The following is a 72089-nucleotide window of genomic DNA, read 5'->3' as shown; positions in this document are numbered from 1 at the left end:
CTGTACTGAGAGCTGGATAGCTTCCGAGCTAAGGCATTGTGTAATCCAGACTATATTTCCACTTGTACGATAATACAGAGATGGGGTTTTAGGCAGGTGCTTTCCTCGGGTAAATTCTTCTATGTTATGTGTGATTGATTCCTTCTTATTAGTTATATGTGTTCTTATTGATGTTGCTGATGGTTGATTAAGCTTCCGCTGAATTGTTTGTAGAAGTAGATCAAGTGTTTTGCTTTAGTACATTGCATTACCAGGTTGATCTATAGGTCGGAAATTTCTACATGGTATCAGAGTTGACTGATTTGTAGAAAAATTCTACAAAATTCTACATTTATGACTTATACATCCAAACATAGGTTATGAGCCCCTCTAAGATTCAGATCAATCCATCTCATAAAATAGACTGTGGTAGTGAGGATGTACTTGTGAAGTTGGGAAGAAATTGGAGTGATCTCTCTAATAATGTCAAGTCCTCATAGTTCAAACAAATTTTCAATAACCACTGATTGCAAAAGAAATGTAGGATCCTTTTCTCTTCATGCAGATGTTTGACAAATGCTACACTCTTTGGAAAATGAATAGGTGTCTTTAAACAAAGTAGGCTAGTAAGAACCAATATGTAAGACTTTGTGAGAAGTAGTGTCATTGTCGAAATGTCCTCTTATTCGACCATTATGTATTTATGCAAAAACTTTCTCATAATCATCTTTTTCTTGGCACATGAGAAAAACATTATCATAGTTTTTATTGAAAAACACCCCATCGATTACTAGGTATGGAGCAACTCTTAATCTCAAATCTCTTTTCTTTTTAGAGGGCATATACTATGGAGTAGTACCATGACCCAAATAATATTTTAAATCATTCTACCAAGAATTAGTTGAAACAGGAAAAATATATATTCTTTAATGCTTACTTCAACTTCATTATCCCATCCCCACTCTAATTCTAATTTTGATCATTTAAATTCTATTTCTATTTTATAAGGGCCTTGTCCTTGGAAGATATTTATGTAGGTTTTAACCCTGTACAGAAATTACCTGCATACGAATTCTTAAACAAAGAAAATAAACAATGCGAGAGCATAACCCATAAAACACATATGCACAGAGATTTTTCCCTGGATCCCAAAACCGGGACTACCAGCTTGATTTTTCATTATGTTCCTTTCAATGTTACAATACATATTTATACATGCCGAAGCATCCAATACCATGGACCAAAAACCATCGCGTCCAATACCATGGACCGAAAACCATCGCATCCAAAAAACATGTGCGAAAATCATGCACAAAACCATAGGTGGGTCCGCCCAACCTAACATATGATCCAAAACCAAAATTTTCCAGGGCGATGCCCCGGACCCCATAAAGTGGGGTTACGTGTGCCCTTCAAACCCCCTATTAACTACGTGGAAAGAATATAACACAACCCAACAATTTATAGACTTCATTTCTAAATCACATTCATGGATTGTAGTCATCTAATCTACTCTTATGTCTCCCATTTATTTTTTAATTAACAATTTATGGGTGGAGGGATGTGGAACAATTACCTTCATAAATGACTTTAAAAAATATGGCCTAAAATGTTTCACTTCCTTGAAAACAACAATTGTTTGGTTGTCCACTTCAGGATATCTCAATTTTTCTCCCCGTATACTTACACTCATTACTGATATAATGTTTTCATTTCCCTCTAAATTTTTCTGAGATAGTACTATAACAAAAGACAAATTAGTAGAAAATGTATACAATATAAATTTCTTACTAAAATGTAGATTCATCAATGTAGGAGATGTTGCAATAGCTTGTTTAATTGAATGGAAATATTATTTTTGTTTATCATTCCACCTTAAAAATGTTTAATTATTTCTACAAAATTTGGAATGAATCCTTTCACAAAATTTATCTTTCCTAAGAATGATTGCATAGACATTTTATTGTGTGGGAAATAAATTTATGAATTATTTACTTCTTTTAATCTCAATCATTATTCCAAATTTGGAAAGAATAAATCATAAGAATTTCCCTTCCATTAATGCAAAAGTAATATTTTTAGGATTGAGTGATATTTCGTACCTTCAACGGCAATTAAAAATCTATTTGAGACAACAACAAAAAATGATATTTTTTTCTTTTATAAAAATAGTTACATAATATAAATATACAACCATTGAATTGTTTACCAAACTTCTAGAAGCAATGCTCATTTCCCTCTAAAATGTTGCACTTGCATTGATTAAGCCAAAATACATTTTCTTGTATGTGTACTTACCCTATTTTGTCTTGAAAGTTTTCTTCAATTGATTAGCATGGGATGTTAAGTACTTATTGTAACTTGAAAAACCATCTGATGAGGATAATGTTTTTGAGCGCAAGACACATTGAAGAATTTATTCCATGGGTGGGAAAATCCAGTTACCTTTAGTTAAGAATTTATTGAAATTTCAAAATTCAATGCAAATATTGATTTCTCAATTCTTTTTCTTTGACAGGTACCATGTTAGACACCAATTGGGAATACTGCATTGGAAAAAAAAAAATTGCTTCCAACAATTTGTTCATTTTTTTCCTTATTGATTACTCCACTATTAGGTGCATTTTCCTTAACTTTTTTAATATAATTTTCATCTTTATTTTAAGGTATAATATTCTAGATTATTATTGTATCATATATTTTAAGGTCAATATATGTCCATAATAATATATATTTATTTTCTTTGAATATAAAAATAAATGCATCCTTTTGTCTATATGTACATCTAGTACCTAAATCAGTGTTCTAAGGATGTTGCTTAGTACCCATATTAATTACCTTATAGTACATAGGTGAATTGTTCATCTTGCAATTCATAATTTCGTTGATTTTTTTTGGAGATCATAAAACTTCTCTAGACAAATCACTAACCTTGGATTATAATTTTTAGTTTTGGGTTCTAATTATGGTGTAAAAAAATTACATCTTTGTCATGTTGATCCACATTAATTATTGATTCTTTAGAAGTATCTTCTTGAGTCAAAATTCAAGAATTTGATCACCGTTATTAAGCATTCTCCAATTGGTAATACTATTTGGTATTTATGGCCTATAGATTACTTCAATAGAAAAATTATTAGCAGAATTTTTTTCTTGATGGAGTTATTTTAGAAGCTATATTAGAAATTAAATCAACATCTAGATTTTGTGCTCAAGATATAGAAACTATGTTAAATGCATTGAAATAAGGAATGGGATTCTATCACAATTCTATACATCGTCTCAGTAATTCCTTAAATTATTTCAAATTCATTGTATCATTTTTTCACTTGTTTAATTACAATTTTAGAATTGCCAAAAACTTTTATTTGTTTTTCTTTCAAATGAATTGCTTTCTTGAGACCTTGGATAACTTCCTTATACTCAATGACATTGTTCATGCATTCAAACTCAAATTTACAAGTTATCATGTGTTTGTTTCCATTGGGATCCTTGAGAATGCATCCCATGCTTGAACCCTCACTTGTTTTTTATCCGTTAAAGAATAATAACCATGAATCTTTATTTACATTCAATTTTTTTTTATATTCAAAACTATATTTATACAATATCTATCTAAATTTTTACAATTACATGCAATGATTTGGGCAATATGAAAACATCAAATTGATTACACATGTTTACAAAGGTGAAGAATCAACCACAAAGTTCCCAAAAAATGAATCACAACAGAGATTATCTAGGGTAGTGTTTGAGAACATGGTAGGTTCATTAGCATCATTTATACCTTTTATTGTATGCCTCATATGCCTCTCACACAATACTTCGATTTTGTTGGGATGACTATTGTATGGTAGCCACAAATGAGACTAGTCTATTGAAAAATGAATCACAACAGAGATTGTCTAGAGCAGTGTTTGAGAACATGATAGGTTCATTAGCATCATTTATATCTTTTGATGTATGCCTCATATGTCTCTCACATGACACTGTGATTCTGTTGGGATGACAACTGTATGGTAGTCACAAATGGGACTAGTGTATTGAAAAATTTCCATTTAGTTTCTCAGAACAATTTCTACTAAGTTATATCTATGATTTGTTGGACTCTAGGATTAGAAGCAAGTCTACTAAGTACTTCCTCTAATTCTCCTAATACTTCAACATTCTAATTGGACAATTTGTGTATTTTTTTTTTATGATTCAATATTCAATTTCTTACAAACTCAATAAGGCTTGACATTCGATAATTCCCTAGAATCAACAATAAAATTATGTATATTTTGATTAATATTTTTAAATGTTAGTAAAAATCATGGATTATTTCAACTTGAATTTTCCTTATGAATGTTGCATTTACAATTAATGTAGTTTGTGGTGAACAAACCTATGTCGATTTTCCTATATCCTTTTCTCTAGTAGTTGAAGCATTATTTTCTGAATTATTACTTTTTATTGCTTTTTTTTTAGTTAACTAGGTCAAATCATACAGTGAAATATTGGTGCTAGTTGTATTCATGTCCTCTACTGTATCATATTCTAAATGATATGGAATTGCAATAGATCTACTTATGTTTTAATTTCTTTTGGTATTTGAAGAAGTTTTATTTGGAGGAAAAAAGTAAAAGGAGATCTCAAGTTGGATGTAGGACCTTTACATATGGTTTGAACAATGCAAATATCCTCAATTACACACTTGTATTCATCAATTACTGCTCTAAAAATGTCCTATGTTACATTAATTTATGTTTTAGGGTTCTCTTCCTGGTTCTGTTTCTCATTATTTAATTGATTTACTTTATCTTTCTCAATCTCAAGAAAAAGTTTACACATGTTCACAAAGTCTTCTAAATACCTTTTTGAATGAGAAACATTAAGAGCTCTAGGAAATTTTTCTTGATCGAAATTCTCAAGACTATGTTCATCAACAAAAGGATTTTAGTTGTTGGAGGTGGATTATTTTTTCTAATAAAATTTCTCCATGGTATTCTATAAGAATTTCCTTCTCCTCAACTATTTTTAAGATCAAGTATATCATTATAACCATTTTTTATAATCCTTTGTAATATCAAAATAATATTGATCTTTTTTCTTATCAACAATTTTATTTGTAGGTTTCTTGACACGAGGAAAGTTTTTTTTCCCTTCTACTAAAGTTTTTCTTGGTATGTTGAGAATTTGATTTTCAAATGTTAACGTTTCATAAAAGTTTCAACTAAAGTGTTTTTACATATTATTTTTACAATAATTGAAATACTAGAAGGAAAAACACCAATATAAAACTCTATTAACATAGCTTCCAAAAGTCTTGAATCCTTAAGAATTTTATTCATTAGTGTCAAGAACCTTTGATTACAATTCTTTATGTTTTCTTTTGGATTAATTTTAATCCTGGATAACTCTAAAATTAGTGCTACAAGTATTTTATGTTCACTATAATTCTTAATAAAAGTAACTTCAAAATCATTCTAGTTCAAAATTTTACCTTGGGGAAGAACACTTTATTATGTGTAGAAATTCTCATTGTAGATTAAACTGATTATGCAATAGAATAAAGCAAAATACTTAATCTACTTCTACAATCAAACTCGCGGAAGCTTAATCGATTTGGGCAAGATCAAACAAAATACATATAACAAAGAAGAAGAATCAATCAAACATGAAACACAGAAGAATACTCTGGGGAAAGCCTTAGCTAAAAACCACGTTATCTGTATTATCATACAAGTGGAAATATCTCAGGATTACACAAAGCTTTAGCTCTCACAGTTATCCATCTCTTAGTACAATCCCTCTCACTGCTCATAGACAAAATAGACAACTCATATGTATTTTCCTCTATCCTCCAAGCCTCTTATTTCCTTGCATTGTTTTCCCTGGGTTCCCCTGTTGTAACCTTGTGTGACATTGGTCTCACACACTGCTCCAACACACTGTAAAATTGCACAAATCTCAAGGAATGAATTCCTTCTACATGCAAGAGATTTTCTTATAGGAAAATTCTTGCAATTGATAGTACACTGTCCCTGCCTTTAATCTTAATTGGGTCTTTGTCTGAACTGACATGCATGAGTTATTTATGAGAGAATATTCAGTTATCTGGAGTACACTAGTTTCATGCATGCATGCATTAACTGACTGAACTCACAATTAGTTCCACAAACTGTTTGGAACTAATCTAACTGGACTTAACTCAGTTAACTGAGCTAACTAATTACAACTCAAATACAACTCATCCTTATCTCCTTAATTAAGGGATAACTTCCTCAATCAAAGGGATAATTGTTGCATGACTTCACAAAGACTTCATGTTTGAATTTCTCCAACTAATTAACTCAGGATGAATTAATTAATTATTTTTCAAACAGTTGGTGAGACTAAATTCGAATTTTAATTCTCAATTTTAATTCAAGGACAAATTAAAATTGGAATATCCTAAAATGCTATCTTTAACAATGCTATTTTTAGCATTTATATTGTTAGCAATTCTTGTTGCTATTTTCAACATTCCCTCTCAACAAGAAAGGGATTATCTGCCACCCTGATCCTATCTCTATGGAACTCGAATTTACACTTTGACAATGCCTTAGTCAAAATGTCAGCATCTTTCTCCTCAGTCGAAATATACTGCAACAACATGATCCTCCTCGCCACATAGCCTCTGAGATGATGATACTGAATGTCGATATGCTTGGACCTGTCATGAAATACTGGATTCTCAGAGAGTTTGATACAACTCTGATTATCACAATAGATTATAGTTGGATCCGTCCTCTGATCAAACAAACCAACTAGAATTTTCCGCATCCAAATTGCCTCACATGTTGCCTGACTTGCAGCCATGTATTCAGCCTCTGCTGAGCTGAGTGCAACTGACCTCTATTTCCTACTGTACCAAGAAACTGCAGCTGAACCAAGGTTGAAAATTCCTCCTGATGTGCTCTTCCGATTTGATGGACTCCCTGCCCAATCTGCATCTGTGAAGCCCTGTAGCTTCACTCCCTCTGACCGTCTGTACCATAATCCATATTGAGATGTTCCTCTGAGGTATCTCAAAACATGCTTAGCCGCCTTCCAAAATAGCTTGGTAGGCTAAACCATAGCTTGAATCAGCCGATTCACAGCATAGCACAAATCTGGTCGTGTGTTCACTAAGTACATTAGTGAACCCACAAGCTGTCGATACATAGTAGCCTCTACTACTTCTCTTGAAGTAGCATCCTCCTTCCTCCAATTACCTGCTAGAGGAGTTTGCATGGGCTTGAATTTCTCCATGTGGAATCTCCTGAGTATCTCATTGGCATACTTGCCTTGAGACACAAACAACTCCCCATCCTTCTGCCACACTTCCATGCCTAGAAAGTAGTGCATGAGACCCATGTCTTTCATTTCAAACTCTCTTGCAATGTCCTCCTTGCAAGACATGATCAACTAATCATCACCTGTTAATATGAGATCATCAACATAAAGAACAATGATCAACTGCTTACCTTCCACCATGATGTGGTACAAGTTCGCATCTGCTTCACTCTTTGTGAAGCCCAACCTGGTGAAGTAGTTGTCGATCCTGGTGTACCAAGCACGAGGTGCTTGCTTTAGCCCGTACAAAGCTCTCTTAAGTTGGCACACATGTGACTCACGATTGAAGGTCTCAAAACCTTCCGTCTGCTCTATGTACACCTCTTCCTCAATCTTTCGATTGAGGAATGCAGTCTTCACATCCATTTGATGGATCTTCCAACCTATCTGTGCTGATAGTACCAACGTCGATCTGATAGATAAGTACCTGGCTACAAGAGAAAAAGTCTCATCATAATCAATCCCCTTGACCTGTGAGAAACCATGGGCAACAAATCTTGCCTTATGTTTCTCAACACTACCATCATCATCTTGCTTTACCTTGTAAAGCCAACGGGAACTCACAATTGACTTGTTCTCTAGTCTTGGAACCACATCCCAAACACTGTTCCGAACTATGGATTCATACTTCTCGACCATAGCATCAACCCAAATTGGCTGTTGCATTGCTTTCTCACAGGAAGATGGCTCAGACTCAACACATTCCCCAACAAGGGCCATGTATCCAGTATACCTATCAGGTGACCTCCTCTATCTGCACTGAGAAGATGGTTCTCCCACATTCTCTCTTGCATCCAACAACAATCCGTCAGCTTCTCTCGTGTGCTTCCGCCCATCTCTGGAAGACTCTGCTTGAGTGGATGTCTCCACTCATGGAACCTCTGCATGCAACTCCTCTGCATCAGTTTGAGGCTCCTCCTCCTTAGGAACCAAGAGTTCCTCCACAACTTGTAGTTGGAGCTCCCTCTCAAGGGAAACTCGCATGGCCTTCTTCTCATCAAACTTGAGATCTCTACAAACCATTGTTCTTCAACTGGTAGGCAAATACAACCGATAGTTTTGGGGTGTATCAGTGTACCCCACAAGTATCCCCAACTCTGTTATCGGCTCAAGTTTCTTCCGGGCATCCTTGGTCACATGGCAATATACCGATCAGCCAAAGATCCTAAAGTGACCCACATCTGGTCTCTTCTCGGAGAAAGCTTCCTCTGGTGTCCTCATCCAAAGTATGTGATGCAGAATTCTATTCTGCAAATAGACTGATGTGTTGCATGACTCAGCCCACAAATGAAGTGGTAGGCCTTGGTCATGCAACATTGCCCGAGCTGCTCCCATAATCGTTCTATTCTTCCTCTCGGCCACCCCATTCTGTTGTGTGTTATGAGGTGTCTTCAACTCCCAATTAATTCCTTCCGCTACACAGAAGTCCTTAAACTCTTGAGAGACATACTCTCCACCATTGTCGCTTCTTAAGGCCCTGATCTTCTTTCCTGATTCTTTCTCAACCAAAACTTTGAGAAGGTTTGATCCTTCTTCTGCATGAAATAGATCTAACATTTACGAAAAAAATCATCAATGAAAATCACATAATACCTTTGTTTAGTGAAGGAGGATGTTGAGAATGGTCCACACACATCTGTATGAACTCACTCCAAGATTGCTTCAGCTCGACTGTCTCGATCATGAAAGGAAGACTTTGCATACTTTCTCAAGGTACAACCTTTTCATGTGTCCACTTGCTCAAGTTTACCTTTAGGAAGTCCGGTAAAAATATGTTGCATTACCTTCAAGGCCCCATGATGCAAGTGGCCCAACCTTCTATGCAATAACTCACCAATATCTTGGCTTTTCATCAATTCTGCTTTGGAACTCAATGCAGCACAGTCATCTACCTCCAGCTTATAGAGATTCTTCACTCGAATCCCAGTCCTCTTGGTCTAAACCGTGGCTATGTATCTCAGGAACACCTTTCCTTTACTGAAGACTACATCATAGCCTTTGTCTTCCAACATCGTGACCAATACCAAGTTCTTCTTCAGTCCAGGCACATTCTTTACATCAGTCAGGGTGAGAGGAGCTCCATGCTCCCTCTGAAACACAATCGTACCTTCACCTGTAACATGGTACTTTCCATCATCGCTCATCTCTATGCGCATCTTGAGGTCTTTCTCCTCCAAGGTAATGAATAAACTCTTATCATTGGTCACGTGGAATGAGGCTCCACTGTCCAAGTACCAAACACAACCCACCATCGATGACACCATACATGCAATGAGGGTAAAATCCAATTCAAACTGAGAGGCCAGTGCCTCACCTTCTGATCCTTTGGAGGATCCCTTCCTGGATTTCTTCAATGGACAATTAGTTGCATAATAGCCCACCTCATGAAAATTAAAGAATCTCACTTTAGATTTGTCAATATTCTTCCCACCATGAGAAGAACTTGATTTGGAATGGGAAGCCTTTCCTTTCTCCTTCCTTGCCTTACTTGCTAAGGCTAGATTTTCTTCATCATCATGCTTAGTTGAAGAACCACCTCTGGTGCTCCTCCTGATCTCCTTTTGCATCAGATTTGACCATAGTCATTCCCAATTTGGTAGTTTCTCTCTTCCATTCACTGAGTCTTGGTAGCTATGCCAGCTCTTAGGAAGACTGAGGAGAGAAAGACTCACCATATCATCATTATTTGTCGTTATTCCTACACTTCCAAGCTCATCTCTATAGGTGGTGAGCTTGTTCAGATATGTAGAAATAGTGTCGCCCTTTTCACACTTGATTTTCCAAAGCTTGTCCTTGAGCGCCAATTTCCTCTGGTCACTGTTGTTCTGATATAGGTCCTTCAATGTCTTCCACATCGAGAACGGAGTCTCCTTCCCATGGAGACTCGAGACAATATGGTCTCGAACTCCCTCTAGAAGAATCCTCCTCGCCTTCGCCACACACTTCTTCTATTCTGCCAATTCTTGGGCATTAGCTGTTGTTGGCTTGGGGATTTCTTGATCAATGAAATCCTTCAAACCATTGCCTTCTAATACTGCTTCCATGCGATCCTTCCATGCTATGTAATTCGAGCTGCCATCCAGTGCATACTCGAGTCTGATGCCATTGAACGCCATTGGTGAACTTGAGGTGTGATAAGAATTAGATTTTGTACCTACAATCAAGAACTTCAAACTTCAAACTTTCCCTTCTCAGTATGTTGTTCACAACTCTGATCACCTTTGCTCTGATACCATGTAGAAATTCTCATTGTAGATTAAACTAATTATGTAATAGACTAAAGCAAAATAATTAATCTACTTCTACAATCAAACTTGCGGAAGCTTAATAGATTTGAGCAATATCAAACAGAACACATATAATACAGAAGAAGAATCAATCACACATGAAATATAGAAGAATACTCTGGGGAAAACCTCAGCTAAAAGCCCCACTATCTATATTATCATACAAATGGAAATATCTCAAGATTACACAAAGCTTTAGCTCTCACAACTATCCAGCTCTCAGTACAATCCCTCTCACTGCTCATAGACAGACTAGACAACTCATATGCCCTTTCCTCTATCCTCCAAGCCTCATATTTCCTTTCGTTGTTTTCCCTGGGTGCTCCTGTTGTAACCTTGTGTAACGCTGGTCTCACACATTGCTCCAACACACTATAAAACTACGCAAATATCAAGGAATGAATTCCTTCTACATGCAAGAGATTTTCTTATAGGAAAATTCTTGCAATTGATAGTACACTGTCCCTGCCTTTAATCTCAACTCGGTCTTTGTCTGAACTGACATACATGAGTTCTTTATGAGAGAATATTCAGTTATCTAGAGTACACTAGTTTCATGCATGCATGCATTAACTGATTGAATTCACAATTAGTTCCACAAACTGTTTGGAACTAATCTAACTGGACTTAACTCAGTTAATTGAGCTAACTAATTACAACTCAAATACAATTCATCCTTATCTCCTTAACTAATGGATAACTTCCTCAATCAAGGGGATAACTGTTGCATGACTTCACAAAGACTTCATGTTTGAATTTCTCCAACTAATTAACTTAGGATGAATTAATTAATTATTTTTCAAACAGCTCATGAGACTAAATTTGAATTTTAATTCTCAATTTTAATTCAAGGAAAAATTAAAATTGGAATATCTTGAAATGCTATCTTTAGCAATGATATTTTTAACATTTCTATTTTTAGCATTTCTTGTTGCTATTTTCAACATTATGTTGGTGCTTTACCTTTAAATGTAAGAGGAAATAATCTATAGACTACATCTTCATGTTCAACATGCATCAAACTAAATACTAGAATAAATTTACTTACATGGTATTTTGATGATTCTTTGTTTCCTGCATCGAATTTTGGCAGGAACTTCTATGGATGTTTTGGTAAGTCACGTTTTTGTCCTGGAATAACCACTACTCTTGGTGCTAACCAAGGTATTCATTGTTGACCAACCATTTATCTAGGTGGTGATGGAGGTCTTCTAGGGCTAGGTGGTTGTGAAGCTCAAAGAGTGTATTGTAGGATGTGTGTAGGTTATTGCTAAGAACCTTGTGTATAATATGAAGGATTTTTAAGTGGAGGTGGTGGTTTTCCTACACTATGAAAAAATACAACAGTTACTTCACTCAGATCAATTTTACTTTAAGCAATTTGAGAAAAAATTAAACCTAATATTTCTTCATGCCTACCTGCCTATTCATTTCTTGGATGTTTACCTTTCTATGGAATGGTGAACTCAATATGGGATCGATTAAGCTCCTTTCTCTATGAACTTGTAAGAATTCATGATAGTTGTTCTTGAGCTAGTTAGGACAAAACATCCAGTCTTCTGATGTTGTTCTTATTTAGTCATTTTAGTGTCGTAAATTGCTTGCATAAATTATCAACCAAGGTTTGTAAACTGATGAAGTGTGGTGCACTATATGTGCTTAGTTAACCTTTCTCTTACTTCGTTGTTTTGTACTTTATGTTTGTTTTTTTGGGGGGTTTCTGTTCTTCTATGTCTAAGAATGTACAACCTGAAACTATGGGAAAAGTTAAGTGGATCTAATGAATTTTAAAGGAAAGGAAATGTTCCTAAGTTAATCTAATTTCCTTAAAATGGACCAAGAACTATTGGCTAGTTAGAACCTAATAAGAAAACAGAGCATCTATCTTATCTTATCATTAGTCCTAATCCATGGATATAATTCTTAAAACCAAGAGTGAAATTGATGCAGAAGGTAACTCAGTATATGAATTAGACATTTAACCATTTAGTTTAAGATCATCACCATCTTGAAATGGCTTTTGAAAACATCCATTAACACAATTAATTGACAATTATTTTCTAAGAGAATGAATGACAAAACAGTAAGAAAACTAAGCAACTATGTATTCTTATTACTTTAATCTTAATTCAGTATGGAAACAAAGTCATTTTTCTCCACGAAATATCTTAGAATAACAAGGCTGCATAGTTGTGATTTTATCCTTACACTGTTGGTTAAAAACTGAAATGAAATATCATTCTAAATTAGAAAACAGAGTAATAGAAATTAAACTGAAAACAACAAATGAAAAACATCCTTCAGTGCAAGGGCCCTCTGCAACTGATGTGGCTAGAATGCTAGCTAGTTAAGAATGCACTTTAAACTATCATTGACAACACAAAGTTTGTATTATGAACAAAACGAAGTCTGAATATAGAGTATCAGCAAAAATCCTGAACTTAACGTAATTCCTTCTAAATTCTAACTTATTCTCGGTTCCATGCAACCGATATTTATAGGAAAATAACATAACTATTTATGAGATAAACTTGCTACGGGAGGCTAATTCGAATTAAATCTAACATGACTGTTTATGAGAAAAACTTGCTACAGGTGGTTAATTCGAATTACAATAGGATTGTTTAAACTTTTGACCAGCGACAGGTGGCTAATTCGAATTAAATTTTCAACAGAACTTTTAGACTCTTGATTAGCTATGAAAGAGCAAATCAAGAGTCCTACTACTTCCGAATAACGTATTTTGACTCCATATCTGACCATGACCTTAGGCTTGCTTTTCTGTTGATCTAGACCGAGTGAATATGATAGAATCCATGTGGAGATGATTCTAGAAATGCCCATGTGGTCTAATTCTTCATTTGACACATGGAACCTGCCAAACCATTAGAGTAGCTCTGGAATCCACAATTAGCTACAGAATAGGCTGCGTTCTGTAGCCAATTTTGAAAACTCTATTAAAATAGCAAGAACATGAAAATATAATATGGTGATCATTTTAAATCTTTCCCTAAGACAAAACCTAGCATTTATCATTGATTGGTCTGTAATCTTATGAGAAAGTGAGAGAAAAAGTTGAGAAAAAAATGTCAAGGAGAGGGTAATTCTGAGGTTCAACATACCCCCACTGCAAAATCATTGCATGTCCTCATGCAATTTGGCAAAAATGTGAGTTCTTCCTCCCTAATGCATTTGCTCAGACACCTCTGCTAGTACATCCAATTTCCTTCTTTTGTTGTTCTTTGAAGTGACTGTCATTCTGGGATTTCTCATAAGAAGCTTGTACTTAAGGTTAATGATTGCTCAGTTCAAAATCTTATTCTTTCTTTTCAATTTCCTGTTTTTATTATACCACAGTGTTAGATGCAGAATGGTATTATCGTGAATTTCCTTGTCCAATTTATTTTGTTCCTCCAAGATTTCATTCTCATGTTTGATATGTCTGTTCAATATCTCTAATTTCTAAATTTCCTATTTGAGAGTATCAATTAGACGTTCTTGTGGATAGACAAAAGGTTATGGGTTCATTGAGGCACTTCTCTTCTCCAGCTATTATATATAATCATATATTTGTTGCTATACTGGGTCTATGCCTGCAGATCTTCTGCTTGGGCTACCTTCAAAATGATGAACAGGACAATTTTGAGTACTGTGTGCAGAAGAGATGTTAACAAGAGATGTTTCTGGGGTTTCCTCATCTAAATTTATAAACTCTGTCCCTTTTGATGATGTTTTCTTTACCAAACCTCAGAGTCTAGAGCTTCTTCTAAGTTGTGGAGGACTTACATTCTCCTCATTTGTGACTTTTTTCTCCTTTCTTATCTTCCCTCTTGCCTTGATTTTCTTCCTGATTTCTGTCAGTTCTTCAAAGATTAACTTTTCATCATCTTTTTGTAATGAAGACTTAGGTCTGTTTTCAATAGTTATACCAGTCTTCTTTCTTCTACTTCTTCTAACATTATCTTCTTTAGGTGACTCTGGTGCTTCTTGGAAATGGTTTCTAATAAGGAAATTCTCCCAAGTATCTGCTATGCCTTTTAAATGAAACTCAATCAATATCTTTATCAGCCCATGATGATACATGGTTGTATCTATGAACTCTATTTTTTTTTGTACATTTGAGGCCATTCTTCTTAAACTTTTTAGCAGGAAGAAAGAAAGATTGATTTCTCCATTTTCTAAGAAATTCATCAGTAAACAGATATGGTAGACATACATGCAACCAAATCTCCCCTCACAAGTGATAAATTTCTGTAATATCAAGAGCATGTTCCTCCACTTACTTTTAAGACCTGAAATGGGAATTCCTTTTCTAATAACGGAGACATCCATACCTGGGTTTTTTAATATTACTTTCCATGATTCATAGTGGAACTCCTTGTTCTTGAACCATCTTTCACCATGCCTTGGAAGTTCTGTAGCCTCAGTTATGAATGACTCAATCACTACAAACTTGATATCTCCAATTTCTACCTCTGTGCCATCAAAAGATCGAGCAAAGGATTTTGTAATATCCTTGTGAAAACCATCAAAATTCTCGATGAATTTAAGCCATCCAGCATTCAGCAACATTTATTTGAGATGTGCGTATCCTTTCATGTACTTTGATCCTACCGGTTTTGATATGACAATTAGCCCCATGCCTTTTACTATGCAGAGTTCTCAACCTTCAGAATTACCCTTCCTGGTTTTATGAAATGAATTAACTATGAATATGGTGAAAGGAACTGCGGGTTTGTATGAAATAAGTAGATGGTAGGGGTTTTGGAGAAACGCAAACAAGTATGCCACATCATAGTCATGACCGCTAATAAAAACGAGGGAGTTAATTATGGACCGTTATGTGACAAAATATGGAGGATTTGGCAATATGTAGTATGATGGATATTGCAATCAAATCAAATGATGATTCGTCAAGGAAACATATGAATATCCATATTATATATGCTTTATGTTTTAACCTTGCTATTTAAAATAAATTTTTGCATTTTACCTTTTAGAACTTAACCTTTTCGTTTGTTGTTTTCTTTGGTGTTGATCCGTAGGTACCCTTTTAGCATATTGGTCTTCAAAACAAGATTCTTCAATTCCCTGCAATCATCATTTGTTTGTAAGATACATAATTATGTCAGAGTTGCTGAAAGAGATATGGTTTCAAAATCAAATTAGCTGCAGAATGGAATCACCTGTGGAACATGAAAAAAATGAAGCGTGTCTATGGAACATGAATGTGAAATGAAATGGGAATGGAATATGACAATGAAAGGGAATGAAAGTGAAGTGAGATGGAATGAAACTGTAAAATAAAATGAAAATGGGGTGAAATGAAATGAATTTGCAGATTAGGAACTGCAAATGAATGTAGCTTTATGTCACTACTTATTACAGAAAGAAAATGGAAAATATAGGGTGTCAGAAATCTTTGATTTTCACCCTGGATTTCCTGTATAAATATGCCAATTAATAATTGGTTATCATATTTACACATTTTATTATATTATTTTTTATATATATATATATATATATATATATATATATATATATATATATATACAGGAAAAATAAAAGCTAATTTAGTGGAGAAGAACAATTCTTCTTCACCAACTTTATTTCAGTGTTATCTTGGAAAATCTTGACAAAATCCTCTCTTGAAATTGGCTTATGATATATCTTCAACCGATGACCATTCACAAGAAGAGGTACCTTTCCTTCATCTATTGTCCTTACTCTCACTGCTCCATTATTAAAGACTTCTTCAATCTCATATGGCCCAAGTCAATGAGTCTGAAACTTTTCTTAAAAATCTTTGAATTTTGAATCGAACAAAAGTGCCGAATCCCCTGCTTGAAACTTTCTCTCCTTGATATACTTATTATGCCATTTAGCCCTTTGCTGCTATACTAAATTGGTTCTTTGAATTGCATCTTGCCTGATTTCATCAAACTCATTAAGTTGCTCCAATCTATGTTTATGTGCTTCTGATAAATCCAGTCCCAATTGGACTGCCATCTTGAAGGTTCTCATTTGAAACTCTATAGGAAACAGGACTTGTCTCCCATAAACACGCTCATAGGGAGTATGTCATGTTGTGTTCCTCCATGTAGTTTTGTAGGCCCATAAGACTTCAAGAAGCCTTTCTGCCCAATCTCTTCTGTGTAGATGTACAACCTTAGTGAGAATTCCTTCAATCACTTTATTGGAAGATTCAAGTTGACCGTTTTCTTGTGGATGATAAGGAGTAGACTTCCTATGTTTGACCTTGTAATATTCCACAAGCTTTTTCACCGTTTTAGATGTAAATTGAGATCCTTGGTCTGTCCAAATCTCTCTTGGAACACCAAAATGAGTGAAGATGTCCTCAAAAAGAAAATTAACTACATATTTTTCAATAACAAAAGGTAATGCTTTAGCCTCTACCCATTTAGTGACATAATCAGTGCATACCAAAATATACTTCTTTTGTTTAGATGGAGGATTAATTGGTCCAACAAAATCCAAGTCCCATTTTTCAAAAGTTTCAATGAGTGCCTCAGTTTGTAGTGGCATTTCATCTGAAGGAGCAGGTTTTCCTACCCTTTGGCAGCTATCACACCTTTTGACATATTCTTTGGCATCTCTAAAAATGGAGGGCCAATAATATCCTAAATGAAGGAATTTATAGGTTATCCTCTTGTCAGCAAAGTGCCCACCACAAGGTTCATCATGACATGCCTTAATAATTTCAGGCATTTCAACTTCTCGAACACATCTTCTAATCATGAGATCTGGACCTGTTTTATACAATTCATTAGTAATCCATGAGTAATTTGCACTTGTTTGAATGATCTTTCTTCTCCTTAGGAAACAAATGTGAAGGTAATTTCCTTGTGACTAAGTAATTGGCAATATCTACAAACCAAGGGGTCTGAGTAGTTACTGCAAAAAGATATTCATCGAGAAATTTATCTTCAACTGGATTGTCATCTTTGATATTTTGAATTCTAGACAAGAAATCAGCAATTTTGTTTTGTTTTCTAGGTCTATCTAGGACAGTGATGTTGAATTCTTGCAGGAGTAATAACCATCTTGTAACTCTGCCATTAGTAATAGGTTTATTCATTAAGTATCTAATTGCAGAGTGATCTGTATGAACAAAGGTTTCATAGCTTGTTATGTAATGTCTGAACCTATTGATAACATGAACAATAGCTAAGAATTCCTTTTTAGTTACAGTGTAATTTAACTCAGTGGGAGTCAAATTCTTTCTTGTGTAATAGATGGCATAGGGGATCAAATCGTTTTTTCCTAATACAGCTCCTAGAGCTATATCTGAAGCATTTGTTGAAATGTGAAAATGTAGTTTTCAATTTGGACCTCTTAAGATGCATGCTTCAGAAAATTTTTCTTTTAAAGTCTCAAATGCCAACTGGAAATCAGGATTCCAATTGAATTCACAATCTTTGGTGAGTAATTTGAAGAGTAGGGATGCTAGTTTAGTGAAATTTTCTATAAACCTTCTATAGTATCCTGTGAATCCTAGAAAACTTCTAACATCCTTTTGACAACTTGGAATTGATAATTTAGAGATGACTTCAACTTTAGATTTATCAACCTTAATTCCATCTCCTGAAATGTGATGTCCTAAAACAATCCCTTCTGTAAACATCATAAAACATTTTTCATGGCTTAGTGAAAGGTTTGCTTCCTTACATCTTTTAAATTTTTCCAAATTTTCTAAAGCTTCTTCAAACGTATTCCCATAAACTGTAAAGTAATCCATATACACCTCTACACAATCATGTATTAGATCAGAAAAAATTCCTAGTACTACTCTTTGGAATGTTGCAAGTGCATTGCACAATCCAAAAGGGAGTACTTGGTAGGCATAAGTTCTCCATGGATAGGTGAATATGGTTTTATCTTGATCTTCAGGTGCTACTTGAATTTGATTGTAACCACTAAAACCATCCAAAAATGAGAAACACTTCTTACCTGCTAATGTATCGAACACTTGGTCTATAAAGGGTAAAGGAAAATGATCTTTTAGGGTAGCTTTATTCAATTCTCGATAATCAATACATACCCTCCATTTACAATTATTTTTGTTGTGGCTACATGCCTCTGAACTATGTTACAATGAGGCTCGAAGGTATATTTATTGTTGAGAAACAATGGAAAACCCTAAACATCCAAAAACCTAACCCTAAGAGATGAAACGCCAAACTGTGGGCCCCATTTCGGGTAAATTGGTACATCAACTTCCCGGGGTCGTAACTTTGGCACCCGATCTTTGTTTGACGCATACAATAGCTCGTTAGAAATATCTATCCGAGAACTATAACTTTTGGAAGAGAAACATCAGTCCATTGACCCACGTTACTACCAGATTTCCCAAAAAACGTCGTTTAGGGCCTCAAAACAGCTCCAGAAGTTCAAGACCCGAAAAACTGCTAAAAATAGTAAATTGTGCTACAATTACGGAAACTAAAAAATTAAAAGAGAGTTGTGGGGCTCCAAGTGGGATAGGGGGTGGCCACCAACATCCACTTGGATCATTCCTCCCCCCTTAGGAAGCAATGGTCCCCATTCGTTGAGTTCCTCCATCTGTTGAACTTGGTCCCTGGTGAGTTGTTTTGCAATCTCTGATGTGTCCAGTAATGGTGGGAAGCATGGTTGAGGGCATTCCACATTGAACACTCGGTGCAAGTGAAGGAATAGAGGAATGTTGTGCTCCAAAGCATTGTTTCCCACAGCCTTTGTAATGCTATAAGGACCATGTCGGAGTGATCTGAGCTTCTGATGGGCCCTTGTAAAGAGTTCTTTCTACAGATGTAACCAAACTCTGTCACCCATCTGAAACTTGTGTGGTACCCCTGTGGGTGAGGAGAAGTTGTTCCTGTGTTCTTTCATGACCGTATCCCTTTGTTGTTGCTACTGCATGGAGGAACCCTTCGCGGGGGTCATGGATGTGGCAACGATCTTCCCTTTACTTTGGGAGCGAACCAAATAGAAAATGAATTTCCTAGTCTGGGAGACGATCTTGCTGCATTTATTAGCAGAGATAAAAGAGGTGGCGGTAGGTGGGGCTACCTCTGGTATCCTATATAATTAATTACCCAAAGTAATAATGACAACACAAGGCCTTGACTCATACACAAAATGTCACCTCCACAAGTATGGCTGGCCTAATAATACATCATAAACATCCAGAGGTGCAACATCACACAATACCTTGTCTGTGAAGGGCTTGATGCAATAGGGAAGGTGACACTACTGTTGAACTCGGAGATCTCGTCCTTCGTGAAGCCACTCGATACTATACGTCTGAGGGTGTGGTGTAGTCGATAGGACCAACTGCTTCATGACCTCTACTGAAATGAGGTACTTCTGGATCCCACTGTCAACAATGAATTGCAGCGGTGAACCCTTCACCCACATTTGTGAGTGGAAAAGACGCTCCCCCTCCTCTAGATCTTCGAGCTCATTCTTCTGGATCTTGGCATTGGCAACGATGGCACTGGGCTCTGCATCAATTATCTGCTTCCCTTTGCCATTCCCCTTGTTGGGTTCTGACTCAAGGTTGGAACATGCATCTGATTCTGAAGCCTTCAACTCAGCCACCAGCGACTGCTTGGTCCGACACTCACTTGTGTTGTGAGTGGGGCTCTTATGGAACTCACACCACTTTCTTGTGTCCTTATTTGACTTCATGGTGTTGTTCTTTTCTTGTGGCTTTGATGGGTTGTCTTGGGTCACCCTGCCTTGGCTTTGTCCTTTGGTCTTCAAATTTGCAGATCCAAAGTCTCGCTTATTTTGTTTGAACTTTTGCTCGATTTTGATAACGTATCGGTACGTCCTACTAAGCGAGGAGATGTTCAGGAACTCGATCTCTTCTTGGATTTATATATGTAGGCAGCCGCGGTATTTGAGTACCAAATGCAACTCAGAGTCCTTGATACCCAACTGTGTGCGTAGGGTATGAAAAACGTTTGTGAACTCTGGCACATCTTGGTCCCTTCCCTGCTGCAGCATGGTCCACTTTATGTATTTGTCCTCATAGCTTTTGACAAGGTAGTACTGCTCCTTAATGGCATCTCGGAAGGAATTCCAAGTGGGTGTGGCTGAAAATAGTGAGCCCATACTTTCATCCTTCTGCTCACAGTAGGTTTCCCACCAGTTCTTGATGTGGGGGGTTGCTTTGACAAGAGCGAAAATAATCTTTTCCTGACTGGAAAAATCATGAACAAAAAAACACCCTTCTAGCAGATTTAACAATTTATCTATGGCATCTGCGTCTATTTGACCCTTGAAGATGGGGATTTCAAAATTAACTTGTACCTTAAAGGGTGTGGCATTTCCAGAGTAGTTGTTGGAAGTCGATGCGTTGCCTCTGAGTAACCACTTAAGTATCTGCGCAAAGTTGTCCATCATCATGTTCCTTTGTCACTCAAGGGCTTCTTTGAGCAAGATTTTGATAGGATCTCCTGCCCCCTCATCTTTCTTTTCATCCACAATGGGAGGTCGTCGGGATTTGTGAGGCTGATCTTGCAAAGGTTCGACCAGTTCAAGCCCTAACTCCTTATATCCCGACCTCGTTGGGGACATGCAAAGAAAAACAGATAAAACACAAACCGCTTTGATACCACTGATCCAGATTTAATCAGGAACGCAAAAAATTACAGAGATAACCATAAACACAAATATGCAGCGGAAATAATACTTCATTTCATTAATGTAAAATACTGAAATATGCTTACAAACATAAATGGAAATAAACCAGCTAGGGCGATGGTAGCTTATCTCTAAGAAGAGATGTGGTGGCTAGATGCCTCTGAACTGTGTTACAATGAGGCTCGAAGACCTATGTATTGTTGAGAAACTTTGGAAGACCCAAAACATCGAAAAACTTAACCCTATGAGATGAAACGCCAAACTGTGGGCCCTGTTTCGGGTAAATTGGCACATCAACTTTTCGGGGTCGTAACTTTGGCACCCGATCTTCATTTGACGCATACAATAGCTCGTTAGAAAGATCTATCTGAGAACTACAACTTTGGGAAGAGCAAAATCAGCCCATGTCCCCATGTTGCTCCCAGATTTCCCAAAAAATGTCGTTTAGGGCCTCAAAACGGCTTCGGAAGTTCAGGACCCAAAAAACCGCTAAAAATAGTAAATTGTGCTACAATTACGGAAATTTAAAAACTAAAAGAGACAATTGTGGGGGTCCAAGTGGGATAGGTGGGTGGCCACCAACATCCACCTGGATCATTCCTCCCCCCTTAGGAAGCAATGGTCCCCATTGCATTGAGTTCCTCCATCTGCTGAACTTGGTCCCTAGTGAGTTGTTCTGCAATCTCTGATGTGTCCAGTAATGGTGGGAAGCATGGTCGAGGGCATTCCACATTGAACACTCAGTGCAAGTGAAGGAATGGAGAAATGATGTGTTCCAAAGCATTATTTCCCACAACCTTCGTAATGTTGTAAGGACCATGTCGGAGTGGTATGAGCTTCTAATGGGCTCTTGTAAGGCATTCTTTCTACAGATGTAACCAAAATTTGTCGCCCATCTGAAACTTGTGTGGTACCCTTGTGGGTGAGGAGAAGTTGTTCCTATGTACTTTCATGACCGTATCCCTCTGCTGCTGCAGCTGCGTGGAGGAACCTTTCGCGGGGGTCATGGATGTGGTGATGATCTTCTCCTTACTTTGGGAGCAAACTAAACAGAAAATGAATTTCCTAGTCTAGGCGATGGTCTTGCTGCATTTCTTAGCAGAGATCAAAGAGGTGGCGGCAGGTGGGGCTACCTCTGGTATCTTGTATAATGAATTACCCAAAGTAATAATGATAGTGCAAGGCCTTGACTCATACATAGCATGTCGCCTCCACAAGTATGGTTGGCCTAATAATACATCACAAACATTCAGAGGTGCAACATCAGACAATACCTCATCTGTGAAGGGCTTGATGTTGTAGGGAATGCAACACGGCTGGCGAACTCAGAGATCTCGTCCTTCATGAAGCCACCTGATACTGTACGGTTGCGGGTGTGGTGTAGTCAGTAGGCCCAACCGCTTCACGACCTCTACTGAAATGAGGTTCTTTGGGATCCCACTGTCAACAATGAATTGAAACGGTGAACCCTTCACCCACATTTGTGAGTGGAAAAGACACTCCCCCTCCTATGGATCTTCGAGCTCATTCTTCTGGATCTTAGTGGTGGCAACGGTGGCGTTGGGCTCTGCATCAATGATCTGCTTCCCTTCGCCATTCCCCTTGTCGGGTTTTGACTCAGGGTCTGATTCTGAAGCCTTCAACTCGACCACCAGTGACTGCTTGGTCTGACACTCACTTGTGTTGTGACTGGGGCTCTTAGGGAACTCACACCACTTTCCTGTGTCCTTCTTCAACTTTGTGTTGTTGTTATTTTCTTGCAGCTTCGACAGGCTTTCTTGGGTTACCCCACCTTGGCTTTGTCCTTTGGTCTTTGGATTCGCAAATCCAAAGTCTCGCTTCTTATGTTTGAACTTTTGCTTGATTTTGACAGCATATCGGTACGCCGTGTCGAGCGAGGAGATGTTCAGGAACTCCATCTCTTCCTGGATGTATCTATGTAGGCAGCTGCGGTATTTGAGTACCAAATGCAGCTCAGAGTCCTTGATACCCAGCTTTGTTAGAAGGGTATGAAAAATGTTTGTGAACTCTGGCACATCTTGTTCCCTTCCCTCCCGCAGCGTCGTCCACTTTATGTATTTGTCCTCATAGCTTTTGACAAGGTAGTATTGTTCCTTGATGGCATCTTAGAAGGAATTCCAAGTGGGTGTGGTTGAAAATAGTGATACCATACTTTCATCCTTCTACTCGCAGTAGGTTTCCCACTAGTCCTTGACGTGGGTGGCTACTTTGAGAAGAGCGAAAATAATCTTTTCCTAACCGGAAAAATCTTGAACAGAAAAATACCCTTCTAGCAGATTTAACCATTTATCTATAGCATATTTGACCCTCGAAGATGGGGATTTCAAAATTAACTTGTACCTTAAAGGGTGTGGCATTTCCAGAGTAGCTGTTGGAAGCCAATGTGTCGCCTCTGGGTAACCGCTGAAGGATCTGTGCAAAGTTGTCCATCATCATGTTTCTTTGTCGCTCGAGGTCTTCTTCGAGCAAGATTTTGATAGGATCTCCTGCCCCCTTGTCTTTCTTTTCATCCGCCATGGGAAGCCGTTGGGATTTGCGAGGCTGGTCTTGCAAAGGTTCGACTAGTTCAAGCCCTAACTCCTTATATCCTGACCTCGTTGGGGACATGCCAAGTAAAACAGAGAAAAAGAAAACTACTCTAATACCACTAATCCGAATTTAAACAGGAACACAACAAATTATAGAGATAACCATAATCACAGAGATGCAGTGGAAATAATACTTCATTTCATTAATGTAAAACACTGAAATATGCTTACAAACAGAAATGGAAATAAACTAGCTAGGGTGATGGTAGCTTATCTCTGAGAAGATATGTCGTGGCTACATGCCTCTAAACTGTGTTACAATGAGGCTCGAAGGCCTATTTATTGTTGAGAAACAATGGAAAACCCTAAACATCCAAAAACCTAACCCTAGGAGATGAAACACCAAACTGTGGGCCCCGTTTCGGGTAAATTGGTACATCAACTTCCCAGGGTCATAAATCTGGCACCCGATCTTCGTTTGACGCGTATAATAGTTCATTAGAAAGATCTATTTGAGAACTATAACTTTTGGAGGAGAAACATCAATTAATTCACCTATGTTGCTTCCAGATTTCCCAAAAAATGTCATTTAGGGCCTCAAAACGGCTCCGGAAGTTTAGGACCCGAAAAATTGCTAAAAATAGTAAATTGTGCTACAATTACAGAAACTACAAAACTGAAAGAGACAGTCGTGGGAGTCCAAGTGGGATAGGTGGGTGGCCACCAACATCCACCTTGATCATTCCTCCCCCCTTAGGAAGCAATGGTCCCCATTGCGTTGAATTCCTCAATCTACTAAACTTGGTCCCTGGTGAGTTGTTATGCAATCTCTGATGTGTCCAGTAATGGTGGGAATAATGGTCAAGGGTGTTCCACATTGAACACTCGGTGCAAGCGAAGGAATGGAGGAATGTTGTGCTCAGAGTCGTCTAAGCTTCTGATGGGCTCTTGTAAGGCGTTGTTTCTGCAGATGTAACCAAACTCTATTGCCCATCTGAAACTTGTGTGGTACCCCTATGGGTGAGGATAATTTATTCCTGTGTTCTTTCATGACCATATCCCTCTGTTGTTGCTGCTGCATGGAGGAACCCTTCGCAGGGGTCATGGATGTGGTGACGATCTTCCCCTTACTTTGGGAGAAAACTAGACAGAAAATGAATTTCCTAGTCTGGGAGGCGATCTTGCTGCATTTCTTAGCAGAGATCAAAGAGTTGGTGGTAGGTGGGGCTACCTTCAATATCCTGTATAATGAATTACCCAAAGTAATAATGACAACGCAACGCCTTGACTCATACATAGCATGTCGCCTCCACAAGTATGGTTGGCCTAATAATACATCACAAACATCCAAAGGTGCAGCATCACACAATACCTCGTCTATGAAGGGCTTGATGCTGTAGGGAATGCGACACTGTTGGTGAACTCAAAGATATCGTCCTTCGTGAAGCCACCCGATACTCTACGGCTGCAGGTGCGGTGGAGTCAGTAGGCCCAACTGCTTCACGACCTCTGCTAAAATGAGGTTCTTCTAGCTCCCACTGTCAACAATGAATTGCAGCGGTGAACCCTTCCCCCACATTTGTGAGTGGAAAAGACGCTCCCCCTCCTCTGGATCTTCGAGCTCATTCTTTTAGATCTTGGTGGTGGCAATGGTGGCACTGGGCTCTACATCAATGATATGCTTCCCTTTTCCATTCCCCTTGTCGAGTTCTGACTCAGGGTTGGAACATGCATCTAATCTTGAAGCCTTCAACTTGGCCACCAACGACTGCTTGGTCTGACACTCACTTGTGTTGTGAGTAGGGATCTTATGGAACTCACACCACTTTCCTGTGTCCTTATTTGACTTCGTGGTGTTGTTATTTTTTTGTGGCTTCGACAGGTTGTCTTGGGTCACCCCGCCTTGGCTTTGTCCTTTGGTCTTCAGATTCGCAGATCCAAAGTCTCGCTTCTTCTGTTTGAACTTTTGCTCGATTTTTACAGCGTATCGGTAAGCCATGCCAAGCGCGGAGATGTTCAGGAACTCCATCTCTTCCTAGATGTATCTATGTAGGCAGCCACGGTATTTGAGTACCAAATGCAGCGCCGAGTCCTTGATACCCAACTATGTGCGAAGGGTATGAAAAATGTTTGTGAACTCTGGCACATCTTGGTCCCTTCCCTGCCGCAGTGTGGTCCACTTTATGTATTTTTCCTCATAGCTTTTGACAGGGTAGTACTGCTCCTTGATGGCATCCCAGAAGGAATTCCAAGTGGGTGCAGCTAAAAATAGTGAGCCCATACTTTCATCCTTCTACTCACAGTAGGTTTCCCACCAGTCCTTAACATGGGGGGCTGCTTTGAGAAGAGCAAAAATAATCTTTTTCCAACTAGAAAAATCATGAATATAAAAATACCCTTCTAGTAGATTTAACCATTTATCTACGACATCTGTGTCTATTTGACCCTCGAAGATGGGGATTTCAAAATTAACTTGTACCTTAAAGGGTGTGCCATTTCCAGAGTAGCTGTTGGAAGCTGATGCGTCGCCTCTAGGTAACCGCTGAAGGATCGTGCAAAGCTATCCATCATCGCATTCCTTTGTCGCTCGAGGGCTTCTTCGAGCAATATTTTGATAGGATCTCCTACCCCCTCATCTTTCTTTTCATTCGCCATGGGAGGTCGTCGAGATTTGCGAGGTTGGTCTTGAAAAGGTTTGACCAGTTCAAGCCCTAACTCCTTATATCCCGACCTCGTTGGGGACATGCAAAGAAAAACTGAGAAAACACAGACCACTTTGATACCACTGATCCAGATTTAAATAGGAACACAAAAAATTACAAAGATAACCATAAACACAGAGATGTAGCGGAAATAATACTTCATTTCATCAATGTAAAATATTGAAATATGCTTACAAACAGAAATGGAAATAAACCAGAAAGGGCGATGGTAACTTATCACTGAGAAGAGATGTGGTGGCTACATGCCTCTGAATTGTGTTACAATGAGGCTCAAAGGCCTATTTTTTGTTGAGAAATAATGGAAAACCCTAAACATCCAAAAACCTTACCCTAGGAGATGAAACACCAAAGTGTGGGCCTAGTTTCAAGTAAATTGGTACATCAAATTCCCATGGTCATAACTTTGGCACCCGATCTTCGTTTGACGTGGACAATAGCTCGTTAGAACGATCTATCTGAGAACTATAACTTTGGGTAGAGCAATAGTAGTCCAAGGACCCATGTTGCTCCCAGATTTCCCAAAAAACATCATTTAGGGCCTCAAAACGGCTCTGGAAGTTCAGGACCCGAAAAACTTCTAAAAATAGTAAATTGTGCTACAATTACAGAAACTGAAAAAATGAAAGATACAGTTGTGGGTGTCCAAGTGGGATAGGTGGGTGGCCACCAACATCCACCTGGATCATTCCTCCCCCCTTAGGAAGCAATGGTCCCCATTGCATTGAGTTCCTCCATCTACTGAACTTGGTCCTTGGTGAGCAGTTCTGCAATCTCTGATGTGTCAAATAATGGTGGGAAGCATGGTCGAGGGCGATCCAAATTGAACACTCAGTGCAAGCGAAGGAATGGAGGAAATATGTGCTCCAAAGCATTGTTTCCCACAGCCTTCGTAATGTTGTAAGGACCATGTCGGAGTGGTCTGAGCTTTTGATGGGCTCTTGTAAGGCATTCTTTCTACAGATGTAACCAAACTCTGTCACCCATCTAAAACTTGTGTGGTACCCCTGTGGGTGAGGAGAAGTTGTTCCTGTGTTCTTTCATGACCGTATCCCTTTGCTGCAACTGTTGTGTGGAGGAACCCTTTGCGAGGGTCATGGATGTGGTGACGATCTTCCCCTTACTTTGGGAGCGAACCAAACAGAAATGAATTTCCTAGTCTGGGAGACGATCTTGTTGCATTTCTTATCAGAGATCAATGAGGTGGCAATAGGTGGAGCTACCTTTGGTATCCTGTATAATGAATTAGCCAAAGTAATAATGACAACGTGAGGCCTTGAATCATACACAGTATGTCACCTCCACAAGTATGGCTAGCCTAATAATACATCACAAACATCCAGAGGTGCAACATCACACAATACCTCGTCTGTGAAGGACTTGATGTTGTAGGGAAGGCGACACTGCTGGCGAACTCGAAGATATTGTCCTTCGTGAAGCCACCCAATACTGTACAGCTATGGTTGTGGTGTAGTCGGTAGGCCCAACTGCTTCACGACCTATGCTGAAATGAGGCTCTTCTGGCTCCCACTGTGAACAATGAATTGTAGCGGTGAACCCTTCACCCACATTTGTGAGTGGAAAAGATGCTCCCCCTCCTTTGGATCTTCGAGCTCATTCTTCTGGATCTTGGCAGTGGCAATGGTGGCGCTGGGCTCTACATCAATGATCTACTTCCCTTTGCCATTCCCCTTGTCGGGTTCTGACTCAGGGTCGGAACATGCATATGATTTTGAAGCCTTCAACTCAGCCACCAGTGGCTGCTTGGTCCGACACTCACTTGTGTTGTGACTGGGTCTCTTATGGAACTCACACCACTTTCATGTGTCCTTCTTCGATTTCGTGGTGTTGTTCTTTTCTTGTGGCTTCGATGGGTTCTCTTGTGTCACCCCGCCTTGGCTTTGTCCTTTGGTCTTCGGATTCACAGATCCAAAGTCTCGCTTCTTCTGTTTGAACTTTTGCTCGATTTTGACAGCATATCAGTACGCCGATCCGAGCGAGGAGATGTTTAGGAACTCCATCTCTTCCTGGATGTATCTGTGTAGGCAGCCGCAACATTTGAGTACCAAATGCAGCTCAGAGTCCTTAATACCCAGCTTTGTTAGAAGGGTATGAAAAATGTTTGTGAACTCTGGCACAACTTGGTCCCTTCCCTGCCGCAGCGTGGTCCACTTTATGTATTTGTCCTCATAGCTTTTGACAGGGTAGTACTGCTCCTTAATGACATCCTAGAAGGAATTCCAAGTGGGTGCGGCTGAAAATAGTGAGCCCGTACTTTCATCCTTCTACTCGTAATAGGTTTCCCACTAGTCCTTGACATGGGGGCTTACTTTGAGAAGAGCGAAAATAATCTTTTCCCGACTGGAAAAATCATGAACAGAAAAATACCCTTCTAGCAAATTTAACCATTTATCTACGACATATGCATCTATTTGACCCTTGAAGATGGGGATTTCAAAATTAACTTGTATGTTAAAGGGCGTGGCTTTTCCAGAGTAGTTGTTGGAAGCTAATGCGTCGCCTCTGGGTAACCGCTAAAGGATCTGCGCAAAGTTGTCCATCATCGCGTTACTTTGTTGCTTGAGGGCTTCTTCAAGCAAAATTTTGATAGGATATCCTACCCCCTCGTCTTTCTTTTCATCTGCCATGGGAGACCGTCAGGATTTTCGAGGCTGGTCTTGCAAAGGTTTGACCAGTTCAAGCCCTAACTGCTTATATCCCGACCTCATTGGGGACATGCAAAGAAAAACAAAGAAAAAGCAGACCGCTTTGATACCACTAATCCAAATTTAAACAGGAACGCAACAAATTATAGAGATAACCATAAACACAAAGATGTAGCAGAAATAATACTTCATTTCATTAATGTAAAACACTAAAATATGCTTACAAACAGAAATGGAAATAAACCTGCTAGGGCGATGGTAGCTTATCTCTGAGAAGAGATGTGGCGGCTACATGCCTCTGAACTGCATTTCAATGAGGCTCGAAGGCCTATTTATTGTTGAGAAACAATGGAAACCCTAAACATCCAAAAACCTAACCCTAGGAGATGAAACACCAAATTATGGGCCCCGTTTCGGGTAACTTGGTATATCAACTTCCCGGTGTCGTAACTTTGGCACCCGACATTTGTTTGACGCGTACAATAGCTCGTTAGAAATATGTATCCGAGAACTATAACTTTTGGAAGAGAAACATCGGTCCATGGACCATGTTGCTTCCAGATTTCCCAAAAAACATCATTTAGGGCCTTAAAACGACTTTGAAAGTTCAGGACCTGAAAAACTGCTAAAAATAGTAAATTGTGCCACAATTATGGAAACTGAAAAACTGAAAGAGACAATTGTGGGGGTCCAAATGGGATAGGTGGGTGGACAACAACATCCACCTGGATCATAGTTATTTTGAGGATTTTTATTGTTCGGGTTTGGTAATGGTTGGGCAGGTAACTAATTTGGTCTTTGTGGGAATGGCAGTGAAAGTTGAGGATTTTGGTTTTGAAGTTGGGGCTATTGATTTTGTTGAGAATTTGTTTGGGAGGATAGTTTGGATATGATGGAGGATATTGATAGTATTGAGAGAATCTTCCGTAGGGATTTTTCATTCCTTGAGCCCAAGGTTGAGATTGAGATTGAGACCAAGGTTGCTGCCAAGAATTCCAATTTGGTGGGGGCTGAATATACATTTGGTTGTTAAAACCCTAGTTTTTTGGCCCCTGCCAAGGTCCTCTAGAGAGACAAAGCAAAGAGATTCTGTTGGATTTGAAATTGTTTCTTCTTGAAAAACAACCTTAAGACCAAGAATCGAAGGACAACTCTTGGTCTCATGGTTTTATGAATAAATCACACAAGTTTCTATGATTTTTGCATCCAAAGGGCATTCTCTTAAGGCATTCTTCTTTCTATATTTGGGACAAAAAATAACTAAACCATCAGTTTCGACTTTCTGCTTGTTTTGTAACTTAAGGGTGTTTATCTGTTCACTAAGGCTCCCTAGAATATTTGTTTTAAATTTGTCAAGCATGTTTCCAATTTCTGCCCTACTCACTGATCGAGTTGCATATTTATTCACTCTAACAAGAGAAGGATCTCTTGGACCTTTCCCAATTTTGGATTTTCCTCTTGAGAGATGAACACATAATTCTCCAATGTCACTTAATGGGAGTTGAGAGATATCTCCCTTCCCCATCATTTTAAGGATGTCTATCTGCACATCTCTAATGGATTTTAATAAAAGAGCTTTTAAAGTTTCTTGATCTAAGTTCTCCATTTTTTCTCTTTTTAAGTTATAGTTGAATATTTCAATTAAATCCTCCAAATTTTCATCCTCTCTTTGCATCATTTTAAACACTTCATCTTTGTGATTGATAGGCATGCAATAGTCCAAATACCTATCCAAAAATACTTTCTTCATGTCATTCCATGTTCTAATAAACTGAGTGACCAACCCCATGAACCATTTTAAAGTGACTCCTTTCAATGTTGAAAGAAACAATTTGAGTTTTTGAGAGTCTTGTAAATAATCATAAGTTCTGCACAAGACTTCAAATTCAAATAAAAAGGTTTTAGGATCTTCACTTTTTAATCCATGAAAATTTGGGAGGACAGAAGGTGAGATATTTTTCATTATGCCATTTGTTTCTTCATCAAATATAGGGAATCCAAAAGAATTATCAACTTCCATATTTCCTCTACCTTCTCCATTATTTCCTCTACCTCTTCCTCCTCCAAATAGTGACAATTCCCCATCCTCTTCATCTTCTTCTCTTCCTACCATTATAGTTTCTTCAGAGTTAATATAAGATTCAACCTACAAGATTAATTTCTCTTCCTCTGGTTCCTCTATCAATGGTATGTGGAAGAAATGTTCTACTTCTTCCTCTCCACTAGGAATTCTTAATTCTTCAACTAAGATATGTTCCCCTGTAGAGGTGAAAAAGGCTACTCCTTCTATGGAGATCCAAGATTTTCTTCCTCTAGGACTGCCTCAGTAGATGAAGTAGGAGATCCTCTTAATTGGATTTCTGACCTTAGAACTTCAGGAAGTCTATGGCTAGGAATATGATTTTGAGATGGAGTTGTATCTCTTCTTAGTCTTGGTGGAGTAAGTGGTGTTGTAGGATTTAAACTCCTACCTCTAGCTATGAATCTACCCCTAGAGTCTCTTTCTCTAAGAAAATCATTTTTTTGGATGTAAGAGATGAGGTTACCTAATTACACTTCCCCGAAAATGGCGCCAAAATGTTTAGTCAATTTAGTGTCCTAAATTGCTTGCATAAATTATCAATCAAGGTTTATAAAATGATGAAGTGTGGTGCACTATATGTGCTTAGTTAACCTTTCTCTTACTTCGTTGTTTTGTACTTTATGTTTGTTTTTTTTGGGGTTTCTATTCTTTGATGTCTAAGAATGTACAACCTGAAACTATGAGAAAACTTAAGTGGATCTAACGAATTTTAAAGGAAAGGAAATGTTCCTAAGTTAATCTAATTTCCTAAAAATGGACCAAGAATTGTTGGATAGTTAGAACCTAATAAGAAAACAGAGCATCTATCTTATCTTATCATTAGTCCTAATCCATGGATCTAATTCTTAAAACCAAGAGTAAATTGATGTAAAAGGTAACTCAGTAATTGCATTCATTAAGCATTCAACCATTCAATTTTGGAATATGATTAAATCAATCTCCTTGAAATGATTTTTTGGAATCTCAATGATGCAACTAAGTAAGGATCTGAAAGCAAAAATGTAAAGGCATGTAAAACTAACAATGTACTAAGTAAATTCAATCATGGTATGAATTAGACATTTAACCATTTAGTTTAGGATTATCATCATCTTGAAATGGCTTTTGAAAACATCCATTAACATAGTTAATTGACAATTTTGTTCTAAGAGAATGAATGACAAAACAGTAAGAAAACTAACCAACTGTGTATTCTTATTGCTTCAATCTTAATTAAATTTGGAAACAAAGTCATTTTTCTCCACGAAATATCTTAGAAAAACAAGGCTTCACGGTTGTGATTTTATCCTTACACTATTGGTTAAAAACTGAAATGAAATATCATTCTAAATTAGAAAACAGATTTGCTGAAAACAAAGTAATAGAAATTAAACTGAAAACAACAAATGAAAAACCTCCTTCAGTGCAAGGGCCCTCTACAACTAATGTGGCTGGAATGCTAGCTAGTTAAGGATGCACTTTAAACGATCATTGACAACACGAAGTTTGTATTATGAACAAAACGAAGTCTGAATACAGAGTATTAGCAAAAAGCTTGAACTTAACGTAATTCCTTCTAACTTCTAACTACTTCTCGATTCCATGCAACCGATATTTATAGGAAAATAACATAATTGTTTATGAGATAAACTTGCTACAGGTGGCTAATTCGAATTAAAACTAACATGACTGTTTATGAGAAAAACTTGCTACAGGTGGCTAATTCGAATTACAATAGGACTGTTTAAACTTTTTATTAGCTACGGGTGGCTAATTCGAATTAAATTTTCAACAAAACTGTTAGACTCTTGATTAGCTACGAAAGAGCAAATCAAGGGTCCTACTACTTCTAGATAACGTATTTTGACTCCATCTTTGACCATGACCTTACACTTGCTTTTACGTCGATTTGGACCGAGTGAATAGGATAGAATCCATGTGGAGATGATTCTATAAATGCCCATGTGGTCCAATTTTTCATTTGACACCTGGAACCTGCCAAACCATGAGAGTAGCTATGGAATCCACAGTTAGTTGCATAATAGGCTGTGTTCTGTAGCTAATTTGCAAAAATCTATTCAAATAGCAAGAACATGAAAATATAATATGGTGATTATTTTAAAGCTTTCCCTAAGACAAAACCTAGCTTATCATTGATTGGGTATGTAATCTTATGAGAAAGTGACAGAAAAAGGTGAGAAAAAAATGTCAAGGAGAGGGTAATTCTGAGGTTCAACAGTTCTTATATTGTTAGATTCATATTGAGATGTTATAATATGTATGACTTGTGATCCAAATTCTTATGTATGAGATAAATGAATAAATGGCTCTAACATTACTACTTTGGAATGTTGTGAAGATTGTGAAACTTCTTTAAATTGTCTTGTAGCTTGTCTCTTATGAGTAGATGTTGTGGTTGTTGTATTGTATTAACTAATTGTGCATGATACCTTTCCTACCATTCAAAAACATGACTCTTGTTCTAGCACCAATTTGTTTATAGCCCAAAATTCAGTTACAAACAAGGGGTGTATCATACATCCAAGGCTCCAATTAGGCCTATATTTGTTTGGTATGGTGATATCCACTAGCATGTGGGTCTAGTTGTCACTAAAGTATATTAAGAACATTTTTTTTAATAATGAAAATTGTTTTAATCTAATCTATAAAACTATCTACTTAATTCTACTAAATTAATTATATCTGCCTATCTACTTGTATATCCCAAGTGGGAGAACTAGATAAATTAGAATTGAGAATGAATGATAAATTATCAAGCTATGGGAATAATTCACAAACTTAATAAGTGTTAAACCCAAATACATTTGTATTGTTCAAAAATAAACAATTATTCATACCCCAAGACTCATATCTAATATAAAACCAATTGATTAATTCAAGAAAATATTGGAAAATAATTTCACATTAAAATAAACAAGAACTGAACCTAACATAAGCTTACAAAAATGAAAATCATGTGTACAATCATTCTTGTCCAAGCCAAATTAATCAACACATACATGTCTTGAATTTTATATTCAAATATTATGGAAATATGTGGTACTGATTACAAATTTTTCCAACCCCTTTCTTATTGAAAGAGATAATATTTATACTTATCTAATAGTCTACCCTCTATTTCAAGTTTCTTAGATATTTTGTTACAACAATCTCAATAATTAAGAAAAAAAACTATTGAGAAAATATTCTAATTAATTTCTCATTCAATATATTGATACGAATTATTTGCATTTCTATTAAAAAATCTTCTATTGTATTTTCTTTAGAATGTTGAATGTGTCTTATCTTTTATTGGTCAATGAGCAAGATTTTTCTACCTCTATCTTTTACCTTTTCTCATACTCCTAGTCTTCAAGATTATTCCTTTTTCTTTCTAAAATTTATAATTAAAAATATATTTAATATACTAAATCAATTCAAAATTAAACATTAATAACAAACAAGATTATGGGTCAACAATTTTCCTTTGAAATTATTAATTTAACTCAATTTAATCTCTTAAAAATAGGATTCAAACTCATTAAGTTGCAATAATAACACTATGTTTGTTTAATAATTTGCATGCTGTTTTTTTTCATTGCAGCCAAAATGTTTTATAGCACATTGATTAGGTGAAAATATAACATGTGATTTAAAATAGGCTTTTGATCAAATGTATTTCATGTGTGAAATCAACATATAGTGTAAAGGCTAGAATATGTGGTATTATTTTGGTGTAAATTATGAATTGAAATGAGATGTAACGCTATCACTCTTACCTTCCTGTCAACATGTATATGTCATTAGTGACATGTCATCATATCTAAAATACACGGTAGTTAACATGTCATATTGGAATTTGTTGGGAAAATTAATTGTCTTTATATTAGGATTAATTAATCACAATCATAGATACACTGTCAACCAGGGCAAGTCTTTTATTTCAAGCTTACCATGCAAAGTATATGGAGGTAACAATGCCAAATAAGACTATTTAATGTCAAACTCTCAAAGTTTTTACAATTATTCACTCTCATCACACCAAATCTATTGATGTTACACTTTGATATCCAACATACTCTACGCACAATTTTGAAAAGGAAACACTCTTGTAAAATAAAACACTATTGCAAATCAAACCACTCGATCTCTCAGCTATTCTTGCAAAAATACAACAATACACCTAGAAAACACTCACTCAACGTTGAACAAACTTAATAAATCTAAGTAATCATGTTATAACAAACACAACCATTCATCAATTGAAATCTGAGAGCCACAATGGTAAATTAACAAACAATGAACACATTAACAAGTGGATTGATCCAAGACTATGCTGCTACATGAATGACACAAATTACTATTATGTAATTCAATTGAATCAATAATTGCAATGCATCAAGAAAATCTATAAGAGTAATACTAAGACAATCATAAAACAAACTGAGAGAAAATTAAATACCTTGCTATGTTATTTTATTGTCTCAACAATCCTTCTAAAGAGGAGGTCCCTTCATCCTTAGTAGGGAGTCAAAATAAATAACTCAAAATCTAATCAATGAATGAATATAGAGCCAAAAATATGAGAGTTCCAATTATATTAGAAAAGGACTGCAAATACACAATTTCTCCAAGATTACAATGACGATGTTGCCTCTTGTGAGGCCCGAGGGCCCTTAGCATTATAGATTACATCCTATCTATTTTTAAAACATAATTGGCTAAGAGAATCTCTTGATCCTAACATTGCCGAAATTAGGAACCTTACATAACAAATTATAACAATTTAATGTGATTAAATAACACTGTAATAATATTTCCAAATAACGAAAGGCCAACAACTAGAAATCATAACTATATTTTTCAACTTTGGTTGCATTTTTAGTAAGTAATTTTCTCTGCTAACACAACGGTCAATGTTGACCATGACCTAGTGAAATCCCACATTAACCAATGTTATTATCATTGGAAAATAAAAACATCTGAAAGATAGAGTATCAACAGAACACCAACTCAATGACGTCCTTGTTCTGGAATTGGAAGGACACGATTAGGATAAACATCATGTTATCCCTACAACAACATCTCAACGAGCCAAACTTTCTTGAAAAATCCCTTGTCAATTTTGTTAATAAAATCATCTAAAACAATCAACTTCTTATCAAAATATAACAAAAGATGAATAAATTAAGGTGACATAAAGAAGAGGCATACATTGTTCAAAAGATGATTAATAGAGTAATAAGATGTGGCTATGAAGGTCAAAATGGTGAGAAAGTAATGGATGAGAAAAAAGTGCCAATTCCATGTCCCAACATCTCACCCCAACTGAAGCAACTACATGTCCTCATGTTGACCTCTTCAGTTAAAATTTGATGTGTGTTGTGAATGCAGTTTAGAAAATTATAAGTTGCTTCTATATCATCTGTGGGGACTCTATATCCACAGGAGATCATCAAGTCCAACCACCACATTTTTGTGTCTGATGACCTTAACTGATATGAACACTAATACTTATATATAGGGAGACAAATCAATGGGAATTTGAATCTAAGCTTGAGCTAGTTGGGCGCACATCTCTTGATACAATATAAATACTTAGGGACCCTAGAAAACACATGCACAAAGTTTTGGAAGAAATATTGGTCCTCATTTCTCATATTTTTATCACATGCTTCCCGCCTTAGCCTTCTCTCGTCCATTGTATCCCATTTCATCAATTCAACATGTCTATAACAATGATCTAGGACCTTATTTCTAATTTCCATCACATGATCCCTTGCCTCTGAAGATTGCAAAAATGTGTTTTATTATCTTAATACTTCATCAACAAATCTTGGATTGTTTCAAACATATAATGGCATGAATTTCAAGTTTTTTTTTACGGTATCATGAGCTGCTTTCCATCTAACTTGATTCTGCACAAAAGAGGTGAATGCCCTCAACTAGATTTCTCCTACATAAGGTGAAAAGTTCAAAATTTTCTCTCCATAACACACTCGTGTAGGTACAACTCACATAGCAATTATTTTTCCTCGAAATTATCTTGTTGAAATGTCTCCAGGAAGGTTTTGAAATTAGTCATCTTATACGGTATCTGCTCTTTTACTGTTTTTAGTATAAAGGGGAGTATTTTCCCTTGTAAGAACAAAGGATATGGAGGAGAAGGTCTCCTATAGCGCAATACACTATGTTCTAGGTTAGACATTTGTTCTTTTCCCTCTTGTAATAGACGAACTTCCTCCTGTAACTCCACTTGAATTCCTTCCTTCTTGATATTATCCCACTTTATTTGAAGCATTAGTTCTTCAACCCAAGGCCTCTTAATAATTTGGAAAATCTTCTCATGCTCAATCAAAGGCATGACTTCTTCTTGCAAGGATACTACCAATTGTTTCCATTTACTTATTTCAATAAATAAAAATATTGAACTCACATGCTCTTCAGACTTAGCTTTTTATTCATCCACTATTGTTACACTTTCTACTATTGTTACAACAATAATTTCAACATATTCCTACAAATTCTCCTGTTCTTTCAATTCTTCTCCATTTTCCTCTCATTGAACTATCTCAACTACTAGCTCTTATGTAGCACCGATATCCTCAGTAGGTTCTTATGTTTCAACTTTTTTATTCCCCTTAGTCTGCTCTCCTTTTCCTACTAGTTCTTGTGTGACAGCAGTGCCATCAAAAAGTTCTTGTGGTGCAACCTAAAACTCCTCAAGCTGCTCTATTTCGCTATTGGTTCTTGTGTGGAAGTAGTACCATCAACAATCTCTTACAGTGCAACCCTTCACACTCTGCACTTCAACTCCTACTTGTACTTCCATTGAAATATTCATCGGATTTTGAATTTCTTCCTTTGCATAACTAGCTTCTTCAAGAAGCTTCGCACATACTTTTCATTATGGCTTCTCAGATTTACTTGTCTCAGAGGGTGTATCTACCATTTCCACTACCTCAACTAGGGTTTCTAAACCTAATTGCTTCTTAAATTGAATTTTATCCTTAAGCATATCAAGTTGATTTATTAACTTTTCATTTTCTTTTCTTAAATCATTAATTTTCTAAGATAAAAGATTAGGCTTAGACTTACCAGGTGGGGGGTCATCACCTTGTTTTTGCTTAATTCCTCTTATTTATCTTCACTATCCTACTCCTTGGACTTTTTCCATTCTTCTATAACAATGGGGGTCCTAAATGACGGAGAAAATGACAATGTAATAGTAATTTTAACACTTTTCCTTGGGAATCTATCTCCCACAAGTTTCTTCAATGGCCTTTTCTTAACCTTCTTTTGTGGGGGTTGTTCTTCCTCAATAGGGAATGCTCCATATTCAAAACCTTTAAAATATCCATTAGAAATATCTACTGGTGTTTAAGCATGCATTTCTTTTTAGTGCAAGAGTATTTGGTTGGTGTATCAATAAGATAAGATTTTGTAGGGTCTTCCTCCTTAGGGATTTGAATGGGTGTCTCAGTAAAGGAAATATCGAAATTCTCAATGTAGATTAACCTGATTATGCAATATACTAAAGCAAAATACTTAATCTACTTCTACCATCAAAATTGCGGAAGCTTAATCGATTAGATTAAACAGAACACATATAACTGAGAAGAAGAATCAATACACATGAAACACAGTAGGGGAAAGCCTCAGCTAAAAACCCCGCTATCTGTATTATCATACAAGTGGAAATATCTCAGGATTACACAAATCTTTAGCTCTCAGTACAATCCCTCACTGCTACTCATAGACAGAATTGACAACACATATGCCTTCCTTTAGTCCTCCAAGCCTCCTATTTCCTTGCGCAGTTTCTCCTGGGTCCTCCAGTTGCAACCTGTGTGATTCTCACCTCACACACAACATTGACCTCTGAAATAACTGCACAATCTTGAAGGAGTTAATTCCTTCTGCAAGGATGAGTTTCCTTTATAGGAAAATTCCTCCAACATATAGTACAATGTCCCTGTCTTTAATCTTAACTAGGTCTCTATCTGAACTACCATGCATGAGTTATTTATGAGAGGATATTCAGTTATCTGGAGAACACTAGTTGCATGCATGCATGCATTAACTGAATGAACTCACAATTAGTTCCTCCAACTGTTTGGAACTAATTTAATTGGACTTAACTTAGTTAACTGAGCTAACTAATTACAACTCAAATACAACCCATCCTTATCTCCTTAATTAAGGGATAACTTCCTCAATCAAAGGGATAATTGTTGCATGTCTTCACATAGACTTCATGTTTGATTTTCTTCAACTAATTAACTCAAGATGAATTAATTAATTATTTTTCAAACAACTAGTGAGACTAAATTCGAATTTTAATTCTCAATTTTAATTCAAGGACAAATTAAAATTGGAATATATCCCAAAATGCTATTTATAGCAATGTTATTTTTAGCATTTCTACTTTTTGCTATTTCCAACAAGAAACACTTCTTCCTAGGTTTTTCCTCTTTTGTTTTAGTGCCTTCATATCGCTCTTGTGGCTCACTCTCTTATTCTTCTTCTTCTTTTTCTTCCTAAGCTAGTACTCTTGCATCAACCAAATTCCTTGCCCATGTACTCCCCTACTATTCCAGTGAATCAACAATAATTTACTTAACCAACCCATGATTGGTCAAACATGTTTCCAGGTATTTAGTGTGTTAAAAAGCATCAACCATGTGTTGTAATGATTTCAAAATATAGTAGAGCATATTGATTAATTTCCTACTACACATGTGTGCCAACAATTGGAAATGCTAATTAATTTTTTTATTATTATTGGGTAGTTGTGAGAGGTATTCCCCAACTACACAAGTTAAAAGAAAAAAAAATTAAAAGAAAGAATTAAATTTAATTTTCAAAGAGATGTGCCTCTTGGGCACCCTAAAATCACTATAAAAGGACACTTGAAATTCTCATTTTCTCACTCACTCTTCCCTCACATTTCTCTCTCTCTCTCTTGTGAGAAGAAATTTGAGGTAGATGAAAAGTTTCTAAGGATTCGAATTTATGAGATAGTGAATGTTTGACCAATTGAATTTTCTGAATGTAATTACTTAATGATGTTCTGGAGTGTCTTTTTTTTCCGAAGAAAAATCGTAATTTTATTCAAACTGCAATTCAAGGAACAAAATTACATTTTGTAGATCCTTGTAGGCATTATAGCAGATCATCCATTCGATTGATGCCCCCAAAAAATAAAACAAAAAAATAAAAAAGGAAAAATTACATGGCAAGTCAATAGCAAGCACAAAGCCAAAACCAACCAGAAAGAAAAACTGGTGCTAGGAGGAAATGCTTAGTCACCCTTTTCTATCCTTTTTCGTATCTACTTTTTTCCATCCTCCTTGATCAAGGGTGGACATTACAATGATCAGTTGATTGTTTGTTTTTTTCTCAAATGTTCTTTATCTGAGTTTGAGCTCTCAAAGGAATAAGGACATTTGGATCCTTTGACTTCCTTCTCCTTCTAGATTTCTTGATCAAGATTTCCTTCTACATTTGGATTGTGCGGCCTTTTTGCCTCCACTCCTTCCTGGTTGATTCCTTCTCTTGGTAGGGGAGCCTGAGGATTTGAATTATCCTCAGTTATGGGATCCTCTTCCTCTTGTTTATCAGGTTGTTGAGCTGGGAAATTCCATCCCTTAAGCTTCTTGTTTGGTTGCTTTTTCTTTTGAGGATCTTTCTTTCTCAAAGGACATGCATTTTGTAAATGTCCAATTTGTAGATATGCACGACATCTGAAAGTCGTATTCTCATAATCTAAGAATAGAGTCCAACACTGTTTGTTGTGTGTCAAAATAATATGATCCGAAAGTCCTTTGTTGAGGTCTACCTCTTCACAAATTTCGGCAAAAGTATATATTTATTCTTTTGGTCTTTGTGTATCCATCTTAATCTATCTCCTAAGAAGATTAACAATTCCTTCTAAAAATTTTGGATGCTAGAAATGAAGGGGTAAGTTATGCAATCTTAGCCACACTGGCATTATGGAGACTGCCATTGAGTTGGCATCGAATTTTGGGAACCATGGGGTGATAAATAGCCCCGTATTACCCTAGGACCATGGACCCTCTTCTATAACATAATCCTTCATCTCTGATGATTCAAATTTTACTATGAAGAAGCCTTTGGAGCATAGATGGATCTCACAGTTTGGTGTCCAGGTCTTAAAAATCCATTAAAAGAGATCCATAGGTTTTGGCCAAAAACCATTAAACTTGTAGATAAGTTCCTGGGATTGGAAGATTGTGCGAAGATTTGTTGACTCCACTAGATCTGTTGTCATTGCTGGAATTTTTTTAGTCTGCTCCACAATATAGGGCCTGAGAATGTTTAGATTATGTTCATATTTACCTAATGCAATAGATTTACCCTTAATAGCATCTTTGAATGAGGTAGATCCATGAATTGGTCCAGGAACACCTCCTCGCAGTCTTAGGGTTATGATAATTGTAGAATTATGATCTATGCTATAGTCTTGTAGCTTTTGATCATCATTCATAGATCATTCATAGATTTGAGAAAAAAATTGAAAAACTTTACTGGTACATATATCTGCTTGCGGAATCAAATTCCCAAACTCTGTCGCTTCCTTATTTACCTCTGCATTCATTGTTTCCCTCGATTTTTTGGTCCAAGGTGCCAAAATCATCCATTACAGCAATGAGTGAGTGGCATCTACGTTGACCACAGGGCATTAAGCATCCTTTTTGTTACATGGGTTGAGAATTTACCAATCCCCATAGAGATGGCAACTGCAAGGTCGATATCCCCTTCCTCGACAGACTCCTGGATCTCGAGACGCTTCAACCCCAATTGAAACTTCGCTATAGGTCACACTACAACATGCCTAATGTCGTCTTGGACACTAGTTGGGGGCCTATGCATGGCGGCAATGTTGAACTCAGCAGCGTAGATAGGTGAAACCCATTTGGTGGGAGATTTCGGAACATGTGCACTAGGCTTTCTGTGATCCCATCACTGAAGGATAAACCCTAACCCAATAGTGATGAATTTTGTAGGAAAATCCCAATGGGTAATAGTGTAAGAACTCAAACCCTGGCTATCTCTAACACATTTGTGATGCATTTGACCTTCCGTGAGCCTAACTAGATTGATCTTCTCATCTTCTCCAACACAAATGCACTAACAGTCGGAGTTGTTCACCTGAAAATCCATTCTCCACTCCATGTTTTGGAGTGTGTTAAAGTAATATCATATATCATTGGAAGTAATTATCAGTTACGAAAAATTGTGCTTGTCTAATTAGCACTAGAAAATAAACAAAAATAACCCCAAAGCGTCCTTCTCAAGTTATAAAATTTTAAATGAAGTAGACTACACTTTCCCATGGATGTGGAATCCATCCATTCATCTCCCTTTATACCTTATATATTGGAAATACTGAGGCGGGGGGGGTGAATAAATTTTATTTCAATTGTTAGATTATGCCAGTTAAGATTTTACTTCAAGTTAAACCAAAACATAAGAACTAGAATAAAAATAATTTTATGCGTGAATATGGTGAGGACTCCAATCATCTTATAAAAATATTCAGGCTCCAACCTATATAACAAAATATCAAACTTCTTCAAGGCTCCAACCTTGAAATATGAATCCAATCCTCAAACACAAATCTAGGAACCAACCTAGTCTCCATTGAGGAAACCAATCCTATTAGGCTCCAACATAAACCATTGCTTCAAAATGTCATCCAAAAGGCTTGCTTCAACAATTTATCCAAGTTTTCTTCAAGTCCAAATACTTGAAATCCACTTCTTCAAGATGCCTCCTAAACTTTTCAAATTTTGTTCCAAATGCAATTTAAATGCTTCTCAAAACATATTCAAGATATTTTCCAAATATACTCCAAGGATGCTTAAAGTCTACTTGAACAAAGGATCTAGGGTTGCTACTAATGGCATCTAAGATACTCCAAATAATTCTTCAAATTTTGGTTCAATTCAAAGTCAACTCCAGCAAGGCTTTAATATTTTGAGGTATGTTTAATGGATAAGGTTGACGTCTATCCCACAACAAGGCTGAGATTTTCTCTTCAATAGGATCTGGGTCTGGTCCTCAAAACAGACCTAAGGTTTTCTCTTATAGGGACCGAGTTAAGTGGACCCTGTTTCTGCCAAATAAAGTACATTCTCTCGCCAAATATTTATATGAATCTTACACTAGTCAACGTTTAAAGCTAGAAACTATATGATTGCAAATTATGTTCAATACAAATCAAAATACAACATCCTCTCAATAAAATTTCTTGTAGAACTTAGAAGTCTCTACACAGACCCTCAAAAACTCAAATTTGTTCTCATGTTTGAGTGTCTTTTTCAACCCCATGAATCACATAGTTAAATGTTATGAGACATTTGGAACCAATCTAAAAAACACATTATATTAATTACATAGTTCAAACCACATTGTTGGTTTGTTTGGAATCCTATCCAATCTTCTTTATTACAGTTGAGTTTCTCCCAAGAGCCAATAAACAATCGCTTGAGAGATGCATCAACAATACAACAAATTTTCCTCGGGTGGCTCGGATTTCCTTTTGTTCAATCGACTTTTACTTCTTTAGGATTCGTTTACTTCAGATATCTTGTGCTCATATGCTCCTACACTCCCTCATTTCAGATCTCTAAACTTTTTTTGTCAAATGCATCAAGAAAATATCTATTTATATAGGTGGAGAGGCTCAATTTAGGGCTGACCTGTGTATTTGTTGGAGCCGATTATCAACACCATGAAATATTTAATTGATCACGTACATGCTTGTGATGATGTGGTATGCATGATCCTATCAATTACCATCTTCGTTGTTCCATGAAAAATGAGAGACTCAAGAAATTTAACACCAGTCTTCAGTGTGTGGTAAAATCATCAACAAACTTATGACTTGAGCTATCAGAGGATTCACAAAAAATAAATTGAAGTCAGATGGGGCCACCAAAAATAAGACATCACAATTAGTTTTCACTCAAAGAATCTCCATGCCCTACTCTTCCCAATAACAAGGGATGTTCAATAGAGGACAACATTTTGAGGCAATGCTAAAAGTCCAAATATTCAAGTTATTATTATTAATCACAATGAACTTATCACTTTTTACATTCCAATACTAGAAGTCTTGGGAAGCACAAATTGTATCCCAATCATCACTTATAGACCGAGAGGCTAAAATATCAATCATTGTGATTTTGAAAATAATGTCTCCCATTACTTCATCTAGAAAATGAATGAGTGGACCAACTTTTCATTTACCTTTTTCAATAAGGGCCTTATAATATTTCTCAAATGTTCCTTTGGGAATTGGAACATTGTAATAGTGATTAAACTCTTGAATTAGAAACACTATTGGAATTTTTCTACAAAGCGCTCTACTTCTTCTTCATTTCTAGGGATCTTGCCTAAGTGATATTTCAAATCTTAATCTCCTATATGCCTTCTTCATCTGATCTTTTGAAGAACCTTTAGGAACTTGCAAGACATCGTAGAAATTCTTCCAGTGATCGATCTATCTCCATATGAGACTATGAAAGGAAATAATATGGGAACACCCCTGATAAGTAGTGAAGGAAGTAATGACCATTCAAAATCATCCATGTATCATCAGAGTTAAAATACCTTATCCTCAAACTTTGACCTTGTTTGGATTTAAACATGACTGGCCCTTTCTTTGAAAACTTGTCAATAATATCCCCCTTTGTCACTGATGGAAACATACTTGTCATAACTCTCCACATCTTCATGCTTCTTCTCTTTCTCTCCCCCTTTCACATCAGTGGAAAATGAGGTGATCTATCAGCTACTCCCCCTGTCAATAATGCTTCTCTTTCCATATTACTTCTTGATCTTTCTCCCCCTTTCTATATTCTCTCCTCCTTTGATTGCATCTTTAAAATGTGATCCCCTATCTATATTGTCTTTTTCCTTTTTTTCACTGAGAATGTAAAGCCCTCCTCCCACATCTACCTAAGTAACCGGCCAAACGAGGTAAACATGTGATGAGAAGTTACCATGATATGATTCAACCTTCTAAGTGACCTTAAGGAAGTGGAATCAATGGAAACACACCATACAAACCTTCCACATCAGCAACATGACTCCCAGGAACCATCCCAATCACTCAGGTAGCCAGACCTTGGGTTCTGTTATCACCCCAGGAAACTCTCCTAGGTTGTAGCTCGGAGATGCCTGGGAACATATAAATTCAACTTATTGCTGCAAATGGATGAATGGAAGGAATGATTCTTGTTCAAGCCAGATAACCACTTCTACTTTGCTTAACTCCGGACATGCATGAACACCCCCAAACTACAAGTCTTTAGACCAACAATTACTCACAATTTAAGGATTTGGTGAATATGGAGAATACTGACCACACCAGTAGATGCACAAGACCATGTGATGGTCAGCCGCAACCAGTAAAGAAGTCTGCAAATCTAATTCCCTAATGCACAGACAGGATGACAGCTCTCTGGCACTAGGTGAAAAGAAACCTGAATAACTCATTCACTGATACATACAAGACTTTAACACAGAGATAGGATGATAGCTATTCTAATGCTAAACATCAAGAGTTTAGGGATACAACATATCAGGCACAACTTGGAACAGAAGGAGAATGAAAAGTGAGAAATTAACAAAAAAAGGAAACTTGTATTAGTTGAAAATGAAGACGAGACGATGCAAGTGCCAAAATAGTTATAGTCTCCAAAAGTTGAACCTTACATCAAAACATCAACCATCAACCCCCATTACATCTTGTTTGTGGGTATATATAGAGTTTTATTACAAAGGCACTTGGTCATTCTAGGTATGGAGGGGTCATAATTGACCACCAACTGCATTTAACTGCCTGATGGAGTCTCTGAGTGCGTTTACCTGTCTCTATGAGTGGATTTGATCTCCTCGGGTGCTCTGCTATCCTCTCAGGTGACTGGAGTGTCATATAAGATGAAGTTCCATAACTGTTAAATGTAGGTATCTGCTCGAGCTTTGTCCTTTTCCTTCTCGGCCATACTGTTTGTTTAATATGGTTGTTGAGGAACAGCTGCAACTGGTACTGGTGAGCCAGTCGCCTTCATCTGTCGGGCACGTGGAACGATCAAGGGACGTGGATTGCATGGCGAATGTACGAGCTAGACGGAGGAGGTAGATTGGCCGTTGGATTGGGAGGATAGACGATGGGGATGAGTCAATATGGATATCGGAGGAGGCGGGAGCAAGATGATCATGGGCCGTTGGATCTTAGGCGGGTAGATCCTGTTATCACTCAGGTTGTCCCTCAGGTTGGAGTAAAGGGATACGACCGAGGTAACCACAAACCAACTTTGGACTGCAGGTTCTAGCCCACCTGCAATCAGAGAGGGCTCTCTCTTTCTGATTTAGCTCTATTGATGATGATTTTAGGCTAGCTATTGAGTTCTGGGGTTTCGTTTGTGTTTTGGTGGGAAGATTGATGTTTTCAGGTAAAAAGGCAGGTATAGTGTGAAAGTTTCAAACCATTGGGCATGGAGTCAAGGAGTAAGACTGCTGGTGCGTTTTCCTGGTCACAGGAGGAACAAGGAGCAAGGTAGCTGCACACGGAACAATTTTCAAAGTCTAAAGGATGGAAAGAATGCTAAGGAAGGAGAGGCAATTAAGATTCTCTCGGTCAGCTTAACAGAGAAGGGCGGATGAGATCTATCTAAGGGCAGTAAAGAATCCCTAGATAATTGTCAAACACATGTGAATTAGGGTAAATATGAGCCACGGGGAATTCATATTCATGTCCAATTCATTTTAGATGAAAACATAACGAAACAGCAGAAACTGAGCCTAGAGTGCAGTTAAACAAGTTCTAAGCTAATCTTTCTTTTTGCTATTTAGATGGTGAAAAATGAAAGCAGAGGTAAGAGGCACTTATTGATTCATGTTCCAGCATAAGAATTCCATCATTCAGTCTCCAGATACCATTAACAACACATCAGACAGTCATTCCTCCAATCTCTTCAGCAATCTTTGATTAAAGAAAAAGTCTCAGACATATAGTGTGAGTCTCTAATGAAAAGTTATCAATCGACCAACCCTCGAAACAATACAGAGGGTGGTATATATAGGAAAATTTCTCCAAAATTTTTTATTACAGCTGTGACCTAAACAGGTTTGAAAGTAAAATATTACTTTAACCTAAACCTATCATAAATAAATGCAATAAAATATCTATGGGCTGCGCTGAGGGCAGCCGTATCAAAACTGAATTAATGCATTGTCCTTGGTGGCTTGGTGCAGTGCTTCTGCAATAACTGTGCATGGACTTCTGCTTCATTGTAGTTTGGTGGCTTTAAGTGCTTTAACTGTGATTTGAGAGCTGGGATGGGCTTCCACCTCCTGATTTGACTTTGTTGGAGGCCATTCAATGTTGACTTGCTTTGGGAACTGAAGAATTTCATTAAAAAATTTAACTGATACTCTTTGTCGCTTCATCCTTCCTTTGATACTCTTTGACGAATGAATCGGGCCAGATCTCTTTTTCGCTGTGGGTCAAATCAAAACTTAATGGCCGTTGTTCAGCCCTCTGTTTCCTTTAGAACTGTCTTTTGATCCTTTCTGCATGCCTCGCGAAGAAAAACGGGTCATTCGGCGCCTTTTGGGCTTGCTGGGGGCTGCGCAATGAGGGGCTTTCCACTTCGGCCCTTTTCCCATAGCCATGCGCGATTAGCGCTAGGCGCATATCGCGCATGAAAAACTGCCTCGGAATTTGAATCCCGGCTTCCTAAGCACGATTTTCGCCTTTTGCCTCAAAATTGATGATGATGTCAACATGACGTTAGCGGGTGGGACCATGGTATGGCGGATGACATGGCAGGATGACGTCAGCAGGGTGACGTCAACATGTACGGTGGATGACGTGGCAGGGGTGACTCGGCAGGAGGCCGATGCTGTGCAAATAACGTGGCGCGGTGATGAGACAGACACATAGAACTGGATAAGTGACATGGGGCGCGTATACAAAAGGCGGAAAGCGGTTTCAACGGACCACTTTCTGTACGAGGGCGGTAACCGTCAGAGCCCTTCCGATGTAATAGAAAGTGGACAAGTGTCTTTTGTACGGCAGAGAAACCGCCTCGCCATCAGAAGCTAACAGCCGAGCAGCGGGGCGCCTCCGAAATCGCCGAGAGCCATCAGATGGGGAGGACCCGATCCGACGGTGGACGGAACAGGTGAATCGGTGGGGGAATAATGGACGGGTGCGCGAATATTTGGATCTTTATAAATGCTACGGGGAGGGTTTATACTTTGGTTTTGTGGGTTTATACAAGCGGGGGGAGAACAAAATTTAATGTTTAGTAACACTTTAAACATTATCTTTATGCAAATGAATGCGGAGGGGTAAAGTTATAGGGTTTTGAGGACAGCGAGGTGGGTAAAGGTTCTTGGTCTAACCAGAGGTTTAGACCAATCCTAGTTTCATGACACAGATGGGTTCACAATAGTCCCAGGTGGACTACTGTGTCCCAGAACTGAAAAATACATAGCTATAGTGCTATGAGGTGGGGTATGTACATAGGGGAGTTATTAACATAGATTTAGTAGGGGAAGGGAAAAACAGATAGGGATTTACATAATAGAGTTAGTGGTTAATATGAAGATGATGAGAAAGCGCTAAGGTAAGGAACCTTAGGCTATTTTGGGGAAATAGAACTTTGTAAAAGAAGAATGGAAATCCTTGAGTGAGGCAAATCTTCACCAAGGCCAATGTTATGGAACATGATGAGACTAAGAGGCTCAAGCAGATCTTGACCTCTTTGGGAAAATTAGTGAGTGATTTGGGGAATAAGAAGAGAGGGGAGTTAGTTATGTCCAGTTTGAGTTCCTCCAGATGAAAAACTGCATCCTGACTGTGATCTGAAAAGATATAACACTTAGAAACACAAAATTGATCATGGATCATCATTCTGCAACCTCGAAAACTGCCTACCCAGCCTACTTTCCTAACATTTTTTCTTCTTTTGGTGGGTGCACTTAGACTTGCAGACCCAGCTTTACAATTTTTTCTTTTTTCTGTTCTCCTATCTAAGTCTATACTTATTTCTGCCAAGGGCCCAGATTAAGCAGTTGGGCTCCTTTGATTCTCTACCTATCTACAGATCTGCCAAGATTAAGCTGTTTGGACAGATATCATTTTCTATTTTCTAAAACAGGAAATTGAAACCTAGGGAGGCCAAGATTAAGCTATTTGGCCTTCCCTTTTATAGAACATTCTTTTAAAAATGGTTAAGTCACCAAAATTTGGAACTCAATAGTGGCATTTGGACTAGCACACTTCATGGCTTCTTCTTTGGTCTCTTCTGGAAATATGGAACATTGCAGTATGCAAAGTATGACATATCTAGCATGTAAAATGTCAATCATGAAAAATGAACACCTGTCGCAACAGGAGGCTAACAGATCCAATGGTCGTCGGGCGGCAGAAGCGCACGGCGGTTATCGGGTAGGGACGGAGGATCGGGTGATAAGCGGTATTGATCGCACCAGCTTTGGGGAGTTGGGCGGTAAACGGCGCTATCGCGCGATCCCATTCAGCGTGTGATGCATGGCGGTAGAGGAGAGAAGAAAGCCGCTCTCCATCGCGCATTATCGTCCCAACACTTTGTGGATGCGGAGAGAGCAAACGCTGTCCAATCGTGGCGGAGATGATCGGGCGGCGGGGAAATAATCGTGTGGGTTTTCCATCGGATGTGACGAGGAGCCGTTGGATGTGGAGGTGGAGATCAACGGCTGAGGTTACAATGGTGAGTTTATGGAGGTGCGGAGTCTGATGGGCATGGTTTTATGGGGTTTTGGGTTTTAACGCCCGAGGCTTAAGAAAAGGAGTTTTATATGGTTCTTAACAAAAGCATGGGAAAAGGAAATGAAAGGAGGATGAGCGGGGTAAAGGAAAAGGTGAGGGCAACCATTATAGGCCTTCTTTGAGCATGACCAAGGACCAAGTTTGCCTCCAACTTTTAGAGAATTAATGTTATATAGCAGAGCTAACACTGGCTCCTTCTGGGGATGAGATCCTCCTTGTGAGGTCTCAAGAACTACAGATCATTGCCTTTCCTACAAAAACCATATCAACAAGATTTTCTAGTGTTCCATTGGGCATGGAGTCTAACTGATTCTACACTAAAATTGATGAAATGACATATTTACAACTTTGAGGCCTGCAGACCTTAAACAACATAAATTTTCAAAAAATCGGCCATTAAATGGGCCATCAAAAACTATCTCCCCTTCCATACTTTGTAGTATGAAAGTATTGTTCCCTTGGATCTGAGAAATGATAAAAGGTCTTGTCCATAAAGCATCAAACTTCCCATGGTTTCCTTTCTTCTCTTTCAGTGCATCCCACTTAATAACCAAGTCTCTGACCTGAAAATTATCTATTTTTACCCTCCTGTCAAAAGCTTCCTTGATTCTCTTCTGATGTGCTGCAGACCTTTCAACCAGCTATTATCTGATTTGATGTACCTATGCTAAATCAGTGATCCTTTTTGCCATGTCTTCTTGCTCATTCTGCTCTTCTTGCAAGAACTTTGCCATAGAGAGGGTTAACTGAATTGGGAATACAACCTCAGTGCCATATACCAGCTTGAATGGAGAATTCCCTGTGGATTTCTTGGTGGTTACTCTGTCAGCCCATAGTGCATACTTGAGCTTAGAATCCCAATTATTTTTGTTGTCTCCCAACAGCTTTTTAATTATCCTTATCAAACTCTTGTTGAAAGATTCTGCTAGACCATTGCCTTGAGGGTAATATGAGGTGGAATGAACTAACTTAATGCCCATTGAGTTACACATGTCCACCAATTATTTTGCCCTGAAGGTTGTTGCATTGTCTATGACTAATTTATGTGGACAACCAAATCTCGTGAAGATATTCTCTGTTAAGAACCTCATGACCACTTGATGATCAACTTTTCTAGTAGGGATTGCTTCAATCCATTTAGTGAAGTAATCTGTGGCTACTAAGATCCATCTGTGCTGGCCACTAGAATGTGGATTGATTTCTCCAATGAAATCCAAGCCCTACTGTTGAAAAGGGCCACTAGCATGTATGGGTTTTAAGGGCAGGGACTTCAATTGCTATTTTCCTTCAAAATTTTGGCACCTGTCACAATATTTAACAAAAGAAAAGACATCAGAGAATAAAGTGGGCCAATAGTACCCAACTTTGAGGATCTTATGGGTTGTAGTTTTCCAATAGTCGTGTTCTCCACACATGCTGGAATGAAACTGCTGCATGACTTCAATGGATCGTTCTTTGTCCAGATACCTCAGAAAAAATTCCAGAGGGGTCCCTCCAATAAAGCAGATTTTCATGAATGCAGTATTTGGCTGCCTTGAGCTTAATATTTTTGGCTTGGCTTAAACTAAGGCCTGAAGGAATTTCTAGGTTCAGCAAGAATTGAGCTATTGTAGAATACCATTCACAAGAAGCTATATTTTCTACCAATGACTGATTTTTCCTCGGTTCAACTGTTTCTTCTTCTATTTGACTATTCTCTGAATTCATGCTTGTGAGATTTATGTCGATCGTCCTGCAATTCTCTTCAGCCATCAATTTGGCAAGACCCTGACCTCTGACTAGCTTGGTGGGTTTCAGTTCTATGTTGAATTCGATTAGCTTTGCAATCCATTTAGCCCTTCTTCCATCAGCATATGGCTACGTTAGGAAATCTTTTACTAAAGCAGAGGGTACATATGCAATTACCTTGGAGTGCAGAATGTAAATTCTGAAGGCTTTCAAAGATTTGATAAGAGCATATGCTTGTTTTTCAATGATATCATACTTCAGCTCAACATCCCTTAATGTTTTGCTGAAAAATGCCATTGGATGCTCTGAACCTTCACCTTCTGCTTGCAATAAAACTACTGCAAGGGTGTCATCTAAGGCAAATGAAAATATATGGAACTCCTTGCTATAGTTTGGGCTGATCAAAGTAGGAGCTTCCATGATAGCTCTCTTGATAGATTCAAAAGATCTTCTTGCTGCATTAGTCCATTTGATTTCTGACCTATTTTTCAACATGGAGGTAATGTGTTTTACAAGTTCAACTGGGATAAACCTCCTTACAAAATTTATCTTGCACAGGAAGGACTGGATATCCTTCTTCGATCTCAGGACAGGCAAAGTTTGTATTGCTCTTACTCTTTCTGGGTCGATTCTGACACCTACAGCAGAAACAATATGTCCTAACAACTTGCCTTCTTCTAAAGCAAACTGTGACTTTTTAGGATTGACTGAAATCCCAAACCTTCTGCACTTCAAGAACACTTTCTTCAAATGCTGCAAATGGTCATGATGGCTGTTGGAGTACACTATTATATCATCTAGGTAGATAAGAACAAACTTATCCTTCTCTCCTAAAAATGCTATATCCATAGCTTTCTGAAAGGTGGCTCCAACATTCATCAGCGCAAAAGGCATTTTGGAATACATAAAAGTGCCCCAAGGAGTGGTGAATGCAGTCTTCTCTTGGTCATCCAGATGTACAGCAATATGGTTATACCCTGAAAATCCATCCAGGAAAGACATCACTTGGGCTCCTAAGACCTTCTGCAGCAAGTGCTCCATCTTGGGTAGAGTATAATTGTCTTTCTTAGAGCATTTGTTTAAGTTTCTAAAATCAACGCAGAGTCTGATTTCTCCACTTTTCTTCCTCACCACTACTAAGTTGGCTACCCACTTTGAGTATCTGAGAGGGACTATGATTTTGGCAGCCAGTAACTTCTTGATTTCCTTTTCAATTAGAGGAAGCAGCAAAGGGTTTATGGGCCTCAACTTCTGCGTAAAAGGGATGGTGTCTTTCTCTAAAGGGATTTTATGCTGGATGATATTTTTGTCATAAGTTTTCAGGTCACTATATTCCCAAGCAAAAACATCAGCAAATTGCTTCATTAAATTGCAGTACTCAAAACTTTGGGCCGCAAATAGATGGGTGGACATATTTATATATCTTGGATGCTCTGGACTCCCTATGTTATGCTTATAGACTGTAGATTGATCTTCTTTTTGGGCAGCCTTATAAGGCACATCATTCTGGTCAAACAACTTTTCTAAAGGAACTAGACCTTTAGGTATCTGATTGCTGGGTAGTTGGACAATGCTATCTTTGCCAATTTTGTTTCTAAGCCAGGGCTAGGGACTTTCCTCAAGGCTTCGTTTTCTTGGTCAATTTGCATTTCGGAGAATTCATCAATGACTTGAAAAACCTATTTACGTCATCATCATCCTCAAAAACTTTCCAATGCTGGACATTATCAGGAAAGGATGGTCTATACTTCATCTAGACTTCATGAACTAGTTTGGGAGGCATGGGAGGGATAAACATGCTAGCAGACACAGCAAGGGAATCAGCAAGCTGATTTTTTACTCTAGGGATATATGAGATACAAAAATTATCAAAAGAATGTTTGAGTCTCCATACCTCATCTCTATATGCTTTTAACCTTGGGTGCTTTGCTTGAAATATTTTGTTCACTTGCTAAATGATAAGATCAGCATCTCCAAACACCTCTATGTTTTTTATTCCTCTGTCTTTAACTGCGTTAAGACCCAATATCAGAGCTTCATACCCTGTTATGTTGTTGGTGACTTGGAAAGCCAAATTAAAAGACAAATGTGTGCTTTCTTGTTTTGGAGATATCAGCACCACCCCTGCTCTTGCAATTTCCCTTGAACATGCTCCATCGAAAAACATGTCCCAAACCTGACTTCCTTGCTCTCCCAGGGCCTGGACTATTGGTTTCTTGAGCTACATGGAGGCCTTCTGAGATTCTTCGATTTGGAGAATGAATGCTCCAAAGTCAGTGTCCATAGCGTATATATGATGATTGGAAGGATTCTTGTCATCACTGATGATGTAGGCCAACTGTGCTTCTTTGTACAATCTCCTGGTTTCTCCCCCAAAGAATAGGACAGTGCCATGAGATAAGTCATTTTGTAGTGTCCCACCTATTCTCTTAATCCATCCTCTGGACAGCAACATGCCTAACTTGGGAGGGACATCTGCTACCACAATGTCCATCATCATGCTCTTCATGGGCAGCTGGGTTAGGGTAATAGCTAAATCTTTGACGAATCCTAGACATTTGACCTTTCTTGAATCAAATGAAAATAGATCATGATATGATCTAGTAATATCAAGGCCTAAATCTTCCATGACAACTTTGGGCATCAAATTGTGGCTGGCCCCTGTGTCTAGCAGGCAATTGTGGAGGATTTTGTCATGAATGGTCAAGGAGACATAAAATGATGGAGAATTATAATCAACAGGTTTAGTCATTGGACTAAGGACAACTGTAGGCTTATCATCTTGCAAATTGACGTAGTCAGTGGAGGCTTGTGAGGCTTTCAGCTAAAGATCATCAAGGATAGGCTTTCTAAAAACTTCACTCTTTGCAAGTTCTATCAAAGGCATAGCTATTTTTAAATTTTGGACTTTTGATTCGAAGCTGAAGGGGGAAGGAGACTTGTCAGGCCCTCTTACCTCTTGAGCTGGTGCTTTGAGGATGAATGGCTTAGTTGCTGGCCTTTTATGTTTTGTGTTATGATGCTCTGTGGGGACAATAGCTCTTTGGACAAGATCCTCCTTGACCTTGCTTTTTCTTGATCTCAGATTATATGTTTGTTGTTCATCAGTCTGCAGAACAGCCTCTCTGTCCCGCTCTTGATTGGTTTGGTCCTGGAGTAATGATTCTTCATAGGCAGCCAATGTCAAGAAGGCAGCACTGCCCTTATCTTCCATGCAATGAATTTCATCCTCTTCTTCAAATTGCTCCTCCTCCATGAATACATTTTGGAAAGGAGCCTTAACCTTTTGTTCTTCACCAGCTTCTTTACCCCTCTGAATGATTTGCAATTGTTCATTTGCTCTTCTGAATGGATTTGGATTTCTTGGAGCAAATGTGTTTAGAAGCTTTGCCTTCCCAAAGCTCTGCTCAACCTTCAGTTTAGATATTTCAGCAGCCAATGACTCTATCATTTTAGTCATTTTATCTAATTTGGGCTCTGAAGATGAAGCAGAGGAAGAAGAAGCCTCACCTCTCTGCCTCCTTCTATCAGCATGACCTTTGAGCTTTTCTGCAGCCATGATATTAGATTCTACCTCTAGGGCTGCATCCTGCATTTCAACTAGAGTGGCACATCTTCTTTCTCTCAAAAGCAGGCAGAAATGAAAGTCAAAAGCATTGGCATAAGCGAGTTTTGCAGAGGTGGGGGTAGGATTTACTTCAGTTGGTATCTTACTATACATATGATTGAATCTTTTATTGAAATCAGACAATAATTCCCCATTTTCCCTCTTCAGGTTACCAAACTCAGTATGATAATAGAGCAGGCCTTTCTTATCCCCCCAATGCTTCAAAAACACATCATCTAATACTTCAATGTCTGTTATAGACCTAGGGGCCTGTTCTCTAAACCATTTTCTAGCCTCTCCATCAAGGCTCTGGACAAATACTCTCATCCACGCATCATCCTCACTGATATCTAGGTTATCAGCATAACTATAAAAAGACTCAAGATGTTCTTCAGTTGTTACTCCCTCTGTACCAGTGAACTTAGGCATGTATTTCTGATATTCTCCTGCAGGCATGGCATTCAAAGGAACAGGCAGGACCAGGGGTCCATACCTTGCAGCTATGATTCTTTCCATCTTTGTGGGTGCTTGTTGGCCTGCCATGGCTGGGGTAGATGGAAGGATACTAGCAGATTGAATAGTAGGACGCAATGAAATAGATGACAGGTACAAAGGAGTATGATGGACTATATGGGAGGTTTTCTTTGGACTAAGATCTGAAGGGGGACTAAATGAACAAGGAGCTTTATGAATCTCTGAGGGTATTTCTTGACTAACAATGCTAAATTCTATATCTTCAAACTATACATTCTTAGCTATAATCTTCTCTTGCAGAGATACATAAGATTTCTTAGGCTTACCTGATCCTGATGCTCCTTTCTGTGATGTTTTTCTCTGCATAGCAATCTTCTCAGGGTTAGGCACTGGGTCAGCTAGTGACTTCTAAGGATTTCTCTGGGTATGCCTCACAAACTGAGCTAGAACTGTAATGTGGAGTCGCCACTAGGTTGATCCTCTAGTAGAGTCGCCAGATAGATGATTACAACTAGAAATGTATCCAAACTTTGCCTATCATCAAAGTTGGAACTGTGTCGTTCTCCCAGGAAAGTTGAGCTTCACTCTTTGATCCCCGGCAACAGCGCCAATTATGTTATCACCCTAAGAAACTCTCCTAGGTTGTAGCTCGGAGATTCCTGGGAACATATAAATTCAACTTATTGCTGCAAATGGATGAATGGAAGGAATGATGCTTGTTCAAGCCAGATAACCACTTCTACTTTGCTTAACTTCAGACATGCCTGAACACCCCCAAACTACAAGGATTTAGACCACCAATTACTCACAGTTTAAGGATTGGGTGAATATGGAGAATATTGGCCACACCAGCAGATGCACAAGACCATGTGATGGCCGGCTGCAACCAGTAAAGAAGTCTGCAAATCTAATTCCCTAATGCACAGACAGGATTATAGCTCTCTGGCACTAGGTGAAAGAAACCTGAATAACTCATTCACTGATACATATAAGACTTTAACACATAGATAGGATGACAACTATTCTAATGCTAAACATCAAGAGTTCAAGGATACAGCATATCAAGCACAACTTGGAACAAAAGGAGAATAAAAAGTGCGCAATTAACAGCAAAAGAAGCTTGTATTAGCTGAAAATGAAGATGAGATGCTGCAAGTGCCAAAATAGTTACAGTCTCCAGAAGTTAAACCTTACATCAAAACATCAACCATCAACACCCATTACATCTTGTTTGTGGGTATATATAGAGTTTCATTACAAAGGCACTTGGCCATTCTAGGTATGGAGGGGTCATAACTGACCACCAACTGCATTTAACTGCCTGATGGAGTCTCTGAGTGTGTTTACTTGTCTCAGTGAGTGGATTTGATCTCCTCGGGTGCTCTGTTGTCCTCTCAGGTGACTGGAGTGTCGTATAAGATGAAGTTCCATAACTGTTAAATGCAGGTATCTGCTCAAGCTATATCCTTTTCCTTCTCAGCCATACTGTTTGTTTAATATGGTTTTTGAGGAACAACTACAACTGGTATTGGTGAGCCGGTCACCTTCGTCCTTCGGGCACGTGGAATGGTCAAGGGACGTGGATTGCGTGGCAAATGTACGAGCTGGACGGAGGAGCTAGATTAGTCGTTGGATCGGGACGATAGATGATGGGGATGAGTCAACGGGGATATCAGAGGATGCAGGAGTAGGATGATCATGGGCCGTTGGATCTCAAGTGGGTAGATCCAACAGTCATCAAGCGGCGGAAGCGCACGGCGGTTATTGGGCGGGGATGGAGGACCGGGCGGTAAGTGGTATTGATCGCACCGGCTTTGGGGAGTTGGGTGGTAAATGACGATAGCACGTGATCCCATTCAACACGTGATGTGTGGCGGTGGAGGAGAGAGGAAAACCACTCTCCATCGTGCGTTATCGTCCCGACACTTCGTGGATGCGGAGAGAGCGAACACCGTCCGATCGTGGCAGAGATGATCGGACGGCGGGGAAACAATCGTGCGGGTTTTCCATCGGATGTGACGAGGAGTCGTTGGATAGGGAGGTGAAGATCAACGACTGAAGTTACAGTGGTGAGTTTATGGAGGTGCAGAGTCTAATGGGCATGGTTTTATGGGGTATTGGGTTTTAACGCCCGGGGCTTAAGAAAAGGAGTTTTATATGGTTTTTAACAAAAGCATGGGAAAAGGAAATGAAAGGAGGATGAGCGGGGTAAAGGAAAAGGTGAGGGAAACCATTATAGGCCTTCTTTGAGCATGACCAAGGACCAAGTTTGCCTCCAAGTTTTAGAGAATTAATGTCATATAGAATAGCTAACAGGTCCCAATGAACTTTTTAAACCATTAAAATCTCCTACACTCCCTTGATATGGGCAAGAATGTGTCCAAAGAGATATGGATTCTCCCACAACATGGTATGCCAATGTCCAGGGACTTTTCTACCTAGTACTGTGCCTACGTCCCAGGATTTGAGCCACTTTTTCAGGCCCAGATCCCAAGTCACTACTACGAAGTCCATGACACCTTCTGTTAGGTCCCTATAATACTATTGTATTCCCTTATTATTATTGTCATAGTAGCCCCTTACTCTTATTTTTGTGCCCATGTTTTCCCCATATTGTTATTATTGTGCCCCATAGAAGCCTACTATTGTTATTATTGTGCCCCTACATTATTATTGTTATGTCGGCTCTGATTATATTATGATCCCTTAGACTCGTATATATAGAAAGGAGGTTTTGTCATTTGAATCATCCAAGAATTGTTAATTTGTGTAATTTAAAGGAGGTTTCCCCCTCAAAGAGGTTGATTTTGAAGTCGTTGATCTCTCTTTTATTCTATTTTGTGAGTTGGTTACATAACATTTGGTATCAGAGGTTTCAATTCTATGATTTCGCTGGTTCAAACAAGTCATCATGGAATTTTCACTATAACGATTTTTCTACGAAGTTTTAGAAGCTAAAATTAAAACTCATTTGAGCTTAAATCTTGATGAACCTCGGGCCTGAATTTCATATCTTGTCTTTCTATATTTTCGGAGACATGATCCAAGGAAGTTAGGGTTTTTGCAGGCTCCCAAATTACATCTCAAACAGGTGACCTTGGGAAAATTGTCATAACTTTCTCTTTGAGCATCAGATTGAAATTTCATAAATAGTTACAAAAATTAGATAGACTGTAGTTTTCTTTATATCGTTTTTAGGTTTGAAGGTCGAAATAGTGACACGTTGCACTTCGTACAAGTTCGCTCTACTGAACTAGTCTATAATCAAGTCATTGTGGGAATTTGACGTAACTCTTTCTTGGAGAATCTAATCTTGATAAGACTTGTGGTGTTGGAAATGGGACATAGAGGGCTATCACATGAAAAAATTTAAGACCTTGGAGATTTGTAATTACAGATATACAACATATTAAATATCTAGCTCCTAGAAAGCAAAAAAAGTGTGTAGTCTTTTTAAAATTTGCATAAGTTTTGTTTGAAAAATTAGTTTGAAGTTATTCAAAGGGCAAAGTGAAGCATAATTATCATTAATTGATGCCTGAAGAAATAAAATGGAAATACCTAGTAAGAAACCTGAAATCTCTAGCATGGCTCACGAAGAAGAGGAAGAAATGCAACATGATATATCAAAATTAGGAGACCAAGTGCAACAAATTTCACTCTCACAAAAAGTAACAGAAGCTAAGATGGATGGTTTAAAGAAAGGTGTGGAAGCTAAGATTAATGGCATGCAAGCTAATATGGATGGAGTGGAAGCTAAGATGGATGGTTTAGAAGTAAACATTGAAGATTTGAAGAAATATATGGAAGGTTTGAAAGGAGGTTTGGCAAAGTTGCTACAAGAAATTCTTTCTAATGGCAAAAAGGTAGTAGAGGAAACTCATTATGAGAACAAAAGAAATGCTAATTATGATTTCATAAAATCTAACATTGGATTGAAGACCCACCATGTTCCAAATATCTATATGAGGAATTTTGATGGCAAAGATCTTGTAACATGGATAATATAGATGGAGCAATATTTCGATCTCCATAATGTGAAAAACATACAAAAGGTACGCATTGCAACTTTATATTTGCAACCCAATCAATTTGTATGGTATAGATGGCTTTGCTCTCATAAAAAAATTGTCATTTGGTCAATTTTTATGGAGGAAATGATAGCACATTATGAGGATACAAAAAGAAACACCTTCTTTAGTCAATTGATAAATCTCAAACAAAAGGGTACAATCGTGGAGCACATTGAGGACTTCCAAAAATTGAATATAAGGGTAAAATATATTCCAGAGGAGCATAGGATTGATGTGTTCATAGGTACTTTAAAGGATAACATCCGACATGAGGTTCGCCTTTGGGAACTTGATTCAATGGAGAAGGCATTTGAGTTGGCAAGAAAAATTGAAAGAAAAATTATGGCAACAAGGAAGCTTGCCACTCACAACTATAAATATGGAAGTGTTGCTACCCCTAGCCTTCCACAACCTACAAGGTTGACACCTCAACAATTGGAAGAAAAAAGAGCAAAAGGGCTTTGTTATAGTTGTGATATAAAATACACTAAAGGTCATAAGTGTTCTAAGAAGAAATTATTTTACATAGATTACGAAGAGGAGGAAGAAAAGGAACAAGAAACGTCAAAAGAAGAAGACATACACCAGGAACCAACCCTAGAGAAAGAAGAAATGAATTTTACAATATCTTGTAATGCATTGGCAGGAATTACCACTCCTCAAATTCTCAAGATAGAAGGACATATCAAGAAGAAAAAGGTAATATTTTCGATTGATTCGGGTAGTACCCATAATTTTATTTATTGTAAAATAGTCAAGGAATTGAATTGCTTCCTATATCCAACACTAGAGTGTCAAGTAATGGTTGCAAATGGAGGAACCATAAATTTCTCTAGAAAGTACCATAATATCAAGCTATCCATGGGAGAATATGTATTGAATAGTTCAATGCTTTCCATTCCAATGGGTGGTGTTGATTTTGTACTAGGAGTCCAATGGCTATAATCTTTTGGTACGATAGCTTTTAATTTTCAAGAAATTTTCTTGAATTTTTTTTTTTTGGGAAGGAAAGGAAGTCGAATTAAGAGGTATCGCAGGGAAACTCAGAAACATAATCAACTCTAATAGCATGAAAAACCTTCTAAAGAAATAGCAATGAGGCATAATTGCACAATTATGTTCACTAGAGGTCCCCACATAGAAATCATCTATTTCTCCAAATCTCCAAAAAGTTTTGGACAATCATTCCAAGGTATTTGAGACTCACAAAGGCCTCCCAACTATTCATGATCATGATCATGGTATTCATTTGATTCTAGGAAGTGTTCCTCCAAACATTAGGCCTTACAGATATCCATATGCCCAAAAGAGTGAAATTGAATGTATGGTTGCAAAAATGCTAGAGGTTGGTATAATTCAACCTAGTCAAAGTTCTTTCTTTGCTCCAGTAGTATTGGTGCACAATCCAAATTATAGGGAGCTAAATAAGCTCACTATTAAAGATAAATTTCCAATTCCTTTCATTAATGAATTATTGGATCAATTACATGGATCAATTTACATCACCAAGTTGGATCTTCGTTCAGGATATCATCAAATCAAAAAGAAAATTGAAGACATTCCAAAAACAAAATTTAGAACTCATGAGGGTCATTATGAATTTTTGGTCATGCCTTTTAGCCTTACCGGTGCACCTTCTACATTTCAAGGTTTGATGAATTCCATTTTCAAACCCTTCCTTAGAAAATTTGTGTTAGTATTTTTTGATGATATACTAATCTATAACAAGTCTTGGAAGGATCATGTTCAACATGTTCAAAGGGTGCTCAAGCTATTGGAGGAAAAACAATTATATGCAAAAATCTCCAAATTTTTCTTTGGAGTACAAGAGGTGGAATATCTGGGTCATATTGTATCTCATGAAGGTGTGAAGGTAGACCCTAGAAAAATGAAATCCATTAAGGAATGGAAAATCCCCACATCCATAAAGCATCTGTGAGGATTTCTCGGGTTGACAGGGTATTATCGCAAGTTTATTAAGAATTATGGGTGAATAACAACACCTCTAACAACATTATTAAAGAAAGATGCATTTTCATGGATTCTAGAAGCAACCAAGGAATTTGAACATCTTAAAGAGGAAATGTGCAAAGCACCAGTCTTAGCTACACCAGACTACACAAAAACCTTTATTGTGGAATGTGATGCCTTAGGAAATGGAATTGGTGTCGTTTTAATGCAAGAAAAAAGAACCATTGCTTTCGAAAGTCATCCAATCAAAGGAAAGTATTTACACAAAGCAATTTATGAGAAGGAAATGTTGGCAATACTACATGCACTTAAGAAATGGCGACCCTACCTAATGGGAAGATGCTTCAAGGTAAAAATAGATCATGATAGTCTTAAATACTTTTTAGAACAAATATTATCTTCAGAAGAGCAACAAAAATGGGTCACAAATATGTTGGGTTATGACATTGAAATCATCTACAAAATAGGGAGGAAAAATGTTGTGGCAGATGCACTCTCAAGAAAGGATGAGGATGTGGAAGCATGGCTTTGTGCCATTTCTATTATCCAACCAGATTGGATAAACAAAGCAAGGGATGAATGGAAGAATGGAGAAGAAGTGTGGGCACTCATTCAAAATATACAACAAGATCCCATTACATCTGATACATTTAGCTGGAAAAATGATGCGTTATGGTACAAAGATCGCTTATACCTATGTAAGAATTCCCAACTCAAACAAAAGATTCTTATCGAATTGCACACCTCTCCCTTAGGAGGGCACTCAAGATTTTTAAAAACTTACCACAGGGTTAAGGAAGAATTTTTTGGGATGGCCTTAAATCAGATATTCAAAAGTTTGTGGCGAAATGTTTGGTTTGCCAACAAAATAAATTTGAAATGATTAAGACCTCGGGTCTATTAAAACCTTTATCCATTCCAAGCCAACATTGGGAGGAGGTTTCAGTGGATTTTATCACAGGCTTACCCAAGTCCGAAGGAAAGAGTGTCATCATGGTGGTAGTTGACAAACTTACCAATTATGCACACTTTTGTGCATTATCACATCCATTTAAATCCAGTACACACTAGTACAAAATGAGAGATTAGTGACTACATGACTAAAAAAGTTAGTCACCACAATTATTTCAAGTGAATTACTACTAGATTTGAGCAATTTTGAGTGACTGAACTAAAAGTGACTAACTTAAAAGTCTACTTTAGTCGAGGGATCAAATATATGACTAGAATTAAGTGACTCAACTAAAAGTGACTAATTTACTCTAGGACTAAAATATATGACTAGAGAATAAATGAAAAAATTAAAAATGATTAGCATAAACTAAAAATGATTAACACTTTACTTGTAAGGACAAATTATCATTTTTATACTTGTTCATGTTGGATTTGACATATCTAGGTAACATATCTATGACATAGTAAACACTCTTAAGCTTCACATGAGTACATGAATGTATGAAACATCTTGATATTTAATCTCTTTAATAATTGTGAAAAGGATTTACAAATTTGCATCATGGTCAAATTTGGTTCTTGATACATTTATTTCTTACATTTTTTAACACATTTGACATTTTAACCACACCCTTACACAAATCAATGCATGGGAACATGAAATGACTTGGTTCATAAGGATAACAATTTACTATTTTTAAGATTATCTTGACAGTTTACTTGCTTGCCTTTTTATAGATGTATGATCAGTTTCTAATTTGAAATGTCACATCTTAACACACATTAACAAGATAGTGATCTAAGCCCAATAGTGCCACTATTAGTGCACTATACACACAATTTAGACAAAGAATGCAATTCTTAAATATTTGATGTTGACATGATATGGAATTTCTTATTGTTCAGGGGTGCTTTAAAACTTACATTGATCTCTAGTCTTAATGGAAATTTGTTCTAAATATATAGTGGTTAATGTGTTCACACGCTAATGGTATTGCTCATGGTTCATTAGTTGTAATTACACACTTTGGAATGTTACAAATACATCATTTGGGTCACAATTCTACATTTACAAACTACCCAACTATAAATGGTGATAAATTGATGATAAATGGATGACATTTGAATGTTACAAATGTGTAAGTGGTCCACATTCAAATTTATTGTCTTCATTGTCCTTAGTCACAATGAAAAGTTTTAATATTTCCTTTATTTATCATTGCAAACACATAACTCTTTGACATCTCAAACATAGTTAATACTATTGGTGTATGATCTCTTAATTATGGAATGGTCTCTTGATGATGATAACAAACTCTCAATCTCCAATGCTAATGAATATGATGAATGAATGATCTAATGCCTTACTTGTATAGACACAATTTATGATTCATTTTCTATTTTTATTGTGCCATTGTATATATGCTTCACTAGCATCTCATGTTATATGGTTAATTGAGCAAGTTTTATTTTTCATTTTTCAAGTATAATTTTGTTGCATGAATAAGCATAGTTTTCTAATTAAAATCATTCAAAATTTGTTTATAATTCATGGTTTGTTTGACTATTTGCACAGTTATCCCTAACCTTTACTTTGAGAGTGAGTAGTGTCAAATCACTAGTCTTTGTTAAGGAAATTTCCTTCATTACTAAATGACCTAGCTTAGCTCGATCTTTATGGATTCCCCCCTTAGACAAGGATATCCTTCAGTGTAGTCTAAAGAGTGAGACAAAGCCACCAATGTGACATTGGGTGGCTTGCTTGAGAGTTGTCTTTTAGGCATTCTAGGTGGGGTTAAGACTTTTTTTTTTTCCATGAGAGTCTTTGAGTGACGACAAAATTTAGAAAATGCTTACAAGAAAATTAGTTTACCTTATTTCCATCACCTAAACTACCTCCAATAAAATCATGAGATTTTAATAACATCTAATTTTGATAAATAATTAATTCAATAAAATTTAAAAAATAAAATTATTATTATTATTGTTATTTTTTGAATATGGCAAAATAGACTACGTGACAGTGATCGATTATATCCACTACCACAATCACCTCCAAGTATACCCACATTACCTCACACATGGTACACTAAGCTAATCTAAGTTTAAACCAATAACATTATAAAAAATTCCTTAACAACCCATTCCATCATCAACTAATCCACACCATGGAGTGAATTAAAACTAAATTTTAATATTAAAAAATATAGTCATTTTACTTTATTTGAAAATCAATTTTAACACAATAACCTCCAAGTATACCCACATTACCTCACACGTGGCACTCGAACATAATTACTCAATCAGCACAAAATATCTGGAATCTAGTGTGTAATGGGGGTCAACGTTTCTATTGTGTCCACTCTACTCATTACGGGGATGCTACCTTGATTTCAAACTTGTCACCCGAAATTAGGTGGAGCATAGATTGGCAGTTTGGAGATCCGTTATATTCTCTAAAGATCTGGGTTCGATTCTCTATTCGCAGTGTGAGCCTGCGAAATTTCCAAAACACGTATTGCGACAGTGCATTGCAGGAAATCAGACGGTCTTGCAGAGCCCACGTGATATAGCTTCTCCATCGTCCATGAACGGCTTATGGGCATCCCCGATCCATCAAGTGCACATCTGGTTCTTGATAATTCTGATCCGCACTCACTGTTTAGGTGAGATCTGGTTAGTCACTGGCATCTGAAATTTTGAGTGAATAAGTTTGTTTGCACATTTTGGGTTCTAGATCTAATCTTCTACGGCTAGATCTAGATCTAGGCGGCTAGGTTCTAGATCTAATCTTCTATGGCTAGATCTAGATCTAATCTTATCTTCTACCTTATTTCTCTGTGGGTGGGGTCCACGGGCAAGTAAAATATGGCTCTCAGCTTCGCGAAAATAGCTGTTGTCTCATTCGCTTCTGGAGGGCAAGCTCCTGCCCATATCGTCAGTGAAGCCCCAGCTCCAACTGTCCAGGTGGTCTAGGCCTCACTCGATGAGGCTTTGAAGTTTTCTGAAAGTGTCCTAATCTGTCGGTTCAATGGTTTTTGGCCGCGGCTGACAGATCTCCACAACTGGATATCGGACGTATGGAAGCCTATCATTTCTGATGAAATTAATATCTACCCCTGTGCTAGGGGTTTCTTTATAGTAGATTTTGAAAATCCTAAAAGCAGACAATGTATTCTAGATTCCGGCCCTTGGTTTTGGGAAAAATCAGGCCTATTCATGAAGCCATGAAACCCATCATTTGATCCCTCTACAACAGTCATAACCTCAGCACCAGTTTGGGTGAGATTGCCAAGCCTACCCTTGCATCTCTGGAATCTCTCCTTGCTAAAGGCCATTGGAAATGCAATTGGAAAATTTTACTGCAGGTGCCCAGAAACAGAGGAATATGCCAGAACCACCTATGCATGCATTTGTGTGGAAATTGACTTCAGCGCCGGATTACCAGCTGAAATAAACCTAACAAGTAAAGACTATGTGTGGAACTAGAAACTCGATTATGAAAGTGTCATCTTCAGATGTCGATCCTGCTTTGAGACAGGCCATCTAGCAAAAAATTGCCCAAAAGCCTCCCAAAAAAATTCTGCTAGAAAAAACCACCACAAATCTACATGGTGGGAAGGAGCACAAAAAGAACACTACACTGTCATCAAAGAAGAATACTCTAGAGAAAACTCTAAATCACAATAAATCTGGCAAGAAAGAAACAACTCTCAAGACAAGCAAGGAGAAAGCCTCGCCCAACAAATCAACAGTTATGAGGATTCGAATACCACACAAAATAAATCTACATTTAATAGCAAAGCAGATCTCCTAGACCAAACGTCTTCTCCGACTATCTTCAAAAGGACGAGCACAATAGATCACAAAGCTAAGACACCAATGTCCCAAGAACCAGAAGAGATGAAGGAGATGCAAGATAAAAGAAGTTGGAAGACCGTAGAGAAAAAGAAGAAAGCTACAGCACCAATCTCGCAAGAAAGACAAGGAGCCAGATAATTAAAAACTAAGAAAATTGTAGGTCTGATAGACCAATTTGGTCTCACTGGACGTTAACCATCATCATCATCATCATCATCATTGTAAAAAATGCCTTAACAACCCATTCCATCATCAACTAATCCACACCATGGAGAAAATTAAAACTAACTTTTAATATTAAAAAATATAGTTATTTTATTTTATTTGAAAATCAATTTTAACACAATCACCTCCAAGTATACCCGCATGACCTCACATGTGGTACACTAAGCTAGTTTAAGTTTAAACCAATAACATATTAAAAAATGCCTTAACAACCCATTCGATCATCAACTAATCCACACCATGGAGCAAATTAAAACTAACTTTTAATATTAAAAAATATAGCCATTTTATTTTATTTGAAAATCAATTTTAACACAATCACCTCCAAGTATACCCACATTACCTCACACGTGGTACACTAAGCTAATATAAGTTTAAACCAATAACATTATAAAAAATGCCTTAACAACCCATTTTATCATCAACTCATCCACACCATGGAGCAAATTAAAACTAACTTTTAATATTAAAAAACATAGCCATTTTATTTTATTTTAAATCAATTTTAATATATGATTTTAGGAAACTCGGTAAAATAACATTTAATGTGAAAAGTGTAAGCAAATAAAATTTAGTGCGTGAAATGCTATAAAAATAATTTATTATAATCCACTAGCCTATTATAAACTATTTAGGCTCGTGTGCCCAAATCGGCTCAAATAAAATTATTTTGCAAGTGAAAGGAGTATAAATAAATTTTCACTAAATTGTTATAACAAGTCGGATGCTACGTGTAAAATTGGCATTTCTACTATGGAAAGCAATGAAAAGGGGCTCATATGAAACAAACAAAGGCTTCACATTGGCTTTATTGCAACACATGCATGTTACATCAATATGTGTCTCTAATTTACACAATTCTTCCGGCCATCTTCTAACATTTGCCCGGAGCTAATCTAAATTGTTGAGATTCCAAGGTATTTTTTACTCTTTGTTTTTTCAACAATGTAAACTTTGAAACGGGAATTGATATTGTTACCCGTTTCGTAGAGATAGCAAAAAAGTGACCCGATTTTGAAAAGGGGTGATGCAGAACACACGTTTTTTTTAGAGCATAGTTTTTAGCACTTTAATTTTTTTTATGTACATTATGTTTTAGAATGGTAGTGATTTTCATGCTGATTTTAAAAAGTGGTGATTCTGCATCTGGCCCTTCTTTTAAAAGACTCATTTTTTTACTTTAAATTTTCTAATGTATGAAATGTAAATAATTATTTTCTAAATTTAACAATTTTTGAAGTGGTCATCTTCTTCATATTTTCTTGTTTTTATTTTATTTTTTTATTTTTTTGTAGTGGGGTTTTTAATGTTTTGCATATTTAAATAAGAAGGTTGATATTTTGAATTTTCGATATTTTACATATTTATACATCGTTAATTAATTTTTCAATACACTTGAAATAATTGTCTTTAAAAACAATAATTTTTAACAATTGACATAAAAATAATCATTTTTAGCATAAATAAAACAAAAAATCTACACATTTTAATAATTTTTTGTAATTTTTTGCTAGAAATGACATATCAAAATCACAATTTTTATAGGAAAATTTTAACTAAAAATGGTTAAATAATTATTTTTTTATGAATTTCATGTCAAAAAAAAAATAATCACTGTTTTTTTCAAAAAATAATGATTAACATAAAAATTAATGCGAAAATCACATAATACAAATATTGAACACATAACAACATTAATTGAGCGCTTATTCTTCTCATAAAATTTCAAAATCAAAACATTACAAGTATAACTAATTAATAGTTACAAAAAATGAGCTTGATTTCCAAGCATAACTTAAATTTAATCAGCAATATCACATAATCCAAACTCTTTATCCTCTAGAGTTTCATTATTGTCTTCTTCCACAATATTTTCTGCTTCATTTCCCTCATTTTCCTCTTCTAATGGATCTTTGATGTCTGCGAATCTTCCAATGTATGCCTTTCCAATCATTTAATGTAATGGTGCTTGGTGCAATGCAATTTCTTCCTTTTTGAAGGTAACATGCTAGTGTTGTACCTAATTATCAAGCACAAAAGAAATAATGAATTAAATTAGTACAATAACATATAAATTAAAAAATAAGATATTGAAATTCAATTCCATATAATAAAACTTATCTGAGCCAGAAAATAAATCCAGAACCCAATCTCCTTCATTTGAACATATGTCTATAAGATAGTTAATCAATAACTGTGGTTTTTTATGAATGTTAACCATCTCTCTTTGTGCTTCTTTGTCTTCATATGTTAGTTTTCTCACAACAGCATCATAAGTCAATACTTGGCTATGACTCTTTCCATCTACTCGATTAAAAATCATAGACATATAGCTATTATCTTATGCCCAACTATCAATATGGATGAACTTGCAATCATTTATAAATGGTTGATCTTCACGGTTAAGAAGATTTGACTTTTTCCTATAACATGAAACGGTAAAATTTCAATTAACATGTACATAAATGAATTTTTTAACATTAATCAAATGTACGTTTTAGACGTCTTACCATGTAAGTTGCATCTTTGAGTTTGTTTTCCCCTTGAAGCTTGACAATAACATTGCCAATTGTGTGTCTGAATGAAATGTCACAAATCTCCATAATGGTGATGATGTGACTTCTAGAAATCCCACAACCACTTTACTAAAAGCTTGATAAGTCTAAGGGTCACTATTATAGTCAATGTTTGGAATATTGAAACCATGGAGACTATCTGCAATAACTAAGGCATAATCCCTTTTAGGTATGAGTTTAGCAATGTCTCCACAATCGCCTTGTATTACTTGATATTGAATAGTTTCAAACCCATTCCAAATGTAATGAGTAAGAGTTGGATCAAGATCAACATTCTTAAGACGTTGTTTCTTCAGTCTTTCGATCTTAATTTTTTAAATAAAGGTTCTGAAACTATTTGTTGCTCTATTTGCATCCTTCCTCATCTTTAATAAAATAAACAAATATATGTGTAAGTTATAAAATAAAAATAATATACTGTCAGGCCCCTATACTACTAGTGTAACCCCTTATTGTTATTAGTACAACAATGTAATAAGGGGGTTGTACTAATAACAATAAGGGGTTACACTAGTAGTATAGGGGGAACCTGGAGCAGTCACAGAAACAAGAACTCGACAGCTACAGAATCGATCAATTTCAAAGTATCTCATCAAGTGGAAGAACTTACCCGCTGAAGATTCCACATGGGAGGACAGGAATATTCTACAGAAGCATCAAGAACAATTCAAGCGTTGAGGACAACACTTTTTGAAGGAGAGGGGAATGTTAGGCCCCTATACTAGTAGTGTAACCCCTTATTGTTATTAGTACAACCCCCTTATTATATTGTTGTACCCATGTAGTCCCCATATTGTTACTATTGTGCCCCATAGAAACCCACTATTGTTATTATTGTCCTTTACATTATTATTGTTATGTCAGCTCTGATTATATTATGACTCCTTAGACTCTTATATATAGAAAGGAGGTCTTGTCATTTGTATCATCAAAGAATTTTTCATTTATGTAATGTAAAGGAGGTTGCCCCCTCAAAGAGGCTGAATTATAAGACGTTCATCTATCTTTTCTATCTTTTTGTGAGTTGGTTCCATAACATTTGGTATCAGAGCTTTGGATTCTAGGGTTTCGCTGCTCCAAATAGGTCATTGTGGCATTTTCGCTATAAGTTTTTTTTCTGCGACGTTTCAGAAGCGAAAAAAAACCCATTTGAAATGAAATCGCACTGAACCTCAGGTCCAAATTTCAGAGCGTTTCGCGCTATATTTCTGGAGATATGATCTGAGGAAGTTGATCTTTTTGCTGACCCCTAAATTACATTCCACACAGGTGACCTGGGGAAAATTGTCATAACTTTCTCTCTGAGGATCGGATTGAAATTTCGTAAGAAAGTACAGAAAGAGGACGGACTGTAGTTTCTTGTATATATTTTTCAAAGCCAAAGGTCGAAACAGTGACATGTGGCACGTCATACAAGTTCGCTCTAAGAAACTAGTCTATAATCAGGTCACCGTGGGAGATTTGGCATAACTCTTCCTTGGAGAATCCAATTTAGATCAGATTTATGGCATTGGAAAGAGGACACAGAGGGCTACTGCAGATCGCAATTTCAGAACTAGAAGAACCGCAAATACAGAGTTATAGTCGTTTCAAGATCTATCTCCTAAAATCAAGAAAAGGCGATATGAGGAAGTTTGATGGCAAGGATCCGATAAATTGGATACTTCAGATGGAGCAATATTTTGATCTACATGGTGTACAACTGTTACAAAAGGTATGTATTGCATCTTCATATTTAGAACTGGATCAATTTTTATGGTATAAATGGCTTTGTTCTCGTAAACAACTTGTTACGTGGTCAATTTTCACGGAGGAAATGATAGCACATTATGAGGATACAAAGAGCAACACCTTCTTTAGAGCAACACCACAACAATTGGAAAGAGTAAAAGAGTTTTGTTACATAGTGGAAAGTAGAATTATGGCAACAAGGAATTCTACCCCTCACAACTATAATAATGGAAGTGTTGTTTCTCCTAGCCTTCCACAACCTACAAGGGTTACACCACAACAATTGGAAGAGAAAAGAGAAAAAGGGCTTTGTTACAATTGTGATAGCAAATGCACTAAAGGTCATAAGTGTGCTGAGAATAAATTATTTTACATAGATTATGAAGAGGAGGAAGAAAAGGATCAAGAAACATCAAAAGAAGAGTATATACACTAGGAACCAACCCCAGAGAAAGAAGAAATGAATCCGACCATATCTTGTAAAGCATTGGCAAGAATTACCACTCCTAAAACTCTCAAGATAGAATGACATATCAAGAAAAAAAGTTCAAGAAGTGAAAGATCACATCGAGAAAGAAGAAATGAATCCAACCATATCTTGTAATGCATTGGCCGGAATTACCACTCCTCAAATTATCAAGATAGAAAGACATATCAAGAAGAAAAATGTTCAAGAAGTGAATGATCACATCGAGCATCAAGAAATGAATCCGACCATATCTTGTAAAGCATTGGAAGAAATTACCACTCCTCAAACTCTCAAG

Source organism: Pinus tabuliformis, chromosome 6 (genome assembly GCF_031772625.1).
Source record: "Pinus tabuliformis cultivar Carrire ecotype Pingquan chromosome 6, CPIR1, whole genome shotgun sequence".
NCBI lineage: Eukaryota > Viridiplantae > Streptophyta > Pinopsida > Pinales > Pinaceae > Pinus > Pinus tabuliformis.
Note: the sequence above shows the minus strand (reverse complement) of the source record.